Here is a 70,376-nt window from a genome sequence, read left to right as displayed (position 1 = left end):
ATGAATGGAACATCCGTTTTCGTATGCATCCGTCCGCGGAGATCTATATTCCGTCGAAGCGGAGAGCTCGGCCGATGCCACAGCACGGTCTGTATATAAAAAGAAAAATAATGACGCGACTTCCAAAAGACTCGTCGTGATTCAAGAGAAACTCATTTCGGAATTATGCCTGCTTACATCACACTAGACGGCGCTTCCGATTACTAAACTATCGAATGCAGCTTCGAATTCGAGAAAATGGGCTCGACAATACTGATCCAGAGATACTTTGTCCGATTGGCTGTCGGGCATGAGGGCTCGGAAAGACTAGGATCGCAGAGGAGCTCTCGAGGCTCGACTACCGTTTTCGCCTAAATTTTTCTTCTTCGAATCCAGGCAAAGGGCTCAGAGTTCGGAACCTCGGAATTGAGCAGATATCCTCCTCGAGATCTTCTTTGGGAGCCTACGCATAGAAGGAGTCTCCAATGCTCGCAGGTTCCGCGAAGTGATCGAAACCAAAGCCTACTGACCTTGTGTGCGTGGGCTGTTGAGGAGCCGATCTGTAGGTTTGCTCCAGGGATGCAGGTGACGAATGTGCCCGAGAGTGGTTTATCTGTGGTCTCGGGATAATCCCACCCGGGCCTTCTACGGGTTGCTGGAAGAAGGAGGGCGGTAGGTTCCGCATCCGCATGGGCAACTGTCCGGTTTTTGTGACGCCACCTGGAATTTGGCATTAGATTAAGTCGTGACTTTTTTTTCACATAAACACCCTTCGCTTGATCTATCATTTACTTCCCGATAGCTCCCACCGATCTATAGGTGATCAAGTCACCTCCGAACATTATCAAGCGTTAATCGAGGTGGGTAGAAGCAACGAGGAGCTGGACTTCAGCGAATGATGACGGTTTTACTTGGAAAAAATCCCCGGAGATTTTCGCTCATTTGGAAATTCATTCTGCCCGAGTGATTGAGAGCGAGGCTTTCTTGACAAAAATGGATTCGATTAAGGATAACTTTTCAGAATCGTTCAATTACTGTTGGTTTTTGGTGAGTAGCTGTGACTCAGAAGCGCTTCTCTCATGGTCTCGAGGGTTTCTTAGAGCAGCATGGAATACATTCGCAGTAGTTTGTGAGTGAATGGTAGTGACACAAATGAATGGACAAGTTGTCAATGAGTGACACATTGAGCACAAATGACGCACGCTCGGTTCAAAAGCACTAACGAAGCTGTTTTTCCTTAACAATTCTCTGGTGATTCTCGGTCGGCAGGGCTGAGCTTCCTTCCAACTGGAAGTGGGAAGCCTCGAGTTCGAATACGGAGCAGCTCGCCGCACGGGAATAATTCTACTTCCAACACAGGCTGAACGAAGCTTGCGGCTCTTCAAATTGAAATAACTCTGCTTTCAAAAGCGTCATTTGCGTCCAACTATCGTTTGTCGGAAGACTTGTGAAGAGGCCTTAACTCCATGATGGCTTTGAGTTCTGACAGAGTTCCGGAGAGAGACTCGTCGAGGGAAGAAAACCCAACAACTAGGTTCAAGGACTCCCTGACCTGGACGCAGCTTAGGCTCCCTTGTCGTCATGCAGCGACCGTATTGTGGAAACTGCAATAAGTTGAAAAAAACGTCCCGTGCGGTACATTTCCGCGTCTTGCGAGACTAACACCGCAGAAGCTGTTCTCGACGAGTTTTAGAACTGGGCATCCACAACCTCTGCGGGCAAGCCTCCGTACTTATCTCTGGCTGACTTTTATCCAAAACATCATCCATACTTTGAAGGGCCCTTTAGCGAGGAGAAGGCTTTTAAAAGAGAATCACTCGTCCGCCTGTTTAGTAGATTTGCTACAGGCCTTACTCACTCCCGATGGACTAACGCCAAGGAAAACATGTCGAAGAGAGCGAGTCTCTTCTGCGTTTCTTCATCTTCGGCGATCGCGTTTGAGCGATTTCCAGAAGACCACGGAGGAGAAACAAAGATGATGATGGTGATCGAATGATCTGTCCTTTCTCGGATTGAATTACCCACTCTTCAATTTCGAACCATTCATAATGGGATCTCATGTCCGCCACGGTCGGGAATTTTCGATGATTTTTCGCTCATCGAGAAAGGCTCCACTATGGCAGTCTAGGAGCAGAAAAAATTCAAGGCTCGAAATTTAAAAACGCCTGAGACGAGTCCGTGTGCGCTTGCCGAACGACGTTGAGCTCACTCGAAGCCTATAAAACGCCATGCCATAGATAATTCGGCGTTATCAACTTTCTATTTTCTCTTGTTCAAGGCTGTTCCGATTGGTCTTACAGAAAGCGGGAAAGCGAGCGAGCCGGCCGGCGAGCGACCGATCGAGACCTAACCAGCAGAACAGACAGACAGGCTGACGGACGGACGGACGGACGGACGGACGGAAGGACATACAGACATACGCGCAGCTCGACCAACCAACGAAGGGGGAGAAAGAGAGATGTATAGCAATTCTAGCACCGAAGAAAACTCGGGGAGAAATCAAGTTCGAGCGATCAGATACGACATACATAGCTTCTTCGTCTGGCGTCGGTCGGTCATTAGAAATTGCTGGGGCGCCTGCGCCCCTGACCCAGGCGAACCGGTCAGCCAACCAGGCGGCGGGCACCGGCCTACCAGCACCACTCTCAGCGAGTTCTGTGGGCGAAGCGGAGGAGCTCCACACGGTTCCCAGCACGCGCCGACCCATCGACTACAAGAGCCGTCGTGTACTAGTTGCTCTTCCTCGCTCGTCAGCTAGCTCCGTGCCCGAGCGACGAAAAGAAGCGAAAAAAAAAACATTTCTCTCGTTTGCCAGAAGGAAGTGGGGCATCCAGAGCCCAACCCTGCTGCATGCAGTGGCGGATCTAGGGGGGGGGCCAGGGGGCCATGGCCCCCCCAAGAATCTTCGATCCCTATACAAAAGCATGGGCCGCGAGGTGGCGCGTCATCATTTTCGGCTCTTTCCCCCCTGAAAATATGACTTGGCCCCCCCCAAGAAAAAAAGCTGGATCCGCTCCTGGCTGCATGGGAAGAGCGGAGGGGGGGAGCTTGCTGGCTGGCTATCGACCGACCGAGAACAATCTTCGAGCGAAGCCACCTGCCGATTTTCGAGGGGCTAAGCCTCACTCAGTCATTGTGGCTTCCAATATTCAAACGGGACGCCTTCCTTTGCCATACATGATCTCAAACGTTTCAACGCCGAGTCCCGACCACTTATTACGAATCGAGCCGACAGCCGAAGAGAGGACGCTTGCCGCTACCGCATAGAAAGCAGGGAAAGTGTCAACCACCGCGCGCACGGTACGTAGGTGCTCGGCTTGGAGAGCTCGGGTTCTCCTTTCAGTGACCGCATCGGCCGCAACCGTGGTGGCATCAACGTCAGCAGCCGACGCAGCAAGCGCATCTACAACGACGCCATCGGACCAGGCCAATATAGGCCATCGCCGAGCGACGCCGATTTCGGAAAAATACACACGTTTACGGGTGAAGTTCAGGCGCGTTTCGGAATCCGCACCTGAAACGCGCTCCTCCTCCCGAAAAGTGACAGCGAACTTTGTTGCTCTCCGCCGCTGTTTTCCGCGGTATACGGAGCGAGACGTTCGGCTCGCGGAGTCCGAGGACTTCCGCTAGACAGCGTTGAATGCCCGCGAGCCGTGAATCTCGACGACGACATGACATCGATGTCTAGTTCTCTCGCAGGGACGTCGGTGATGCTTCTCCCGCCGCCGCCGCCGCCACCGTCCGGGTTGGGCCGCGGGGCTGCCGGCCACCGACCGACTCCGAGAAGAAACTGTTGCTTCAGCCACATCTACCAGGTCACGACGGCGACGAAGCGACGTGCCGGAGAAGAGAAAACAAACTCATGACAGTTCGCTCAGCAATTCACTTCGCACCGTCGTCACCCCTGCTGCCGGCTTGGTAGAATATAAATGTCTGCTAGAAGAGAAGAAGGGTGACAAGGTTGGTTGGAGGAGTTGGTGGTTGGCTTCGCTTATTGGCGCCTCCCTTGTTGGTGGATTCTTCTGGTTGCGGCGGCGTTCGCGGTTTTCGTTGACGCTGATCTTGCCGCTGTCGTCGGGAGACCGACTTCTGCTGTTGTTGTCGCCGTCGTCTACGTCGTCGCTATTATTGATATTATCATTACTATTATTATTATTTTTTTATTATTATCATTGTTTTCGCCATTGCTGCCGCGACTGGAGCCGCCGCCGCTGCGCCGTTTTTTCGTGCGGCTTCGTCGTAGCGGTACTCGCTGCTGCTGCTGCTGCTGTGTTATCGCAGTCGTTATTATTGTTGATACAGTAGTAGCGCTTTCTCAAGCAAGCAGCCAGCTACCCGCCCGCATGCCCCGTCCCTGACAGAGTCGCTCCACGCGTTGGCCTGATAAGGGAAATTTAACAACGAAATGCTGTCGGAGAAATTTCAGGTAGAAAAATACGGCAGGTCAAGCAAGCCGGCGATACCCTCGCGACTCCGTCTTCGTCAAAAGTGGTTTGAGCCCTCCCCCCCCAATCCCCTCCCCACGGATTCGGACGCTTCGCGGAATCCAATTGAGAGATTTTTCTTCTTCGGAGGCCTGGCTCTCTTGGATGGCCATCACGAGCTGATGGCCATGAGCTTCGAGGGGGTGGGGACGACACGTGCGGGACTCTTCCCCCATCCGCTCGGGATGAGACCTTCCCCGAGATTGTACTTCTTTTGAATCGCATCCGTACACTGGGATGATACACAGGTCCTCACTGGACTTCTGTCAACGATTCCGGTGCCGACGCTCGTCGAAATCGACGGCGGCTATCTCCCGAAGCGTGCTTTCGCTTGGCTGCCGTTGCTTGGCTCACGATGGCTGACGGTTCGTCCAGCGTTTATACATCGCGTTCAGAATCGCTGCGCAAAAATAGAGCATTTCTGTGCTCCCTCCTATTATATATACATATCAGTCGAAGAAGCCAACGTGATTTCATTAGCACTCGAAGCGGACCTTTCTGCGTGGTTCCGCCTAACGGAACCCGATGCGCGCCGAGTGACGGAGGATCGCTTCAATTTCACTCCAGATTGTTATTGTTTCTTAAATCTCCGTCCAATCTCCGTCAAGTCTAGACAGACTCAACTTTTGCTCGAGCGAGATACGCCGAGTCGAACTTCAGCGAGTCTCAGCATTCCGATCCGAGCCTCAACAGAGATCTCGAGTTGATTCCGAAATATTTAGGCGATCCAACAAAAGATCGTGGTTCCTCAGAGAGCTTCGCAACTGGTACCGTGCGAGTCGATTCGATTCTCGGGTATGCAATCGATATTTTCAAGCCAATCGAGCTCCGTTCGAGTGATCCGCCTCAGTCATATGGGAATCATTCCGGCGAAGCCCACAGAGAGCCGGGGGATGAACAAAAAAAATCGTGAAGTATTGGAGCGATGGAGAGAGAGACTCTCGGAGGAGTCCTCGGGAATGTACGCAGGAACAGGCGCCCGTTCTGTGGCCGAGAGCCTTGGAGCAGAGGCCGTTCTTTTGAACGATCTCATATCGGGCAGGGGAAGGCGACCCACGGAGGCTTTGTTTGGCGCTCTTTTTGGGCTGTCTTCCTCCGCGAGAGTACTCGAAGTGTTGACCGAGGTCTCCGATGATTACAAGTAGCTCCGAGATTTACGTCTCTAGCTCGAAACTCTGCGGTGAGCCCGAGTGGAGTTCCTCCAGTTCGCAAAGAGCTCTTCTGCTCTCGGTTCTCAGAAACTGTGAATCCATATCCAGACTGAACAGGCAGACGAGCATGTAGATCGGATGACCAGAAAAACAAACGATTCAAAACGTTATCGGATGCCCCTCTCGCCTCTTCCCATCCACCGAGGGATTCGACCGACTGAATTCACCTGAGTATCAGCTCACTGTCACCGGGATTCGAAGTCGCAGTCGCTTCGATACACCCCGGGAGCTCCGCGAGCAAAGCATAGAGCAAGACAGCGGAGCTCGCCGAGTCGGGCCCCACCAGCAACAACAGGTAGTTGTGAGTGAACGGCTCCGGCTTCTTCGATTTCTGGTTGCTGCTCGTCGCTCTGTGGCTCGGAGCGAACGGAGCTCGGAGTTTGTTCTCCGAGCCCAGTTTAACACAATTCCCCTTCCGATGACAGCCCCACCTGTTTGGGTTGGGGCACCAGATGTTGAAGCCCAGAGGCTAGCTTGCGTCGGCCGAGCTGAAGGTTGAGCTTCCTCAGTCACCTTCGGAACGCGAACGATCGCCTCTTTCCCTAGAGAGCTCGCGAACGAGTCAGGAAGGAAGGCCGGCCGGCCGGCCGATGCCTTCTTCTAAAGGCTGCCTTTCTGGCGAGCAGCCTTACTGCTTGCACTCGCTGACTGCCGAGCTGATAGGCTTGCCTGCCGGCCGGCCGGCCAGTCTCCGAGCTAATCTGACTGACTTACTGACTGACTGCAAGAACAGACTACAACCGAACTCCCGAGGAGGCCAAAAGTGGACCAGAGGCGAGCAGCGACCCAAGAACCCAAAAAGCCCGTCTCAAATTACTGCCACCGGCGCCGTCATCGTCACATGCGGCACGACGACGCAGGCGGCTCATCCACACGCAGAAAATAACTGTCGGTTCCCTGCCGTTCCCAAACGCGTTGCCCCGTAGGTCGTGAAACGCAAGTTCGGCGCGCGGCTCCCACGTTCGGGGCTTCCGAGTTCGTCGAAAGCCGATCTGGCTTCAAGTTTCAGCTTTTCCGATCGGCCGAATCTCGGAGCGACTGCCAGAAGATCTTCGGCAGGCTCCCGAGAGCCGACTGACAGGCATCGGAACGCAGTAATCAACCATGAATGTATGGGATTCGGACTCGATGAACAAGACTCGGACTCTTGATCGAGCGAGATTCATGACAAGGGATTATTCGGGGCCGAGAGCTACGACGAAGACTTCAGTTCATTTCCGCTCGGTCCGTGTCCCGAATAACAGGTTTATACGTCACTTCTCCGAAACGGCTCTCTTCGGCGATTTACACCGAAGAGGGTCGACTTACCTTCCATGGCAACTTTGAAAAGCTCATCCAGGTTCGAGTCCTGACGATACCGCACGACATGGTTTGGCCCCTGTTGCTCGACGAAGCCCTCGGTCGCCATGGCTGGAGCGCCGCCGAGGTTGGCACCGGAGTTGAACAAGCACTGAATGATGAACTACACAATCGAACTTCTGCGAGTTCGAGAAACGCTTCTGAAACTTTTTTCTGTAGACGTTTCGAACTTGTTGTTGTCTTCGTAGCTGCTGCTGTCGCCACGACAGCGGCCGCGGTCGAAGTTGTCGCCTCACAGCACAAGTCGTAAGCTCAACCTCTGCCGCTCTGTGCCAGCACTATCGATGGTGCTCTGTGTGCATCCACGAGCTGCTCTGCGAAGGCCAGCACCTGTGTACCTGCTGCTGCTGGTGGTGGCGATGGTGCTGTTTCTACGTAGCTTGTGATTTCTGCTGCCGCCGCACGCATAGATGGCGCTTCTGGCAGTCACCAGCACCAGCAGTGGTTGCTAGTGAGGAGAGGCACCCACACTTCTTTCTGGACGGCCAACCGAGGGACTGACGGGCCGACTGTTTGGTTGCTCTGCTGCCGCGGCTCGGCCTAGCGGCGACGGCGGCTTGCTTGGCGGCTCGACTAGCTGCCCGAGCGCCGTATAACTCGTACCCGCTGCTCTCCCCTCTCGTCAGCCAGATCTCCATCTAGCTGTCTTTCTGGAGAACGCGCCAACATTCGAAACTCCGGTACGTTCGGCGTATTCCCGCGGGCTTGCCTTGATCTCCGCTCAGGAAGCAGGGGGATCAGCCGGTCTCGCTTAAGACACCGTTGTCGAGGATCAGGGCCCGTTTTCATCGTTTGTTGAGACCTTGACGAAGTGGTCGACCTCTCTTCGAGGGGAATTTGAAAGTGAAAGCGCTGTATGCATGATATCGATAGAACTCTGTCGAGCTGAGTCGGGCGGAACTTCGGTATCGTTCCCAGAGTTCCAGGAGTGCGCGATCTGGGGCATCCCAAGCAGAAAGTCACGGTCGTTACGTGAGCCAATCCGCGAGACGATTCGACAGATGGTCTTCCAGTCTCCGGACCGGTCACAGTCGGCATGGCTTCACTCCTCGACCTCGACACCCGTAATGCTGAGTTGGTCTTCGGTCTCATTCATCTTTTCTGACAATTGTCTTCCCGTACGAGGCGGTCGGGGGTGAGAATGCTCATATCCTGAACTCAGAACTCTATGCGAAGACTCCGTCTAACACGAGCCTCTGTTTCGAGGAGCGCGCGACTTGGACTTGGGCAAGCTGTCGAGATGCGGTTACTCCCACTCTCGACAGTTCAGTAGTGGAAGCTATCTGCGGGTGCAGGGAGGCATCCGGGACGGCTCTCGCCATTGTAGGTTCGACAAGTTGGTGGCAGTTAGTCGAACGCCGCGGAAGCATCGACGCGTTCTTCCTCGTTCTACAAAAAATGTCCATGATCATCATTCCCAATCTGGTCACGACAGGCATCGAATGCGCGAAGAGAAGTGTTAGCAGCTCTCCTACTAAGCTCCTGATTGGAGCATCTCCGTCTTGAGCTCCCTCTCTGTAGGCGGCTCGGAATCACTCCGGATGATGAGAAAGCGCGACCCTCTTCGGGGAGCATGAAGTCGACCCTCAAAACGGGAAACCAGCCTCCTCCGCCCCCGGGGATTCGTATACGACTACAGACGCTCCAGGTCGTAGATGCGCACCACGGGACTGTGTAGATTCCAGTGGCTTCGTGCTAAGGCGCCAGTACCGGGAAAACAGGGAAAGGAATCGAGTGAGGTAGAATGAAATGCCGTGCCGATGATGATCACGAAATGTCGAAAGCCCCCCAGTACGGTGGGATGCCGAATGCAGGAGAGCTCTATCGAAGGGCATCTGCAGCAGTGGTTTCGTCGAAATATTCCGATACAGTGGGATAAGCATCCGGATCGGCATCTAATGTGTACGAACGGTGGGGGAACGTCCGACTGTCCACAGAGCCATTCCGTTTTCGATAACTCAACATAGCATGAGCTGCCGCTGGACGTGTTTTCAGGGTCTGGTTTCGACTAAAATCAATTATCGTCGCCGATTTCATGGTTTCATGGTTTATTGGATCTGACTACAGTATTGCATAGTCAACCTCTTAAATTCAGGCGCGATAAATCTCAGCGGATCCTTCTAGTTTCGCGCTCCCATATCTCGAGGGATCGCTTTGTGGCGTCAACCAATGTAGGATTTGTCTCGCTGCTTAGGCCGAGGCGAGCAGCTAGTTCCTCATCGGTTCTGAGAAGCTCATTGCATTCAAAAATCACATGTGGCAGTGTTTCTTGGTGAACTCCACATCGTTCGCAGTGCGTTTCAGGTTCGAAGAATATATCATGAATCCACTTCCTGCTGCTCAGTCGCGCTGGGTCTAAGAGACCACGAAGTCGGAGCGTCCACATCCGGGCGGTTTGATAGTGGGGAAAACAGCAAAATTAGGGATCTAGCGACACCGGGGTTCTCTCAGCTGCTCCGGGCGGTCGGAGGCATCCGATCCGATGTACTGAGGAATGACAGCAGTTATTCGGGGAGGCGGCTCCCGATCGCCGAATTTCCGGACGTCGATATTTGAAACACGCTCTTCCTTCCTGTCATCGATCCTCCACGGCATCACGGGGGATGCTGCGTGAACATTGCGACCCCTCATCATCCATAACTTACTCATGAAACGTCCTCAAGATCGCCTCTCGATTCCCGATAAAATTCCGTTGGCTAGACTCTCTGCCTCAGATTTTTTTTTCAGAGAGTCAAGTCTCGCACAGCAGTCCTGGATCAATGCAGGGATGAAGCCGAAGTCTCAGAAAATTTCACACGTTTATTAAGGGCCTAAGTATTTCGAGCTATTGGGAGCAATGTATACTATGATCAAGATACAATGATTCACCTTCCACAGGGTTCACCCCCTCTGTGTTTGTACATGCGTTCAAATGTCACCAGATCAAATCATTAGATTGAGATGAGAGCACCCGGTGGAGAATGACGCTCGCCCTGAAGTTCCTGCTGTCCGTTTGACGTTCAAGACAATCGCTCTCTCTCATTGCTCAAATCATGACTGGTGGGCTCGGCAAAGAAAAGAGGGAGCTTGTCCCACGGCAGTGATTCTCGAGGAATCCCCGAGATTCTCATAAGTAGATTCCGCATATATTTGACGATAAATGGGGTATACACGATAAATGAGGCGTACGAAGGTTTGAGAGACTAAAAGCAAACCGTGATTCGATGTACTATGATAAGGTACAAATGTAATTGACTGGAACTCTAGATTTATCATCTCGAATATTGCTCGCTGATGATACAAGGCTAACGAATCTATTCGAGATCTCGATCTGGATCATCGTCGAACTCCCAGCGCGCATCCGGGTCACACCTGGCGACGATGCTTGCGAGATCTCTTCCTCTTTCTTCGCTTCACCAGCGTGATATCTTTGTTGAATTTCGGGGGAGCGGATTCCGTCTCTCCGTCTGTACTCGAATCGACTTGGAAAGAAAACACCTTCTCCTGTGTGGTTTCAATCTGTTCGGAACAAGCGTAGGCGACCGTCAGATATCCGTTCCATCCGTGTTCACTGGGGAGGATAATAGAGTAACGGAGAATAAAACGTTTTACCTCTTTCTCGAGGACCCGTTCGACGATTTCCACGGTTCGAAATGTGGGACTCGTTCCGTCTTGTGCGAGTTCCTGCGTTTCATGCCGCGAGACGTTTTCACTCACCAATCGCTCGCGTTCCACTCTCGTCTGGGGTCCGCTCGAGACGCAGCGGAGGGAAAGATGAGAGATCTGCGTGGAATTCTCTCTGGTTAAGCATTTTGGATGCTTCCTCATTCAACGAACTCCCGCTCACCGTCCCCCAACTTCACGGTTTGACCGGAATAATGACAGCATATTGACAGCAACGACTCCATCGTGCTCCAAGGAACAGAGCCATCTGGACCAACCGACTCCGACTCCACACGACTCGCAGAGCTGCCCGAGCGAGAAATCGCTCAAACTGAGCAGCTGAAGTCGAATTCGCAGTGTTCGAGATCCTTCGCGATCTGAGCGGTCAGACTGAACGGTCAAGGACATGATTTTCAGCCTTAGCTCGAGGAAAACAAACCTGGTTAGCGGCGGAAGTACCTCTACAATCACATTGCAACTACGAATACTTCGATGTCACATTCCCCGAAGAGCATGCATGGGATGCAGGTGTAGGCTGACGTTCTTCACGAGATCGAGTCTTTTTTCATGATTTTAGAGTTAGGTACATGAAGATCCCTAACTCGGCATGCTCCCAGCAAGGATGACTCGCCTGATCATCAACTCTGAATTTATTTTTGGTTGATCAGTGTTTTTTTTTTTCTCTCAATCACGTTCTCCCAGAAGACGCTGTGTCGGTAGGATAATAATATGCTCTCGTTGTTGAATATAGTTATGTAGCCCATATAATGATGTCTGTGAATTCTATTCGAACATACACGAATCGGGCTCAAGAATACTAACGATTTGCCTGATAACGCCGTTCGCGATGGAATCCACTGGACGTTCAGGAACGACCCATATGGTACATTGATCCACGGGACGAGATCCGCCTTCCGAAAAACAGTAATCGTTTCAGAAAATGGATGAATCGCTGCACTGATTCCAAAGTCCCGATCAGGATCACGACGCGCATGGTGGAGTCTCCGAGCAGCCTCCGTGGGAACATTTCTGCGATCAGGGGCCTTTTTTGCGATCAGGAACTCCCTCGTTCCCAAAACCACATTCTGAACGGTGTGTTTGAAGAACGGGGAGCGTCTCAAGGCTCATCTCACTGGACTCGCTCGAGCTTCAAGATTCAGAGTTTACAAGTTCAATCACCTTTTTTCCCCTGGGTCTTCGTACCAGATCGGGGAAATCAAGCCCGATCCCCAAGGTTCCCGTTTTTTCCGCCAGAAAAGTGTAAACGCGTCACCTTGGTCTGCTCACGCTTGCCCATCGATAATACTGTTTGATTTTTTCAGATCCAGGTCGAGACTCCAGTCTCGGATTCCGCCTCACGTGACATAGAAACATCCGAACCCCGGGAATCTGCGGCGCTTCGGGCGGCAGGACTATTCTCCATCCGTCTCCAAGCGGAGTCTGGGAGATCCTCGGGAGGCCGTCCCCCGCCGGAGCTTTTATGGAGGTCCCCGATGGATAAGCTTCAAGGACCCTTCTCCAAGTACCCTTCACTCCCGGAGTCCATCCGGCGGAACGACGACAAGAGACCTTTTCTCGAATGATCAGCGAGACTCCCGAACCATTTCGCACTTATGAATTCATGCGCTTTCCGCGGTTCAACTGCACGATCATTGAAACCCATGGTATAATTCCGATGTTGTTAAATATTTGTATATTATTGTAGGTAGATGTTCAACAGGACAAAATGCTCGGATCGACTTTCAAAAATAGAGGCCTGATTGGATTTCCATTGAAGTTTACAGATGTACTGACGCCTCGAGCGGGAGTAATCTCGAAACGCGACGAACGTGTTCTGAGAAATCCGATTTGCCCCATTTCGGCCACCGGATCGCTGCTATCTGCTCTCACAAATGACGTCATTTTTTCCCAGACTCACTACGAGAATGCTTTACACTGTCAGCTTTAGATGGTCCTTAGCTATTTCTTTACACTCGGTTCTGATCTCATATATATGTGGGTGATATTTATTTGCTTAATAAAATTAAATCTTTTTATATGATAATTCTATCTCATAGTGTACAGTGAATCCGTGGTCCGGACCCATGTTCGTCAACAAGCCGGAAAACGCTTCGCTAGGCGACTGTGTTTTCGCCTCGTTCACGACTCCGCAGCGGCGAACTGCCACGAGCGGAGATTTCAGATGATTGTGAAGGCCGTTACTTGGAGTCATATTAGACGGATTAACACGATTTTCAGTCAACTTCGAATGGTTCTTTATGATTTCACGACTGATGGATATGAAGCCTCAATTATGCTTCACTCTCGCCCTTGGTGTTTTCATCGTCCCGCTGTAAAATGCTCGAGTTAGTCACGGTCGTTCTCTTTATCTTCATGCCGGGCAATTTCAATACTCGGTGGAAAAAGGGCGATCGCTTCCAGAAGGAGAGACCAGAACCAATGGAACGGAAAGCTCAAAAATGCGAGTTCCTCATGCAACTGGCAGACGGGAGTTTCCGATGACGCGGTTGAGAAGATAGGTCAAACTTACCGATTCAAGCGTTCTCCGATGCACGAGAGAAAGAAACAAGCATGCCAAGCCAACTCCGGGTCCAAGCATTCCACAATCGATAAAAAAACATGCAGCAGGGGTTGGAACGGTCGAGCTATTCCGCTAAGCTGTCCGTAGCAGACCTTGTTCCTTGACATGAACGTGTGCTGCCTTGGCCGTAATAAACGTGTGCATCCATGAACGCATAGAACAATGAGCGCGAGCGTTTCACAAGCGCTCCCACTGCATGAGTTGTCGAATAAAGAGATGATCAATGCTTGCTCTCTATGACGCACGGAGGAAGCGACAGGACTTGCGAAGCTCCACTCACATACGAATGCTGAGAGAACGGATTCAGAGAAACAGCTGAGAAAAGCTTCAAGCCGCGGGCAACTATGTCAGGGAGGACGACGCGAAGCTTGTGGGACGAGGGAGCCGTGGACAAGTCGGAAGAGAAGATTCAATCGCACGAGGCTGCTCGTCGAAGATCGTAAGATGGCTCGCTATGGCATCAGATGCGAACTCGAAAAAGTCTAAGCTTCTAGTTGGCAGAGGAAGACGAGTCAAGACTGTGGGGAGATCTCAAGAGGGGAACGAGACCTACGAATTTTCAGTTTCCATCACATCGGAATTTCACTCTTCGGGGCGAGGGAGTCGGTTGATCGTGGTATCGCGGTAGAGGACTCCTGTTGCGGCGGACATGCACCACACGGCACTCCATGCTCACCGCAGCCGATTTCCGCCTGCCGCGTTTCTTCCGCGACTGGATCAAACTCGTGTGAGGCTCAACTCGATCAAATGCTACTCTATAAGAATATTTACGCCCTCTCATTCCTTTCGTCCACTCCAAAAAAGAACGGAACGTTCCCCAGTTGTTCACCGTGATCCCAATCCGTCAACCCACCAATTTCAAGAAGCCCACGAAAGCAACCGAAATTCCCACCATCACACCCACCAATCACTAAACTGACCGACCGCCCAGTCGATCAAGTCCCAGACCTCAAAAACCCGGATCGTTCATCGACTTACTTGGCTAGGAGTCCGGGCCCTAATCTGAGAATTTATGCTGTCCTGTGACTCGTCGTCGCTTTCCTCGCTCTCGGAAGACTCGGAACAAGAGTCGACATCCGAGTCGGACTCCGACCCAGATGAGGAACTACTAAGGTGGACATGCTCCGCGTGCTCGGCTTGGGGTTCCTAAGTGGAGAAGCGAAGCATGCGGTGGACTAACAACAACAACAACGACGACACTAGGCCGGCCGGGGGGCTGAGACGCGGTCAAACTATAGGCGAGGCGGGCTACAATCATCGATCGAATGAAACTTCAACGCATTCTTCAGTTCCAGAATCCATATCACAAGCTCCGCAAGCTTCTGTCATCGATAGCAGCAAGCTCTCTAAAGATCACTACGGATGGGGGTGGGGGAGGTTTCCGAATGATTGATTATCTTCACTCACCTCAGGGCTGGCATCGTTTGCCGCGTCTCGGGGAGCTTCGTCGGGCTTCACGACACTTTTCCTACTCATGAAAACGGTGGTCGTCTTCGAGCTCAGCACACTGTCTGTACTTCTGTCCAACGGCTTGTCTGTGTCTTCGCTAGCGTTCGTATCGACTAGTCGACCAGCTGCCTTGAGGACCTCCATGACTTTATGCTGTACCTGCTCGCCGCCGGATGGGGTCACTAACACATCATTAGAGATATCCTGAAAACAATCGAAATAGAACGTCAGAGAAGGCGTACGACTGGAACGATTCAACTCTACGTTTTGTCGCCTGATTCGAAAGCCTCGCCCACCTGACATTGGAGAGCGGCACCCGGGAAATTATTGTAACCATCGCATACGACAAACGTGATGGTGCTGCCGGCTGACTTTATGGTTGAGACGGCTTCTTCATGTGAAGTACCAAGCAATGATTGTCCATTGACTTCGACTATGCGCATTCCGACTTTGATGCGATTATCCCGGTGAACGGCGCCTTCGGTGGACACTTTCGACACGAAGACACTTTCGTCTTGAGGATCAAACGGATTGCCGCAGCTCCCGCTGACTCCCGTCCCACCTTTGATGTTCATCCCGAGTTTCTCACCGGGTTTCCGATTAAGGGTTATCTCTTGCCAACCCTGTAGGGAGAATATTTTCTGTCAGAGACGGAACGTGGTCATTGCCGCAATAGGAACATTTGATGATTAGGTGTGAAGAGCTCCGAGGAACTAGTCAGGCTCCGAATCCAGATTGGGATTCCCTCAAGAACGCTCCGTATTCAATCTTCACAACTTTATGAAGTTTGGTGATCACCTTAGGTAGGGTCTCGTGGTATACGTTGAGGACGAGATTTGGACCTGATTGCACCATCAATTGCACCACTTCCTGGTGAGATAAGTCATCGACAGACACTCCGTTGACTTTCTCAAGACGATCGCCAACTCGCAAACGACCGCACTGCGCCGCCAATGACGATGGAACTATCTTCGAGATGTACACTCCGCCTTCACCGGTCCCGAACGGATGGCAGAAATGGTCGCAGCCTCCGACTATGCTCAGACCCAGACTCTGGGTTGGGTTTTCCTTCGTCAGGGTGACGTCTTCGCTAGTTCCTAGAGGAAGGGAATGAAATGAGAGGAATTCGTGCGTCGTATGCCACTGGGAGGAATTGGCGATTCGCATTCTATTAGGACGCTGTGTTCCTCAAAACAAAATTGATGGTTAAATAGGATTCAAGCAGCATCCAAACTTTGGAGAAGAATACCATTCTCAATGGCGAGCTCGGCGGGCACATTATTGGTCGTTCGGGTCATCGTTGTTTCGGTTAGAGTCGTATGGGTAATAACCTCCGTAGTTTTTCCAAGGGTTCGAGGGGGTGCTGGGAATTCGGTGGAGAGCTCCTTGGATTTGTGACCTGCACACGCAGCGAGAGTTCCGGGAGAAGGAGTAGGAACGGGTTAGCATGCGAGGCCGGGTGTCTTCAAATCTACAGTCTACCACGTTTTCATTATCACGCTGGAGACTCTGGGCTCTCAGGAGGACTCCGCCAACAATCAGATCCTCGAGCGAGGTACCGAATGAGCTTCAAATGGATAGACACTACGGGGCGGTAGCCCCTCCTCGATTCGAAAAAATTTCGAAAAGGGGGATAAAACGTTGACCGTTCAGTTCTTTCGGGAAATTCGAAACAATTCGGGAATCGAGCGAGAATTTCGGAGAGACTTCGTGCGCTGGGAGGGCGAAAACTTATAGCTAAAGGAAAAACCGGGCAGCTAAGGTGGGCACGACTGCACGTAATAGAAGCTCTCCGATTCTGAATCTATGGTCTACCCACCAACTGATACTGAGATGTTGGGCTTCGGTGCTATAGGAGGCTTCCCGTTGTTCATTACGAGCGCCTTCGTTGGGGAGAGGGCTCCTGGGGTGGTGGATATCGAGCTTTCCGTCTGCCAATTTCTCAGTCCTTAAAATTAGTACAGCTCCGTTGAGAAATCAAAGGTAATGATGATGATGATCGGAACTTGCGCCTGCGGTTATGATTGGGTTCCATATGAACAGACTCAAGCGAGTTCTTACCCGGCAGTTTGGGCAGGGAAGCCGTGCTTGACCCTCCGAATGATGTGTTAAGCACTGACGAGTTCCCGAGAGAGCTTTGTGTCAAAAGGGGTGCTCTTTTGCGGTACGAACCCATATAGGACGGACGATTCGCCATGTAAGAGCTAGCGCTGTACACTCCAGACGTGTTTACCGAGGCTGGAATGGAAGAGGCTGATAAAAATTACGTGTGGGAAGAGAAGTTCGCCCGGACGCTGAGACTCCCTGTCCACCTCCAATTAGTTTCTTCCAAGCTAGCTATTCGCTTACAGTTTGGATCGACGGGCTCGAGGCGTTCAACGACAACTCTCACAAAGCGATCGAGTCCTGTCAAGCGACGTCGCACCGCTTCCAGATCGAGTCCATCCACGTCGATACCGTTGATGGACACGATGCGATCGCCCTCGCGCAGTTTCCCGTCCCGCCACGCGGAACCTCCTTTCACGATTGAGGAGACGATGTATCCTGAAGGAGGAAGGAGCGGATTATCGGATTATCGAGGATCGAACGGACCACAAGGTTTTTTTTTCCCTGTACCGGGTTGCTATAATTCCGTTCTAGAATCGTCTCCCACCTCGCATCGGTTGTTCCTCGACGTCGAAACCAAGACTGTTCCGATCTCTGATTAGCGTAGTGAAAATGATGTCACTCTTCTCCATCGTTGGCGTGTCCCGTCCGACGCCGAGAACGGGCGTCGATGGCTCGCTACGGGTTCTGGGTGCTGCGACCGGTCTTTCCTGGCCTCCGGGTCTGTCGGTTTTCTGATGTTGCACATTAATTTCGTAAGCGGTGGGTTTCGGCGATGTGATTTCTTGGGTGAGATTTAGGCGTTGCTCGGCGCTCTTCCACTCTTGCGCTGGTGCTTCGGGCGTCGATTCTGAGAACGTGCGGTTGAGAAGCGGCGACCGCGTGTATTCTCTCATCGTGTGCCGTTCGAGATGGTGTCTGTCCTCAGATCTATCATGACGGTCCTCGCCACGATCCATCAGCAACGCGACGTTCTGCTTCGTCTGTTGAGTGGAAGTAACACTGACCACGCTTTCGAAAGTCTCCTCCATGACCGAAGTCGTTTCAGATCGCCACTCCGTCAAGCCGGGAGAGCGTTCTATCCGAAGATTCAACACTGCACCGGCTCTTTTCAGGATGTCCACCTGTTTGGAGGAGAATGAGACAAATAATAAGAATACCGATCCACAAGCGTCCGCTACGTTCAACAAGATACTCCGCGGGTATGCTGCGCCGCGGCCTATGCAGAATCACGCGCAACCTTGGTAACTCGCTCCCAAGCTCGCTTCGCGTAAATTCGAATCGAGCCCAAACCCTATCTGAGCAGAAAGCGTAAACGACCGGAAGCTCTCCGTAGGATTAGGGAAGAAGTGTATCGCGAAGAATCGCGGGGCAGACGACGACAAGCAACGAGCATTAAAGAGGTAAGTTTCGAATAAGCAAAAATTACTCACCGCTTCATTGTGGTCCACGTCGACGAGTGAATTCTCATTGACCATAAGAACTTTGTCGCCAACTCGCAAGCCAGCCAGTTCCGCAGGTCCGCCCGGGGTGACCTGGAATGAGCGAAGAATGGACTTGATTATGGAGTCGACAGAAACGGACGAGGAACCGCCCAGACTCTGCCACGGGAAGGGGTCCGGAGAGGACTTGAGTTCAGTTCTCCCACACGAGCTCGAAATAGCGGTAAAGCGCCACCCTTCCTCCTCATTACAGTATTTAATTGAAACTAATCGATGCTTTTCATTTTGAAGAATACGCTGTCCATCTTAATCGAAGACGAGCGAAATTCCTCTCCCGTTTTCGCTGCGCGATTTTCAGAGAAATTCCACTCGGATGTATTGCCAGTCGGCGATTAGGTGCCTGACTTGAGAGAAATTACCATGATATTTGAAGAAAAATTACCTTTGATATGAAGATGCCTTCATCGTCTCCTCGGAAAGGCGTGGAGTTCCTTCCACCAGCGATGCTCAGCCCGAGACCTTGGGAACTTCTTCGCACCCTCAGCTCGTGCATTTCCACTCCAGCTCCTAGGGAATCGTTGAAAGCAGCGTTTTGGAAGGCAAAACCACCGTCCCCGCCTGAAGAAATGCGGACGGGTTAATACGGTGTCTCCCGGGTGGGGGTAAACGCTTATTCCCTCAAGGCTCCAGCAATGTCGATTCGTTCTTCGAGTCGATTGGCAGTTGTGGAACCAGATCGACACGGCTTGTCCCATCGATAAGCATGGAAACTGTCTCGAGGAGAAATAAACGAACTCGATCACTTACTTAGTGGTGTGTGGTGATTAGATTCGGGTGTGTGTCGATCCCTGGACTCGTTTTGTTGAGCGGCCTGCTCTCTCGCCAGGATCGAAGCCACCTAACAGAAACAAGGGGAGAAACACAAACGAAAACAGTTTAGGACGGCTGGTATATCGACTCTCATTGAGACGTTTTCGCTCGGCGGATTAACATGCTCTCAATGCGACGATTCCACGTGCAGGAACTCAATCCGAACAGAGGCGAAAAGTTCCTTCGAACGCAACCGTTTTCTCGCGCCAGCACGGGGAATTCTTTGAGCAGCGTCGGATAGAGCGGGTAAAACATTAGAGAAACGCTCGTTGCCTACGAGCCGATAGAACAGAAGCCATGTCACGACTCGCTTCGGAAAAATATTCTATCCGAATGCTTTCCACCCGCACTTCGCCAGATACTGGTGATGAGCCTTTCATTCTCTTAGCTTATTGGCGGCGGCAAGTACAACGATCGCATCTTCAGAATCCGAAAGATGATCCTTCACAGACGATCGAAGGTCTTGACAGCCATGCGCGTGGGCGATACCTGCCGTACCGTTTTCTTCCATTTTTTCCACATCACAGTCCTCCGATTTTTCCGCACAAACGACAACAGAAGGAGCGAAAGCAGCAGAACTGCACCTCGGCCGGGACTCTGTCGGCTCTGAGATACTCGCGTTCCTTTGGCTTTCACGACCTGTGTTTCGTGCCTTCATCTTCTTCAAGGTCTTCAATCGTTACGACCTAGTATGCCAGCGAAAAGCCGTTCTCTCTCATCACAGAATCACAACACGCTGAAAATTTCGCGCCGACACCGTCTTCTGCGATTTCCGCTCTTCAGACGAACAAAATCCAATGACGTCCGTGGTCAAGTCACGCGGGTCTCATGACTAGCAACGGTGGAACCGAGCTCGAGCGCATCGGATTCGAGTCGAACGTACGCAAAATACGCTCAATTCGGACTCGGCACCACGGGATACCGGACGGCATTCTCGGAACTCGCAGCTCGGTCCGCGTTCACCGAACGCTTTCTGCCACTCCTCCTTTCGGGGAAATGAATCCCCCGCTTCGCGCTCACGACGAATTGAGGAAAAACACATTGCATACCCTGCACGAGTAAGCAAACGGCAACGGCCGTCTCCTGGGGTCGCATCGCATCTCGACGCCTCCGGGAACGCTTCGAGGAAGAACGTCAGAACGCGTCCACAGACGTCATCTTGCACTGCACGGTCTCATACGATCCGGGAACGATACCAGCCTCTCCCACTGAGCAGCCAGACGGGCTTGGGCCAGCCTGCTCGCTAGCGGGTCTATCGCAATCCACTAAGGAGCGAACAGTCTGGCGGGCAAGTAGTAAGCAGGTAAACTGCCTGCCAGCAAGCCTTCCTCCATCTAAGCAGGCGGACACGCTGTATGTAGGCAGGTAGGTTGCAACGCACACACACACAGCCGGCAAAGGCAGGCAGGTTGGCTGACAGTCAGCTAAGGCACCCTGAGGCGTTACGGCCCTGACAGTTCCGTGTGGGCCGCCGTTCAAACAGTACGGCAGTGATACAGGCAGATCCTCGGTTCGCAGCGATGAGTGACTTGAGACAAGCCAATTCAGGTTCTGGCAAAACGTCGGACCGCAAGACGCGTCCGGGACAGGAACATATCTCGTGTGAACTGGCAGTAGACAATCTGATTCGATGAAGGACGGAATCGCCATACCACATGCCACTGGTGGTCTACGAACATCAACAACGTTGAACTTAGTCCGCCCGTCTGCCCGCCCGCCCGTCCGTCAGTCAGTCACTCGGGCAGTCAGTCCGCCTGCTCGGCAGCCCGTCGGAGGGAGAATATAGGGCAGCGCACTTATACGATTCGTCAACTTCCGATTCGGGTGCGCTCACGGACAGTCGTAGCAGGTTTGACTCCGGAGAGCCTTGACTCACTGAATGGTAGCGCTCATTGAGAACCTGAGCATCGACATCGAAAGAATCAACAGCGGCAACGTACGGCGGAGACCGATCGCTCGCAGTCGCACCGAGACTCGCTTGAGCCAGTCATGAATTAATCAACGCTCACGTACATCCCTCACACGTCACTGAAATCGCCTCATCAAGAATTATTTTCCGGCCTAAGATTTCCCGGAGTCGCAGATTAACGGTGGGCTCGGACGGAGTCTTCTCCTCCTGCTTTCGTGGAACACACAGCAGAGTCTGTATACGAGTTGGATTCATCCGAACACGGCCAAGCGAACAGGTTCTGCGGCGTGAGTGAAAGCGTCGAAGCGCATTCGAAGATCCACAAGGACTCGAAATAGCAGGGTTGCGGGTGCCGGCTCAGAGGTGATTGAGAGTGAAGAGTGTAATCAATTGGTCAGAACAATTTTAAAGGCGCCCCGGACGACGGAGACGGCTTTCGTCCGAATGGGAACGACAGCGTTTAGAATCGAATTTAGACCTTCGCTCCAAACCTCGCTCCGAGTCCCACCGGGACGCGGTGTCACGCCGCTGTGAAGGCCAGGGTCAAGCACAATGGTGCCATGCGGATGATCTGTCTGTTCAATGTGACAAAAAAAAACTCATGACGGACGAATTTCATGCCGCTAGAAACGAACTCAAGAAGGCCTGGAACTGAAGACCGTGCTTCGCGGATGAAGATCGAGAGATGCTGAATTCGAACAAAAGATGAAGTCATACGTATGGGCTCTCCTCTCAATCGAAAGATCTGGAGAGACCTCATACGAAAGCTCTGACAGCGAATCAGGACAACTCAGGAGGCACAGGCGTGGCGAGGTGCAGACAGCGAGCTTGCGAATGCTCACAGACCTTGTCTTTGAGATCGGCGTCCTTAGGTGTCGTCTGTCCCTTACTTTGCTGGGAGACGCGCTTGTTTTTCAAATGATGAGGTGTGTCCCTCCTGTGCAGTTTCAACGCGTCCTTGTCCGGGTTCTCCTCGGGCGACGAATCTACATCTCCAGTGAAGCCCACATGCTTTTGCGTCACCAAACGCAAGCAACGCTATATATGTATCACCGTAATGTTAAACCCTCCTCTAGGGACCTCTTCATGATGATCACCGTAAACTACTACCGAAACGGCTCCCACAGCCGACTCTAAAGCTTTGCCCCTTCCAGAACACTGCGAAAGCAGTCAGAGAAAGCATTCTCATACTCACTTGAGGCCTTTCGTCAGCGGATTCGCTCTCTGATTCATCTTTCTCGTGTCGCTGGTGATCAAAAGTAGTTTGAGCATCTGCGAGAAACAAAAATCCGGATTAGATCGTTCTCTCCTCCGAACCCAATCCGCGACGCCCGGACAATCACTGTAGAGACTTCCGAGGATCATCGGGCCAATAACTCGTGCGGTCCAATTGGCCGAATTGAAAAAAATTTCGATACAGACAATAATTCCGAAGGGAAGACTACGACGATTCCCATCGGGTCGTACAATTACCAATCGAGAGACCTTCGATAGAGGAGGGAATCGGGATGATCTCGTAGACAATAACCTCGGATCGGAGCATTACCTTTGAAACTTTCATTGTCGCTGTTATTGTTGTCATGGTGGATATCGTCCTCATTACTCTCGAGTGAAGCGGTGTTTCCCTCGCGGACTTTACTAATGTACTTTTGGTGACGAGCCCGGAGCTCCTTGGGATGGGGGTGTCGTGACGAACGAACTGCGTCGTCTGCGAAAAATTTTGCGATCGATCACACAGATATATCATCATCGATCAAAGCGATATACGGTGACGAATTGCACTAGAGAGGAGTGCGCAAACAATACGGCACAAGACGAAACTCTCATTTGATAATGCAGAGATTGCACCGTCTCAAGGCAAGCTTGCTGAGGTATAATTATTGATTATATCAGTCATTATTATTTACTTTAGTCGATTCCGGGTTCGAGTCGAAGAACTTGACTTGGCTCTCTCTCTGCGGCTGGTCGTCTGTAGGACTCTTGAGATTATTGTTGGTAATAACGGAGGGATCTAACGGGCCATCGTCTACGTTGTAGTCCTGTTGCGGCAGCAAGAAACACGTCAACACCTGGGAAGAATTTCAATATTAAAAATACTCTTATATTTTTCGCGAATATTAAAAAGGAGAGGGGAATAAGGATGGCATGACTTAGAGGAATCACTCCTGGGAATCTGAGTTTATTTGATTTTTGTGTCTCCCCAGGCATCTGCGTATCCGAGGGCCGCCTCTTGTCCCGAATCGAACAATAGAACTGACCTTTTCCCCAGTTTCTTCATCGACGTCTTGCTGGAATTTAAGCAAAGGTTGACTTTGGTTCTCGGCGAGCCACAGAGCCTTGAGGCGGAGGGAGGCCATTGAGATGGGCAGGTTCTTCAAACGGTTCCCTGGTTTGGAGAGGAAGACTCAATTATTCATTTCATCACATCGGAGTGGTACAGGAAAAGTCCGCGTCATGAAACATCGGCCGGACGCTTGATAATCCGATGGCGCACTCATTTCCCCGAATTAGGAGAAGACTGACGCGGCAAGAGGTGTTTTCTCACCAGAAATGTCCATGACGTGCAGGGACGAGAGGTTTCCGATCTCGAGCGGAAGTTCACTGAGACGGTTCTCCCGCAGAGACAACATGGTCAATTTCTCTAATTTTCCTGGAATCGAAGGTTTTGAATGAGAAGAGGAGAATGAAATCAGAGATCCTGGATAACCACAAGCGTCGCATCTCCGATGGAGGGCTTGTCGAAAGCTTTCAGCACCCGCTGTTATCGAGAATCGTCCCCGCTGCTCCAATGATTATACAAATTATCGCGTGATTTTTTCCCCCTCGGTGGAGCCGAAATTAGGTTGGGGCGGCGGACCCGGGCTCTCTCTATTGGATTCTCGGAGTCGACTGAGTATTTTCAAGTTCTCCCAGGTATCCGCTCTCATCACGGCTCTCATCACGGTGCGCTGCGTGGAGGGAGAACTCACTCAGCGCACGTTTTATTTTAGCAACGCATGAAAACAAGAGCTCCAGAGACCTGCCCAAGTGCCAGACTTGCGGATTAAAATCGCAACTGGGCCGAGCATCTGCATACACTAGGTTATAAATACAAATAGTCTCGTCCGCTCCTGGCACGGAAAACCTATCAGCGTCCTGACCGCCTGGAAGCTCGCCTGCAACCTCCAACAGCCGGTCGAGCCACGGACCACTTCTCCCAATAGATAGCTCCGGTATAGAACATGTTATTTCTGGCCACGGATCCGCCCTCATTGGCTTCAATTAAATGACTCCCTGAATCCCTTCCGCGCTGCTAATCCACGTCGGCACTCCCGAGACCGTTGCCTCTGCTGCGACGACCAGGAATACTACGACTACTTCGGCTCCATCTGACGCGGATCGTGATAAGAAAAGAGCGACGGGAGTAGAGGAAGCTGCTGCACGAACTCATAGAGCATAGAACTCCGGGCTAATGGCCAAGAATCATAGACATCAACGGGAGTTCCAGCCGCGGTGGCGGACAAGGCGAAATTCGACAAATCCGACGAGACATTCCGCGAGGAACGAAAAAAGACCGTGTGAGAGTTCGGTCTCTCTCCATGTGATCCGATTAGTCCCTAATTACCCCTACAGACTGTCGTCACGATCCGTTCTACGTGACGACATCTGGGAGCACCATGGCAGATCTATCCGACATGATTCGTGTAACTGTTCTCTCTTGAACCGAAGGATCAATCCAATGCTACAGCGCTCGGCTGACTGACTGACTGACTGACTAAGTTTATGCTTCGCTAGTCGTTGACGTTCGGTTACAAACAGCTCACCAATGTCGGGAGGAAGCCGTTGTAGAAGGTTGCGGTCGATATTCAGGTTCGTCAGCTTTGTCAAATTGCCGATATCCGGAGGAACTTGGGTCAATTCGTTATCTGTCAGGATGAGTTCCTGGAGGCTTTCGCAATAGCCCAACGAATCCGGTATGTGGGAAATGTGGTTCTGGTCTACCTTCAATATTGTCTGGAACGGGAAGCGACGAAATCGGGTTATAAAATGAGGTCACGACAGAGGATCGAGAACTCGAGGGAATTTCAGCAAGAAGGAGCCCTCGGAGGGAGTTCCATGAAATTCGATATTGCGTGCCGGGGGCAGGTCCTTGCCTGCCAACTTTCATAGATTCTCTATTACGTCGTCGCTCGGGACGCAAGAGCGTTCTTTCGCTTTTAGCGAGCGAGAGAGCGACAATTTTGAGCCGCGGCCAAAAACAAAGCAGGTGTTACAAAATGGATCTCGACAATAGAGTGACAATCAATATGGAGCCGACACCTTTCGGTCTCATTCGATCATTTAGCTGGCGTCGCTTATCGCTGCGACAGAAGCCGTGGTGTTGGTTTCTCGTGCGAGGGGCCGACGGATGAATCTGCTGCTGCTATTGTCAGAGAATCTTCGCGTCACGAGGGATACAATTAGCGCAGAGCATATTTTGCGATAAATCTAGCCTCGTCCCACACGAAACCTTGTGATTTTCGTCTGGGACCGACTGTCGCCCATGACCACCAACACCGTCCGCCGCACAATTGACGCGGAGCCGAGGCGAGCGCCCTTGCGGGCTGGGGCCACAATGTCGAGGATACCGTACTCACCAGCGTCCGGAGCTTTCCTATGTCTTTCGGTAACTTGGTCAGGAGGTTCTGTGAGAGCAAGAGATCCGACAGCGAGCTGAGCTGACAGATCTCGTTGGGCAGGGCTTCGAGACGGCTTTCGCTCACATCGAGACATTTGAGACGGGAGAGTTTTCCGATATCCCCCGGTAAACGGCTCAATGGGTTGCAATCCAGCCAGAGCTCTTCTAGAGATTCCAAGCGCCCAATCACCGGCGACTGTGAATGAATATCGCCATGTCAATCGGAATCTGACGTCCATCAAGACTCGGATTCCAAGGAATCGAATTTCTGAATGCCGTACCGGATACATCCCGGATTGATGCTTACCAACTCCTCAATTTCGTTGCTGCCGAGATCGAGTCTCTCTAGGTGTTTCAACTGACCGAAAGAGTCTGGTAGGTTCTTCAAAGAGTTGTCCCTCAGCTCCAGGATGGTCAATGACGACAACATACCGAAAGCCACGGGCAGAGCTGCCAGAGCTACATCATTGAGGTATAGGGCGTTTAAATTCTTCAGATCTACGAGGAAATCCGGCGTTCGATAGAGACAGTTCTGACTCAGATCTAGCAGTTGGAGATTGCGCAGATGACGGAGTCCTTCGGGGATGTCGCTGATATCTGTAGAAGACGATATGAATTCATTAGAAAACCGTCGACATGTCCACCGGTGCCGGAGATCGCCCCGATTCTCAGAATGGGAAGACGAGGCGAATGCTACGTGGATTCGGGCGAATCCGAGCTGGTTTCTGAGCGATTCCAGTGTGATTCATGAAACTACGATGGACGGGGGGAGTCATGACGGAGACGTATGGCTACAGAAGAAACGAAAAATTCATGATCATGAGCCCGGAACGAGAATGACTTCATTTCGATCCAGTAATACAGAAGAAAGCGTGTCTTCACGTCATGAGAAGAAGCGCAAATCGGAACAGCACGGAGTGCTCGAGCGGCACTCCTCCGTCATGTTTCAGACTTCATTTACGCACAATTCTGTCGATGTGGGCGTTCTGTTAATATTTTGTTCCTCTTATTTATTTTCTCGCGAATACAATTCAGCGGATGCGGCACGCCGCGCCGTACCAGGGACCGATCGCCAGCACGGCCACAAGTGATCCTCGAAAAAACGAGCGTAGGATCCAATGAACTAAGCGTTTGACGGTGGCAGGTCGCTCGGCCGACCAGTTGCCCACCGTTTGGCTTTCGATTTTTAGTTTTCGGCTCGATCTACCACCTCGAGCCTCGACATTGGCTCAGCCTGACTAGAAGAAGACCCCTCCGAAAAAGCCGTGGGTCGTTTTCGTACGGCGTGTTTGTTAATTTCACGCCAATTCTCTTCATTTCTTCCTCCCCAACGGTGAAGAGTCACTAGCACGGACACACAGACGCACAAGGATCACGAATAGATCCTTCTCACGCAACGCTCAATGCCAACGGCAGAACGAAAAAATCTAAATCTTGAATTTCGGGCCATAAACGCGCGGCCCGGCAACATCCGATCCGTCGGGGAGAAACACCGAGGAATACCGATGCGCTCCTCGGGTATGGAGAAGTCGACACAAGATGAATATTCAAATTCGCTTCTGCCAGAGTCTTATATGTCCGGAAGAAGAATACATGACTTTCGAGCGGCAAATACAATCATACGCAAGATTCAGAGCTCGAGGGAATTCGATCCGACGGATGAGTCAGATCGCTCAGTACTCCTAGCGAGCGGGAAAATATATGTCAAAAGATTACGACACCGTCTCAATGCTATTATGATACATAATCGAAGGCTACCGGCTCAACGGAGCAATCTAGCCTCGCAACTCGCAATCAATCGCCGAGAGGCTAATCGAACGCGGAAGTCGGGCTAGGATTCGATGGAGAAAATCTTTTCCGTATATATGCGGGTGATCCTGCATCTAAGGAGTCACCTATATGACGCTACGAGCAACTGTCTATCGTTGGGGACAATCGGATATTCTGCGGGCGTCCGCGCATCATTATCCAGGGAGAAGAGTTGAGATAAATGATGACATCCGATAATGCTATCGGAGGGAGAGCTCCAAATCTTCGCACACACAGAAAGAAGCACACGGACGACTCATATCAGTCAGGAGTATCGCACATTTCTCCCGTGAACTGACCATTCCTCCTGGAAGAGCTGGCTTTCTGGGGTTTCCCCAACATATTCATCCACCAAGGAATCAGTTGAGGAGCAGGAGCGACGCTAAAACCGGTCAGCAACTTTCACCACGAATGAAGTCTAGCAACTTGAACGCACAATGCACTGATCCAGAACGCTCAGTCGGGAACTGAGAGTCCGTGCCGACGTAATAAGCTTCGTACGTTCTTCTTCGATCTCGAAGCTCGACACGGGCGCTCTTCGAACGGACAAGGCACTCGAAATCTTCAAAAAACGATGGGAAATCGGGAGAGCAAGTCCGATTGAAGCTAGGTCATTGATCATCCGTGGCATCGGAGCTCGCAAACGAGGAAGGGCAATGCGACGACGAACAGTCTCTACGCCACTCCGTGTTCGAATGGTTCGAGAAGAGCTTGAAAACATATTCCGCACATCTATACTAATGAGGATTTCCGTACTCGACGCCTCCATTTCGCGTTTGCGACAGTGGTGACAAACTATTCCGCTCACTCCTCGCTCGAGCCAGTTAGCTACTCCACCGACCGACCGGCCGGCAAGCCGGCCAGCCAGCCAGCCAGCCAGCCAGCCAGTCGGTCAGTCATTCCGTCCGAGAGCCAGCCTCCCAGGCTGGCGTCTCGACGAGGCCTCCTCCATGCTGGTTTTCCGTCGCAGTCTCTTAGCACCAGGGAAAATCTCCGTCCACCGAGGCTCATTCCTCAGTTTCATTTCGGGAAGGAGTTCCGCGGATAGCGAAGCAGATGCGAACCTGAGGGTTGGCGTGGCATGCAGCGGACTGCATGGGACACAGAATACCGCTTACGAAAGGAACAATGGAGCAATGTAGGATCGGTCTCTGGAGAGAGAGACGGAGAGAATTGGACGAGGCAAGACCAAAGGTTCTCCCTTTGTATTCATGGAGATTGCTTCTGTCGCTGCGAAGCATCAGCGCGATCCCGTTTGCAGAGCGAAGCACGCATCATATGAGGCATTTCTGTAGCGGGTCGGGAGCGAGCAGAAATACTTTCTGCAATCGTATCTTTCCATAAAGGCTGCCGTAGACCAGTACAGTAGCATTCCTCAGAAATAACCGCTTCTCGGGCGTGGTCTTTATGAGAATTAATGCACAGCTCCCGTTTGACGACAAGTAGAATGTTTCCCCGAGACCAGTGTTCAACAAGCCTTGAAGCATCAAGTGTAATTCATGAATGACCCATCCATCACTTCTTATCCACTGCCGACGTCAAGCTCCTACTTTAATGAATAGCTGTCGCCCTTGTTTTCCTCCTCACACCCCACGGCGGCGTCGTCCGCTGAGTGCACCCTCCGATCCGGAACTTGCTGATTCGGAAGGAGTTGGACTCATGAACAAATTCCACAATATGGTACGGGGGCGGCTGGCATTGTCGTCTGCCGCTGGTCTTAAGATTGCCGCGATAGAAATTCGTCGATTCCGTATTCGGTTTCGATCGTCGCGATGAGTCGAGAAGAGAATCGGTGATCGTGGAAAGTTCACCCAGAACACCGAATTATCGGTAATTCATTCCCTGATGCCATGCCCTCCGGCGAGGTACAGACACCTTAGAACAATGAATGAACGAACGAACCAAGCTTCGATCATTTCCTCTGAGCCATTGAAAGTCAGTTTTGTTGGATGTTTCTGCGTACCGTGCTTCAGTGTTTACACAGCAATCTAACGTAACTGGCATCGCGCGACCTGGTTATCGCGAAGCACCTGCCAGCCACTAAACCAGTCGACTTCACCTTGGCTTCACGAAGTCGTTCCCAACCAAACATAGAATAACGGTATATCACGAGTGCGTCCAGCCAGCTTCCACCATTTCGCTTGTTATCGTCCTCGTCGTCATTATTATAACTCTTTCATCCGCCTAGCCAGCATCGGCGCATCCGATCGACCGAAAGCCCACGTATTGAGAGATTCTCGAAATCGACCCACTGAATAGGCCATAGGCCTCATCGTGATTCAGCAGGGACCCGTGCTTGCGTCTCTCATTCGATAGACCCGAAACGATGCGTTGGAATTTGAATTCGAAACGAGTTCAAAAAGGGACAGCTCATCCGAAGGTGGAATCCTCAAAGCTTCCGGATGAGTACGAAGTTGGAAAGATGACTCGAAGTCCACAACGTGGGACGGGGCCCATTGCGAGATCAAGGCAGACCTGGCTCGCAATGACTGGCTCCAATGAAGCACGAAACCTCTGCGGCCGAACGACTGCACCGACGTTCCTCCCCATGTCCGACATAACGGGAGACAAGCACTGAGATGAGCGCAAACATTGCATCGATTCCACGTCGATGGCGTTCCGGGGATTATGATAAAGAGACGCGGACCGAATAGCGGGCGACTCTACGTGGGATGTTCCTCGGAACCGTGTCCGGGTATTCCCTTCAGCGCAGAGGCAAATTCGGACCTTCAAACGCAGATGTTCTCTCGCATTTCCCCGGAATGCGGGTCCTGTCCGACGGCGTAATCGGACCTATGCGACAGAACACAAACTAGACATACATATCTCGACCTGGAAGGGAGTCGGTGTCAATTTTATTCAAGAGAGATTCCGCAGCGCACGCTTCGACCTCCTACCTGACCGCCTGCTCTCTTACCCGCCCCACCCTGCTCTCCAGATCGATAAGGCCCGGGATCGAAGTTGTTGTTTCGCTAGGAAACAGGAGCATAACACGGGCTCGAGAACCGCTCCCACGAAGCCTCAACAACCGCGAGAGTTCAAACCGGACAAGCATTCCAGAGAGGACCTACTGGAGTACTCCACATCCATGGGAATCCTCGAGCGCCGATATAAGTTCTCTCAGGCGTCGAACCTCCTGATCCAGTCAGATGCCGTCGTATGAAGTCGAGTGAGCTCTCCAATAATGCCGTCGTTCGGAGCAATCTAGAGAGGACCGAGACCCCATAACACCAACGAACTACATGAGTCACGACATCGGTCCGTCGGGTCGCCCGCGCGAAGCAAACTCATTTTCGTTCACGACACCGTCGGCGACCGAAAACTCCGAGCTCCACAGCTAGGCAGCCTGTCTGACGGACGGGAAAGCTGTTTTTCGTCCAACTCGCTCCCAATCCCGCACATGTATTTGCTCTACTGAGGGGGAAACCGGGAAAAGGCAAGCCGAGCCTTGATGTGATCAGCTAACGAACATCGGCTTGTTCGTGGGAGATGACAACATCATTGGACTTCATCGGGTCGCTGCCTGCCTCGACAGCCGAGAATTTCGATACACGTCGAGCAGAGGAATCCCACGTCACCACAAGACCAGCTCGAATGGTAACTTGGACGAAACGAGACTCTGCTAGCTGATGTAGCGCCGGCGCCCGTGCAAGACACCACCCAACTCATCAAGGTCCTCCGTTCGACGGGACTCAGCGAATATAACAACAGTTACGACAAGGGTCCGAGATAGCTCGAACGTTTTGGCTCGAGCGTTGTTTCGCGTGCGCTCGAAGGTCCAGTGAAGGACGTATTCTTTTAAGACGGATTTTAAGGGGCACTGCATCGATTTCACGCTTCTTATATGGCTCTGATTATTTGTCCGACATCGAAGACGGCTCCGTCCCCGGGCGCTCCGCTCCTCGCCTGTCAGGGATTCTAAGGCTCGAGGATCAATTACGCCACGCAGGAGAATCGCAAGACTGCGCATAACGCACTTACATCGCCTGCTTCCGCTGCTCGTCCCGCCTTGGAGCCATCGTCCCGGGGTGGATACTTCCGTTGAGAGCAGTATTCTCAGAGGGTGTTCCAAGCAATGGAGATAAGGGGCTCCACCGTCCTGGAGGTCGGAATTTTCATGAGCCGCTACGAAGAGCAGCCGCTCGATTAATTTTAGGATGTCTCTTTTCTCCTGGTTAGGTCGGTTCAGTCAGCTTGAACGGCAACTACAGTCCAATTAGCTACTCGCGCTTCCAAAGACGGCAGAGGCGTCCGCAGAAAATTCGTACAAATCGAGCAATGATGTCATCATTTTTACTAAATGCTGGGGAGGGGCCCGGGCATCAGTCGTGCCTCGTGCCTCGCGCGGAAGGAGCAACGTGACGGCCAGTAGTCTCATGTCGAGAGTTCCCCCGACCCGGCGTGCAGCGGAGAGCCACTCTATCGTCCGGGAAACACGCAGGAAACTCCTGAGCCACAGACCGATAAACTTCCGAATCGACAGTGACCAGCCCTCCACGTCGATTCCGTCTCGACAGATATCCGAGATGTCGACCGCAAGAATCAATGCATTCACTTGTAAACACTCTCTCGATCGCGCCAGCGGTCGGAAACGTCGACCGACGCTGCTCGACCACTGAGTTCACTCACTCAGCTGAAATCTACGATCTCAGACAATTCTAGAAGAAGCTCATTCTAAGGTCGGATCCTACAAGATTAAGCATGAGAGTCCGCTCGAGACCACTCGACTCCCATTTCTCCACAACAACCTGTAGGGTGTAGGCTTTCCGACGTACTCCGTAACGAGCTGTGGAATTTCGATACTCACCGTTTTTCGAAAGGTCCAGTTCCTGCAGGAGCTGCCAGGCACCGATATCCTGCGGTATTTCCTGGATCTCATTGTCAGAGGCCGTGAAAACACGTAGCTTTTGTAGACGGAATAGGTGCTGCAATTCGAAAATTTACACATGAGACTGAGGAATTTGTGAATGTCGAGCGTCCGGATTGTTTATTCGCTCTGCGAATTCGGTGAGCGAATGATCCTTGTGGATTGTGGATGCCGATGCCTTTCAGACAAGGTTTCGAATTCGTTCAATTTATGCATGCCGAGAAATTCGTCCGTCGAGCTACCGGTCTCAAGGATAGATTCTACTGGGTGAGACCGAGGTCGCGGAACAGACTAGCAATTGAGGACCTTTTGCTTCAGACGAGGAAACCACTCGGATCTGGCACGACCGCCGATAACAATCCAGAGGAAATCGTCCTACGGCAGACGGTCATGTTGATTCTTTGCAGGTTCTTTGTTCCGGCGGAACCCATGAAAGTTTCTAAAATATTTACACGGCACCGACCGCTGTTTCTTTCTGGCGCTGGTTTGCTAGCGGTCCATGGTAGATTCGTACTACGACCGCATAACCATCGAGTGAGCCACACGCTTCGGCACTACTTGGACGTCAGATTCCCCCGAGGTGTAAACCATGGACGACGTTCTGATTACCAGAATGAGATTTAACACCAAGCTCGTCATGTGCTCTGCCATTCATGGCTCCGAGTGGCGGACCATGCGGTTCGCCCCTGACTTTCTCGATTTAGCTTGTTCTATCCGATTTGGTCTGCTCAAGTTTTCGGCGATTTTCGGTCCATCATCAGAATAGGCTCGTAGCGAAGACGGTCAAGGGGAGCAGTTAGAGTCTCAGAACAGCTATTCGTGGGAACGAGGAATTTCAGAGACAAGATCACGGATGTGAGCAGCTCGCATCTCCACGGCGACCGGATCAGTAGATAACATGAGGCGCGATCGAGTGTTCCAGCTTGCGATCGGAATCGAACAATCGCTTCTGCCTTAGGTGAGCCTGTAAGACTAATGCAATGCAAGTCTTTGGCTCCGTCTTCGGGGCGCGGGAGAGGATTCCTAATAACCTCGACCGAACTCCGGAGTTGCGTGAGAAGAAAGCAGGGAGAGCCTGCCCATTCCCGGGGCGAGATTACGGCGATATTCTCGCTAGATGCGTTGCCGTCTCCCCATGAATTGATCCGGGAGCGTTCACAAACTCGGGAACTCTTGCTGAGCTCTGAGATCCATCACTCGTCGAATAATTCTATCCGGACTCGCTCCATTCCACACCAGAGCCGAACCTAATGACTATCAGATGAAGTCAATCCGGTCTCAAACGATTTCTTCCGCCACGTCCCATCAAATTCCCGAGTTCGATAGAGCTCCGGCTTGGCCCTCGCGGTTGAAAAGCTCGATTCACAGCAGAAAATGCGAGAATCTGTCTCCTCCATCGAGAATTTACGCGCCTTCGCTCCGGAATGTGATTGATCGTTTGATAGAGAGAATAAGATTTCGAAGCGTCCGGCCGCTCAGGATAGTCTTTCAGATGCGACAAGATATGATTAGCGGTAGCCACAGGTGTATGAACGAGTTCACAAACACACCGGCTTCACGCCGCGCCGCATCTTAAGTGTTTGTTCAGGCAGAAAACAATGCCGCGAATACAGAACTGGTTCCAGATAAATTTCTCTTTGGCCAGAACAAAGCAGCGGTCGTCGAGACTGGCGTCGCCGCCGCGAGAACCGTGAGCGTCGTCGCCGGCGACTCCGAAGTCAAGACGCCTCACTGACCGTTGTGTCGGTCTTTTTCTTCGTTGGCAAGCATCACCAGCTGCCTGAAACGAATCTGCCGGATCCTATAAGACGAACACTACATGGACCGGAAGAATTCGAGATGGAACAAACTATCTCGACCATCATTGTTCTCGGTGATTGGTGTGAGTTCGCGAGCTAGGAAAGCTGTGAGCCGGTCAGTTTCCCTCCAAGGCCCCTTTCCGGTGAATCATCGTGAACGAATTCCAGCGATCCCACTACATCTTGAATGAGTTACCGATGACATCTCGATGGGATTACCCACAGACCAAGAGGTCTTTTTGTCGAGGAACCAGCGACGATGCTCAGAAACGCATCCTCAATTAATTGAGATCAGGATCACTTCACACACCGAGCAGATGCTTTGTTTCAAGCACTCCTCTCCAAATATATATTTCGATCTGAGAGATTTCCAATCGTCTAAATCAGCCGCTTAGACAGATTCTTCCAGCCCAGAGGAGGACAACTGCTCACTCACTCACGCGCGCTCACACACACACAGCCAGACAGATAGACGAGAACGAGCAAGAAGGAGACACACCCAATCGACCACATGGGAGTTTCTGGCCGGTAATCGTAAGCGCTGTGAGCGTTGAGCGCCTTTATTCATGTACTTCAACAGGTCTCTTCGGAACAGGACCCTTTCGGATTCCTTGTTCCGTTCGCTCGCTTCCGAACGATTCGGGTGATTCACCATCGAGAATACACCGGGATGAAGACCGGACACGCACAGGAACACTGACAGTCGCCACGAACCGCTTTCGAAGCCGAACCCGGCATCCGACACATTATATTTTCCCCACCCACACGTGAAGATCACGATTCCTCTTGAGAGTCCATTCGCGCCTAGGATGATTTCCTCTGACAGAGTCGCTGTGACAGAGTATGTCAAGGTTAAGAATGAGGAAAATCCACAACTCACCTTAGGCAACTCCTTGATGTGATTCGAGTTGAGAGCTAGCTGCTCAAGACTTCTGTAGCGACCGATTTCCTCAGGTACCGCCACGAGATTACTGTGACTCCGATCTACGCGCTCCACACGTCGGTTGGAGCCGCGGAATATGGGCGGCATGCATTTGAACATTTCGATTGTGCTCCGATAGCCGTCAAGTATGCCGTTGTTTCCGGAGGATTGCTTTCTTCGAAATTATTCAGTCGATGATCGGCTGGACAGACGGCAGCAGGTCAGCGCAGCAACGACAACAACAAATCACAACAACATCAGCAACAATAATGATGATGGTGATGATGTCGACGGCGACGACGAGTAGCGTATTTTAACAGCAACAACAATAGCCGACAGCACTGTGAGTTGGGCACCGCCGGATGGATTCCACTAGCAGCACAGCACAGTCCGTTCTAATCCGATCTCGATGCGGAGCACCAACACAACAACAACAAATATTAGTGCTGCTTTTGTTGTTTATTCTTCGGCCGTTGTCACTGCATTCGACGTCGTCGTGACGTTCGATGTGGTTTGCGCTGTCGATGATGACAGCCAGAGAGTCTCCTTTTTGTTGTTGCGGCGTTGGCGGCAGTCGTCACCAATTTGACAGGTAGTTTTTCTGGCTCGATAGCCGGCTCGCTCGCTTGCTATCTAACTTGTTGGTCAGACGGCTGCTAGCTATTGCTGCTTGCGCTACGTCGGTGGTTCCTTGTGCACCAGCAGCAAGTCATGACTCGAAGTCGAGCCGCCACTCTTCCTTCTGATCTCTCTTCTGGCCACTGTTGGCCTGTCAGTCGGTTTCCCGATCGGTCGGTCGTTCGTTCGTTTGTTCACTGGTCCGAGCGTCTGTCAAACGGTGCAGACTCTATGCATACGTCGTCGTCGACGTCGGTCGTCGTCTCGGTCCGAATCCGGATAGGCACTTGCCGACTCGGAGCTTGCCGACTGTCCCGTGGAGAGCGGAGGTGCACGGCAGCGATCGTCAGCCGTCAAACTGTGCACGCTGCTCTGCCGCCACCGCTGCACAAACGCCAACCGTCCAGACCACCGAAAGATGCACCGTCAGTAGTCACTTGGATTGCAAGCTCCAGCGAGATGGTCAGACGGCGGCAACAACAACAACAAAAACAAAAATAATAATACTACTAGGTAACAACACTCTCACACACACACACTCGCACGAGTAGTAGTCGTCGTCTCCCTCTGGTATGAGCAGGAGCAGCGCTCTGTCTGTGGCGGGTGCTTCTTCTGCTGCCGCCGCTAGCTTCTTCTCATGCAGCAGCAGCACCAACACCACACACCAGCTCGCTGCTCGCCTGCCGCCGCCGCTGTGAGCGTAAAATTCGGCACGTACGCTTGTACAGCGTGACTCCGAGACGGTCGACGGGGCACTTCAGATGGAGAACATCGTTCTGCAGATGGCCCAATGCTCCATTGCTTGCAAAAAGGATGCGGGGCGAAATTCTGCGAAAAGGGAATCTGTTGACGGGAGAGTGAATGTAATGATGGCGATGATCTCTGCGGAATGAACGGATGGGAGCGGGCGGCTCCGCCAGTCAGCTCCTTCGAACTCTGACCCGAGAGCCGGACGACTCTTCACGGAGCGTGGGCGCATCTGCGACCCACACTGGGGACTCCCGGCACGATCGGTCTGAGCAGACTCTCTTGGAACGACGCTGACGCTTCCTCGATTCCGAGATGTTCGACTGGCAGGGTTCCCCATCCCGATCTAGGCATCCTCGATCCTGAACGCAAGTCTGCGAGATTCTCGGTCATTCGCGGAGCTTGCTTCATAACTCGATTGCCTCCGCTGGCTTATCGAGGAAATTGCAGCGGATCCGGAACAATGGTGAAGTCTGCGTTCCTCTGGCGATCTCCTTATCATTGGGTTGACCTGTATGACGTCACCAGATGAACTTGATAGGCTGCCACTCTGTCTCGAAGGGCGCGCTAGATTCATGCTTAAGTTGCCAGGGAAATCCGGGAAGTAGACAGACCTCGTGGAAGCCTCCAATTTTTTATCCTCGCCTGCCCTAAGCTTCCACGCTAGGAACTGGAACGATCCATGTCCGAGAATTGGTGTCTGAGAAAGACTCCATCCGGGCCCCAAGAATCAGCTTGTGTTCCGGGACGGAACCGACGCAGCTCGCTGGAAAGGATCCCGCCCGAGCCCACTCTAGCCTCCGCCTCAGTCGCAAACAGAGGGAAGATCGCCTGAGGTTTCCTCACTCTTGGCGAGCGGCGATTGCACCAGAGAGGATCTCGATAGAATTAGCAATGCAACGAAACTCCTACAAGTGCGAAGTCACTATATGTCGGAGCTGAGACATGATTCGATCATGCTTTCCAAGCTCCCTGTATCGATGCTGAAGACAATTCCTCCGCGAAATCCCGATGCTCTCTCAATGATGTAGAGGCAGTTTGCTGTCTACTTGGGGAAGACCCTGCAAGTTAGAGCATTCTTCACCCTCTGGATTTCCGTTTCAATGATCGCCTCCAATCAGATGGACTCCTCCAATGAGAGCATATACTAGCAGTACGCTAGTATATGTAGAGGATCCGGTTCTCGTTCCTGATGGCCTCAACGCGCAACACGCTAATTGTGTGATCGGGGAACCTCAATCGAGAGGATGTCTAGCTTCATTCGTGTCAGGCCACCGTATCAAGGCGCTCTGCTCGATACTTCACGAGCCTGTCGTTTGGTAGCTGTTGGGACGACCAATAATGCTCCCAGAGCTAGATCACAATTAAAATAAGCGCGCGTCGAACGCTTGAAAAAGAAGGAACGAGAAGTCGACGTGAACATCACCCTCCCTTGAGCGAGCCGGACGATCATGAACACGTTATCGATGGAGTCGTATAATAAACAACACAACTGAGCTGAGTGAAATCGGCGTGATTTCTGGAAGATTAAGATAGCCCCGCCAAATCTCGCCGAGTAAGTACCATGATGAGCAGCATGGCTAAGCGGCGGATGGCTCCCGAGAAATAATGCCACTCCTGATCCTGACCGTAGCTCTACAATAGTCCACTGCCGTCGTCATTCAAGGGGGCTAGCTGCTGCTGCGGGTACAGGGGGAGCGTCGGTTGGAGATCTGGCGGAATGCGCTGACATTGAATGGCGGTGTTCTGCCTCGGAAAAGCTGCGATTGTTTTCCATCACTACAGGACACCTCTGATGGCATCATCTTCCTCGAATTCGAATTCGAGGATTCCTGGTCGAGAAAAACGCGTGGGTCAAGCATCGACGATGGTCCGAGTTCTCCTTGAGCCCTGAACCTCTAGCGCAAGACGGGGCATCGATTCCTCCATGTCTTTCCCCGTGAGAAGAAGACAGCGCCGATAAGGGGAGGATCACACAAGCGTTTCGGTAGCAGTCGCATCTCGTCTTTCATCAGCTTACTCGAATTTTGGCGCCACGAAAACGAAACCATTGCGCAGCTTCCCCGTACGAGTCTTTTCAGCAGCCTTTTCGCTCGTGCTGCTCAGGCGGTGAAAATTGTGAGTGAATTCCTGTGGAATAAATGGTCTTTATCGAATGGGAAGCGTGGCCCGGAGCTCGGAGAGCTCCCGTATTGGTCTCTGTCGCCACTAGGGAACCAAGCCTGAGGTTTTGAGTTCCCTGCGTCCGGTAGTGTGTTTACCACGTGGAATAGGTCTCTGTCGGCATTTCACCCCGGAATCGTCCGGTCCATTATTGTTAGAGCCGACCTGTGCTGGAAAACCAGGCCAAGCTAGAATCGAAGTACCTACAAGTTTGCTCGGGGTCGTACGAGAGACCGGCTCGGTGTTGACGTCGAACTCTACGGCATTCTCGGACGTTGTTGACTGCTAGCACACCTGTGTGAGAGATTCGATACGAACTAGTTCTCGATTTGCAGTGAAAGATGGCTCGGGGCGGAAAAGTCATCCACGACAACCACTTCAGGAAGCATTGGCAGCGTCGTGTCCGAACATGGTTCGATCAACATCAGAGGCACAAGAGGAGGGCGATCAAACGTGCGAATAAGGCCCGTACAATCGCTCCCAGACCCACGGTGAGTCCGACTCCCTTGGCTAACGACTTCTAGCATCTCAGAGGCCGAAGGCCGGTTATGTTTGAGTGCGTGGCCTCATTTCGAGACTACGCGAAACTTTCGAGAAACCTTGTGAACAGGAACCCTAAAGCCTCCTGCGTTTTCCAGAGCCTGTTGCGACCGATCATCACCTGCCCCACGCAGAAGTACAACACCAAGCGTCGTCTTGGACGTGGATTCACTCTCGAAGAGCTGAAGGGAGCCAGTCTGACTGCCAACTTCGCTCGCACCATCGGCATTGCCGTCGATATCCGCCGTACCAACAAGTCGGTCGAATCCTTGCAGAGAAACGTCGCTCGTCTCAAGAACTACCGATCGAAGTTGATCTTGTTCCCGAAGAAGGCCGGCAAGCCCCAGAAGGGAGACTCCACGGCCGAGGAGATCAAGCTCGCCCAGCAGCTCCAAGGCGTAGTGTTGCCCATCAAGCGATCGGTCATCTCGACCGAGGCTCCTCGCGTACCGACTCAAGAAGAGAAGGACTTCCGTGCCTATAACGCGCTCCGCTTCGCACGTCACTCCAAGCGAGTTGCCGGACCTCGAGCCAAGAAGGCCAAGGACGAAGCAGAAGCACTCGAGGCGAAGAAGTAAATGTTTCAATAAATTCGATGTTTATTGAATCTCTCTCGTAATTGTCGATACCCCGTCCTCGGTCACGGAACTCTCGTGGGCATTGAGTACTTCGCTCGTCGTCACCTGTCCTGACGACGCATTCCTGAATTACTTTGTATGAATTACTTTGTATGTACCATGATGCGGTTCTAGAGGTACAACAAAAGCGTCGATGAAATCGGTGAGCAGGATTCCCGAAACTGATCGAATCCGTATAAGGAGGGGATCGGATATGTATCGACCTCGTGGATACTCGTTCACATTGAGCTCATCTATCACTAACAATAAGGAGGGGTCAGTATGCAGGGTCGTCTCGTGCTCAGCATGCAGGGCCGTGCACGACTGTCTCGATGGAGGGATCTAATGCTAGTGCATGCGCCTTTGACAGCGCCCGCGGCTTGGGGAGCCAGCTCTCGCACCGTCCAGCCGCGCTGTTCTTCGACGCAGCGGATGATCTGGAGTAGACTGCTTAAGTTCTTATGGAATACTGAGGAATGGTCTTTCGGCTTTATCATCTCAGTCGCATAGTTGGGGTGAAATGCGGCAGTTCCGGAGCGGAGACAAAAATGTCGGAGAGAGCACTTATCATGGTATCACGACTTTACGACCATGACAGCTTTGCGATTAGCTCCGGAATTCGCCTCGGGATGATGGACGGGTGAACGGATAGATGCGGTTCGATGAGAGATCCAGTCTTTCTGAAAGCAAGAGATGTTATTCATGATTCGGCATCGAGTCGATCAGCGTTAAGGGAAAGCGCTGGTGTCCTGTATGTCCAGCCGCCTTCCTCCCGGAGTGTCCAAGTCGAGTGCAAACTGCGCTTCGGATACTGGCCTAGGGAGTCTCCTCTGTCTCTCAATCGCTCCTTCTGGTAGTGAACATTCCATATTTTTCCTTCGGTGTCGGATAGAATTCGCCGATTTCGCCGCAGTTCCTTCGCTAACACCGTGCAAAACGAGGCTTTCTCTTTTTCTTCGCCGTTTGTCATCGCAATGTTTCGGAGAAATCGATTTTATTCCTATTATCCGCTGGTTTCAGCAATCGAATAGAGGGAGAGCTGCGAGAAGTTCTGCTCATCGAGAAGCTTTCGAATTGCGCGCCTCCATCCGACCTAACGCGAGTAGCACCAAACGAAAGCTGATCCGGCACGGACATCCGCCAGCGCTCTTACTTTCGCTATGGCAGTTTGAGGGTAAGTTCTAAGTCTCCAGTCTAAATATAGAAACTTCCATGGAGTCTGAGCGCTTAGGCTCACGACGCTAAGTCAGCATTCGGTTGACGCTATCAGCCGGTACTTGGATAACGAAACGGGACTTGAACCCAAGCGAAGGGAGGCATCGGATTGTATCTGCCCGTTGAGCCTTAGGGTCAGGGCATCTTTGCGCAGAGGCGGTGACGTACCCAATGAGGTTTATCCGAGGGGCGTCTATTGCTAGTTGAAAACTTTTACCAATAACCCGCCGAGACGACGTGAAATACCGTCGGCTATGGCAATTTTTGCAGGTCGAAAGACCCTCTTTCCATAACCAAAAATATGATGCACGCTTGGATAACGGGTTAACCCCGCCCAAATCCACAAAACTCGCCGTTCACACCGACAGGATGTGCGGTGAGCAAGAGAATGCGGGCACCAGTTGGTGCTGCCACATAAAATATATCCTAGTCCGTACTCCTCTCCCGTCCTCTCCGTCTCCGATGCGGATCTGACCGAGGACATCACTCAGTGGCGTAGTAAGGCGGGGGAGGCGGACCGCCCCGGGCGGCACTTCCTACGGAGCTTTTAGGGGCGGCATTTCGGGGTTTTGCATCCAAAAAAACGGAATGTTTTCGAGGAGAAAATATCTGGCGGGGGCGGCATTTTCGTCGAGCACGGCGAAAAACGGAAAATTTCGAATCACCGCCCCGGGCGGCACTCCCTCTCGCTACGCCACTGACTTCACTTAATATTTGATAGAGACGTACCGTTCACGCTCTCGAAGCAAACCAGCTCGGGCAGGCGTATTCGGGAGTGCGCTCGAAGCTTGATCACTCCACAAGCTTTGAATGATATGACGGGATACGGCTAATGTGCCGGGAGACCGTAGAAAGGCTTGAGAACGCCTGATCATGCTTTTCCGCTTCTAATCGAAGATCGTCTCGAAGACAAGGCCAGCCCACAAGAAGCAGGGAGTTCTCCTGGAAAGGGGTGCCCTATACCGAATCCAGGATGGCTTTGTCGTATGGACCGGATGAGCGAGAAAGGCACCGTATTTCCAAACGCTCGAGGTAGGAGACTGATCCGCCCCATTAGGAAGCTCTCATGCTCGAACCGAGGCAGTTTCTTTCGGATTCCGCCCCGAAATCACTTTCTGCTGGGCTCGTGTAATAGTAATAATTGTTCAGTGTATTCGATCTCATCTCCAGGCTGCTACCTCCCTGCTAGGATCCGGGGATATGCCCAGAGCTAGAGCTCCTATAGCCGCCGGAAATCTTCCGTTTCAGGAGCCGAACACGAAGGGTGGATAGTGGTACTGCCACTAGGATGGGTGGATCAGAACATTACAACTGGAGCCGAGTCAAGGCCGATCATCTTTTCTGACTGGAAATCGCCATGGAGTTTCACTCTCATCACGATTTCTGTCAGATGGCTCGCGACGCATCGAAAAGCAGCGTGTGATTATTGGACGGGATCCATAACTACACGATTTTGATCGACAGCCGGGCTCAACCTGTCGAGAAACGAATGGAATATATTGTTGTGGCTCGCGCTCCGTGCCTTTCTGATCGAAGGCCGATGTGTCCTGATGACTGTTGGGAGTTCTCTGAGGCTCTAAGGTGCTAGCGCGTTCGGGCTGCCGCAAAGTTCCCGGGTACTCCTGAGTTTGCAATCCTTTTCAGAAAAGTCAATCTAGTTTACCGTCTATGAATAAGGTCGAATAAGCCCCTTTCTGATCTATAGTTATATCCCTGGATGGGTCCTACTCTATGCGAGCTCTCTCCGCGAGGAGGGTCTGGTCGAACACAGGTCCGCGGAACCATGCCGCAACGATGCAGTCCTTGAAAGGTGGAGCGCCATCGATCCTGGTCGCGTTTGCAAAGAGAAGCGGATCGCATTTAAGAGGTCAGCCTTGGTACAGCTCACTGGGAAGCGAGTTTGGAGTCTAATCTTCGGCAATGATCCCGAAAGCAGAGCGCGCCGCTCGGCTCATGGCGTTACCACATCCTCTCTCCATATTGTCTCTCCAAAGAGCGTGGTCGCCTGTGACTTCCACGTCGAGAGCGCTCCCCAAACGTAAAACTGCGAAAATGTTACGGATATTGTTCACCATTGCTCGATGGATTATTTACTACCACGTTCTCTATTGGGGTTTCCAACGGTTTCAAGGGAAGAACCTCCTCCGACCATTCATCGATGCCGACGCCTGGAGGCATCCCGTGGAGTACGCTCAAAAATACGGCTACGACGCTGAGCAGCATTTGATCACGACGAGCGATGGTGTCATCCTGGAAGTGCATCGGATCAACTCGAAGACGAACTCTGGCCGCTCGGGAATCCCCGTGATTTTGCAGCACGGTCTTTTCGCGTCGAGTTTCGGTTGGATCGCGAATCTTCCTCATCAGAGTCTCGGCTTCATTCTTGCGGATGCCGGGTACGACGTCTGGCTGGCGAACTCGCGCGGTAATGTCTTCGGCCGGACAAGTGAGAACCAGACCGATTTTTGGACATTCACAAAGGAGCACCTCGCTCTGATGGATCTCCCCGCGACTATAGACTACATACTAAAAGTTTCGCGGAAAACCTACGTGCATTATGCGGGTCATTCGCAAGGCGGATTCCTTCTCATGGCCTTATTGAGTGAGAAGCCGGAGTACGCCCAGAAAATTCGCCTGGGCATCGCTCTGGCTCCGGTGCTGAAGATTTCGAACGCGAGTTTTTTCCCCACCAATCTTCATCGGTGAGTCAGATTCCGATCATTCAAGTCCTGTCGGAAGGCTCGAAGGTCACCGTCGGGAACAGCCCCCTCGCTTCCGGGTTATAGAAGGGATGAGACTCCTCTCAAGATCGTTATTTCGTGCAGACCCGCCTTACCCGTCGAAAAAGCTTGAATTCATCGCTCTACGGTCTTTCTCCTATTTGTGATTCATGTTGTTCGCCCATTGGAAAAATTCCGCCCTGCACTGTCCCTCCTACGTCCTCTGTCTGTGAGCTCCGCCGAGCTTCCGTCACCAAGCCCCGCACCTTGTGATCAGAGCTGATCGTCGAAATCGGTGAGAAAATCGTCCTTCCTTTTCCCGAGCCTTGTGAGTCGTGCAACATTAAGCCCCTTACCTTGAGGCAGAGGATATAGCGGTAGCGACCCTCGAATATTAAGGTTCCTTCCGTTTTTAATCATTATAGAGCTATGGAGGCATTCAGTTTCCTTCCGCCGTTCCCGATGCACAGCCCCGACAGATTGCCTGCAAATCTCGTCTTCAACCCTCTCGTCTGCGGCTTGGTCCCCAGTCTGTGCAGCGCCCTCCTCCGCTTGCATGCTGGTGGGCACGCCACGCAGGTCAACATTTCGCGTTCGGCCGTGTACGCGGGAGGCTTCCCTGCGGGGAGTTCGTTCGCAAACTTCCGGCACTACACCCAAACCATGTACAGCGATCGATTTGCGAAGTACGACTATGGGAAGGAGGAGAATATGAAAATTTATGGACAATCGCTGCCGCCCGAGTATGATCTCAGCAAAATCTCCGGCAAAGTCGCTGTTTTTTATTCTGAGGGCGATGCAGACAACTACGCCGGGAGTCGCCACAACAAATGGCTGATCGAGAATATTCCCAAGAGGAGTCTCGTTCACTCGGAGGCGTTGAGAAATTTTGAGCACTTGGATTACTTTATGGGTATCAACGCCAGAGAGGGTCTCTACGATAAAATGATTGAGCTCATGAAAAGATTCGAAGATTGAGTTTCGAGCGTGTTGCCGTGACACGATCATTGACCACCATCTACGACATGAGGGACCGATAGTGAGTTGTTGTCGGAAATCTCTCGTTGCGACAATCTCGAAATCGCGCTGGATTGCTTCGCGGGCGCCCCTTATCGATCCACGCTCCCTCCTCTCCATTAGAGTCGAATCTAAAGAATCTGTGTTATATTCTCGAATAAAGACTGGAGTATTCAACGTAAGTAGATGATACCGAAAATAAAGATCCCTTCCGGAGCGCTCGTCTCTGCGTCGTTGCGCCCGGAACTTCGCGAGGAAAATCTCCGCTTCTCCTGGTGATTCAGAGCGTCTGACGAAAGTTCCGAGATTCTCATTTTCAGAGAGCGCGAACTTCGGCATCCGTGCGGTCACAGACGCATTAAGCCGGAGCTCACTTCGTCACGTGTTCATCCGACATCTACAACGCCTACTGAACGAGAGTGCCCTACGGAAAAAGAGCGCTAGGTGACCCGGGCTCAGGTTCCATACCTGGAAACGGGTCACCTAGACCTCGTCTACAGGTGGTCGAGTGAGCAGTCAAACTACATGGACTCCATATCCCACAGCTCTTCCCGGGTCTGCATGTGTTCGGGACCGCGTTAGACGCTGAACGAGAAAAGTCAACCATTCAAAGAACACATTGAACTTCTTACTCGCAGTCTGAACTTGTCTGAGCATCTACAGACTGCACGAATGAGCGAGTGAATGTGTGAGTAGGTGAATGGGATCCCGTGCAGAGCCATGTGGTCACCAAACTCAGAGTCTCTCGAACCTACGCCGATTGAGTCTTCGAGGACGATAAACAGCTGTGGCAAATCGGTTCTCGGGCGGCAGGATTCCGAATGAAAGAGAGGCTTCACTCACTCCGAGACGAAACGTCAGACGATTTTCGCCACGAAACTTTCGTCCCGCGAAAGAATTTCGACTTACGCAGCGTGCGCGAATCCCGCTCCTGATTGCTCTCCATTCATCATGTAATGGAGATGCAGCTCGAACCGAGTCTGGAATCGAGAGATTCAGTCAGGTAGGCTGAATGCCACGGAGATGTCCTCTGATTCCCGAGTGTCAAATGGCGGGACGATCGCCCAGCTCTGTATTTGGGCCCACGTAGCTCTCCCATACTCCTCACAAAGCCCCATTCGGATCGTGATTGGGTATTCATGCGATCTTCTGAGGTCCGAGCCGAAGTGAGCTAATCAGTTGAGTCGACCTTCATGACTGTCCAGGAAGGGATCCTTTACCGATCTTCGATGATATTTTATTAAGTCATCATGAGTAATCCCGATTCGGGGTGACCTGAAATATGATCGCAGTTTCGGCAAGAGATCGCGAGATCAGTCGACTCGGGCAAACAGCCTGCAACTGTCGATCCGTGAGCTATTTTCCACATTGCGCGGTGCGGGATTCGCGGCCAATCTTTGGAGATTCGACTGAATGAGGGCGGCGAAAGATCAAGGGTTCGACGGAGCTAGCCCCATTGATCCTGAGACTTTTGCAACGTGGGCTTCAGAAGGGCATGCTGGAGCCTCAATCGATCTCCACTCTCGACTGACCTCCCCGCGGAGCAAGCGGTACGAGGAGAGCAGAGGCAAGCGTCGGCTTGAGGGTCGGACCTGAGATTCACACTGGCCACGCTCCCGATGTGTGTGATAATCTCCGCCAAAGGCGCGCCGCCCCGCGCCGGGTCTGAATCACGCGCACTGGTCAGAAATCTGCGGCTCGATTATCGCAGATGCGCTCCCGCCCTCGAGATGACGACTTTCGCGCGCCTCGCACTTGGTCTACAGATGTGCCTTCCTCCCCGAGGTTCTACACTGTGGCTTGGCCCCGTCAAAGGTCGCTCCCGTTCCGTGACGTCCTTTCCGTGCGAAAACGTCGCTCACTTGGAAAGAAGCGTTTTCGGCGAGTTCTGACGGGGACATTCATCCCGCAGATCTCCAAAATAGTCCGAAGGGCGATCTGAAACGGAGCTCCTCGAATCGAAATGAATGAGTCGGTACGCGAAGCGATGGGGGGGACGAAAGACTCTGTTTCTCATTTTTATCGGAAGGAGAAAAACCTTTTGGATAGCTAAGGTCTCCGCTCGCTGCCCGGAGGCTATCCCAGACCGGATGAGTTTCAGGAAACAGTTTATCTTGCAGTAGTAGCTTGGATGTATGGCGACCGTGTCGAGGAGAGTCCTTGGCGCAGAAGCGCCCGGCATCGGCTTGGAAATCGGATTCCTCCGTTCTCTTTCATCTGCCCATCCCGTCTTTTCTCTGCGCCGCTTGTGTGATCGCCACCGGAGCTCGTGAACGCAGCGAAAAGTACTGTGTTTGAACACGTATCGTGACTCGGACAAGCGGCATGTTGCAGTCGCCAGCGTGAGCTCCAACGGGTATAAAAGCATCGATTCCGATGAGACGCGCATCTTGATTCTGGAAAGGCAGGCCAACATGCAGTCCTCCGCGATATTCCTCGTCATCGCCTGCTTCGTCTTGTTCGCTGCAGTTTTCGTCGTCCCCGCCGTACACGCCGATGATGAGACAACTCCCGCGGCACCACCCGCGGCGAAAGCAGTCAAGGATTTGATCGGGAAGCTGATCAAACCGAAGTCGAAATGAATCCCGGGATCCTTTCGATGGTGTCTCATTGAATAAATATCTGCATTTTAAACTGGAGACTCCTTCTGTTCATGAAGTCGGCGGCTCCGTCGTGTCCGGGCTCTTCGGATCCCGGCCGATTTCCGGCGCTACGTTTGCAAGGGACAAAGAGTTAATATCCTAGGGTCCTAGAGGACTCGCAATCCTGAGCCGGAATCCCCTTCCCGTTCAGAAATCACTCCGAGAAGGGCTCGGAGTGTTTCCTCGACGCTAACGAGCGATGGAGCCCGGGAAAGGAAGGCCGAAGCTTCCTCAATGATATCGCGGAATATCTCCGGAAATTCCGCGAGAATTTCTCTGCGCGGATGTTCCATCCTTCGATGCTTATCGCACCCGTCGGGCTACCTCATTCTTCGAATCCAACGTGATCATGAAATCGAGAGCGTGGGGCTCCTCATTCGCTCTCTCGTTTCGTCTCGTTCCGCGCCTCTCCTCGCTGGGAAATATCTTGTCTCGCTCGGAGCAGGGGCAAACAAGGACTACAGAATCAGCCAAAGGATTAAGCCAAAGCCCCTGAAATTCGGGGATTTCACCCCCGCTTCCCCTCCGATGATTGCCTGCGGTAATGATGGAGCGTTCATCAGGACGACGTCGAGAACCTCTTTTCCATAGTTGAGAACGCTCTCCGGGAATCGGACGGACAAGCTTAGAGTCTGGAAGCTGCCTTGGCCGTGACACGTCTTTTTGTTTCTTCTGAAAAAAAGCTGCAGACGATGCAGCCCTGCGCTGCCGTGACGCTATTTTTCCAACCGAGAGTAACGCAAACACCTGAGAAGTGACAGAGTTTAGCCGTCACGGGAGATGCCTCGACGCGTGGAAGCAAGTGACGATGAGACTTGAACAGGCGCCGCCTGGAGCTGAGTTTGAAGTTCGTTTCGGCACTGACGACTGGAACCGCGGCGCAGACCGTGCTGCGAATCACGCCGAATGTAGTTTCCTGCTCATGATTTCATGGATCTTTGAGTGACTGCTGGGTGTTAAATCGGCTCTGATTCCGACACCCATTCACCTCCTCGAATCAAAGGCTTGTGCCGCCAGAGAATCCTCTAGATCACTCACCGAACCCATTACCGAATCCTTTCTGCATCACCCCAAGCGAGCTCGGGAGGAGCCGGGTCTTGAGGCTCCGTATGGAAGATTGAATGGAAACATGACGGAATCGATTTCGAGATATGACGCAGATCGCGAGTCTTGTCGGGAAAAGGCATATTTTCCTCGAGATCGCGCGGAACATTCCGCATGATCGTCTCTGGAGAGCTCCTCCGAAGTCTCCGTTTGAGTGGAGACGTGACAGCTGCGGGCCCCCACACGGCATCGTCGACAAAGATTCCGGATCATGTGATCAACGCGCAGCTATGAACTCCTCTCAATCAAGGACGAATAGGAAATCGGAAAAGCGAGTCTTTCTGGAAGTTTGGTTTCTCAGCAACTCGGGTAAACACTGGATTACGACGGGGCGACGCGTAACAAGCAGTCTCTAAGTCCCGAAGAGTCCCGAGATGAGAGTTATGTTCGTGGCGGGAGCTTACGATGTTTAGCAGCAGCACCGCGCCGAAGGAAACGGCCGGAGGCATAGAATGAAACTACCGGACGCGAAATAAACTCTGACTCGAAGGATGAACTCCCGGGGAATTGTGTATGAACTCGATGAATTCGATTCCGATCCCTTCCCTCCCTTGTTTACCCTCGCAGAATCCTGATAAACACTCATTTGCTTCTTTCCAACAAGAACTCCGAATGCGGATTCATTCCGCTCCAGAGGGATAGGGGGAATTTTCTCGCATCGACATTCCAGATTCTTGCAAGCGTCAAAGTACCAAATTGGATCTCAATGCCGAAGACGCGTCCTGGACCTCAAGTTTCCCCGCTCTCCGATCCTCCCGAGTCTGGTATACCGATCTGAACATGTGATGTCCCGAATGAGGTCAACACGACACGTGTGCTATTATCCATAAGGTGTTGATTGAAAACAGATCAAACTTCAAAGACCGTCAATCCATGGTTTTCTCTCAGGGTCCTCACCGCCTTCCCTCACGACAGATGTGAGTCAACTTTCGGCCAAAAGAACTCTGAGAACGCAAAATCGACCCAGCGAAAGAATTTCAAACGATTTCGGAGTTCGACAGCGCTGTCTAGAAAGTAGCATGGAAACACATGTTGCTTTGATCGACTCGCCCGCACCCAGAGTCTTCTCGACCGGGGTTGATCCGTCACTCTGGCCGTCGGATACAGCGCACGGATTGAACATGAAAAGAGGATCGGCGTTTGTAATGATGACATTCGGAAATACTTAAAGGGCTCTTGCATACTGGACCTTTCGGCGAGCTTTGAGCTTAATGAGGTTGCTTATCCGTTCGCGAGTCGCAGAATTCGAGCCAAGTCGTTGATACCCCACGAGGAGCGTGCCGCTCCGATAGCTTAACATGAGCCGTCGGGTATAACAATGACACGTGCGCTCGGCCAGCCGTACACGGAGCCCACGGAAACCGTATGGTATTCCCGGTTACCCAGGGAGCGCTGCGTTAATACGTTGACGCGGCTCCGTGATGAAGTGGTCCGGATGCTGGCCGTGGCGGAGCCGGGTTGCCGGCAGGTAGCCAGCCAGCCAGCCCGTTCGCCAGAGCGGAAGCCCCAGGTGGCTAACGGGATCATCCACAGAATAGTAAAAAAAGGTGTTCCAATGCTTCAGAAGACTTTCAATATGTCTGACCGAGCTCATGTGCCTCGGGAAACTGCACGGGAGCTGATTTCCCAGAAGCATAGAGAATCGTTGTGGAAAGAATCCATGATTCGAAGGGTATCGAATCCGAAATAATTATCCTCCAGGAGATGGGGTTATGCCGACGGACACGCGAGCTGGCTCAACGAAACGGCTGAAATCCCTAAGGTACGGTCCGAGACATGCCTGAAGGCAAATATCTAGGGATCACTTAGAACCATGGCTTTATGTGCTCATCCATTCAGGAGAGACCTTCTCGTTCTGTCCCCCCGTGGAAAAGGAATTATCGTTCTCATGAGCGCGAGGCGAAAGACGACTCGAAAATTCATCTGGGAATAGTTTTCCGAAATTCTCGAAGCATTCTCCTCTTCGCTCGAGTCCGGGAAAAATAAGGGAGGATGTACGACTCTCCTCCATCATCCCTCCATATCGACGGTCCCAAGAGTCTGAGTTTTGGTTTCGTGAAGCTCACCACCGGAGGCTCGCTACTCTCTAATATATCGTATAGGTCAGTGGATCGACTTCACAAATTAGAATAAACGGGAACTCTGCTCCCTCTCAACTTTCCAATGAATGAAGAAGATCGACAATCCGATAGGCGATCTCGGATCGGCTCTCTCGCGAGACAAGGAATCTCCTAGTCGCCGAAGTAAATCGGACCACGTGCTTCTTTCTAGCGACCCCGGATTCAGCTGTGTATCATCTGGTTCGAGTCAAGCACATCGGACTCTCTGAACTTCATTCAGAAGACCGACCGCTCCGCTCGTTCTGTAGCAACCCTTCTATTTCCTGTCGAACGAGAGGAATTCACACAGTGCGTGGATGATGTAGGTGGATCTGGGAGGGCGCGGAGCGGAAATCGAACTTTCCGTGGATGCTCTCCAGAAAACCATTCAGTGTTTTTGAGACGCCATATTGGAGATTGTTCCGGCGGTTTGCTATTACGATCAAGACCAGAGCATTGATCTAAAATCTAAAGCAGTCCAGGCTATTAGTAATGCCCGAGATATGGTAGACTCGGACGGACTTTCGGTTCCGCGGGAACGCTCTCAAGAATAGTTTGGCGGCGATCTCAGACTCGGCTGATGCTCAGGTCTGGAGGGCATGTCATGGTCTAATCCCAGACCGCGCTGAGGCCTAAGAGAAAGCTAGCGTCGAGCACGGGATTAGGACACAGACGTTTGACAACATTCACAAGGCAGAGCAGCGGAGCTACGCTTGTAATGGAATTGTCAGAGAGGCACTGACTCAGCGCATCCTTCTTCCCAACAACTGGAATCACCAGTGCCGACATCGCGGCTATCCACGAGAGAATTATTGCAGCAGAGCAGAAATCGGTAATCGCCGAACAGAAATCGCCGGGGAGAATTCGACTTTCGGGGCGGCAATGGCCCTTCATCCCGAAACTTGGGGAGATTCATCTAGTTCGTATCGAGGGTGGACGATTTGAGGAATCGGTTCTCCACATGGGAGTTGCGCTTATCCATGAGGGGATCAGCCTCATTCAGCTTCCGGATTCCGGTCCGGCCTCCTGATAATGTCACTTAGAGCACGTCTGCTTCATCTTCAAGTTCAGAGGACGATGACGAGCATCCGGCGGCGCTCTTCACCAGGTGAGTCTTCATCTGCGGTGAGCGAACGTCCCCGTACTAGCGGTGTATCTGTAGCGTAACGGAGAACGGCATACGGCTTCCGTTAGGATACGCTAGTGTCTGTCGGATCGCGCACGTGGCCTCGGGGGCTATAGCTGTTAAACCAATGGAGCGTATCCGCAGCAATTGTGAAAAATTATTCCCCCCGTCTCGATGAAATCCGCTCGTCAGGACACTTGCTTGATTATTGTTCCGGACAAGATAGATGATTCCGACTTCCTTTTTTCCCGAAAAATATAGCACAATATGAAATTCCTACACCTTGATCTCACGTTGAGCTGACTTCCCCCTCTTCCTTCTCACCGCCTGGAAATCGGTCGGAACGTCCACGCCCTTCCTGTGCCGAGAAGATGGAGAAGAATTTGAGTTTTCATCGAGTTGAAAATGCTGCAGGAAAAACAGCACGCAGGTTGTAAGCTCGGGCCTGCATCTGATTCCCGTCGGAAGATCTGTCGCTTTATGTGGAAGAACTCGTTGTTCCAAACTGCAGGTGTGGGATTCATATCCCTGTCGCTCGAGTCCGAAATTGCGAGCATTGCGATACATAATGAGATGAGAGAGAAATCCTGAGCCTGAAGCGCTCGACGGGATATGTGGAGAGATTAATGTAGGTAGCCCGGTTCTTTTCCGGCTCTTTTGGAGCTCGTTTTCTCTTTCCAGACGAAAAAGATTCATGGGGATAGTTCGGGAAAATTCCCCAGATCATTCCTTCCTTGCATCTTCAATCCATGTTAGAGCAGAACTCCGTCCTATGAGGCAGACGTTGTAGGTTCCGGTCGAAACGAAAGCCCGTGACACCTCATGGCTCCGCCCAACGGACCCCTCTCCAGGCCGTGGAGATCCATAAGAGCCTCTGGATGTGTTTCTAGTCAGTAGATCTCCAGCGTGTGACAACCGAGCCACCCCGTTCCGCTCGGATGAATCCCTCTTCGAACTTGTGAAGAAGCCGGCGTGTTTAGAAGCATACTCGTCGGAAACTCTTCAAGGAGCCGTTCTCAAGTGGCTAGGGTGTACAAAAGGCTTTACACTGGCGACCCCGGCAATTCAGCTCTTCTTCGGAATGGAAGACTTTGTCTCTAATTCGTGTTCTGCGTCCATGTCCCCTCCGACGTTGATGCCGACTACGGATTTCTTCCCCGACAATGTGATACAGGACTGTAGACAGGATACTGAGAGCCGGAAACGCAAGCGGCAATCGGACAATGAAGACGACTGCAGTCGACGTAAGAAGGTGAGAATCTTGATCGATATCTAGTCTTCCCTGCCCTCGGCCCCGTAGAGAATGCCGTTAGTCCCGTGCTCAAGAGCGAGCTGCATTTTTCGCAAGTATTCTCTCCGGTGCAATCCACATGTTCTCAAGACCGGATTTGGCCTCCCGCATTTGGAGGGCCCAGCAAATTCTACGGCGACTCTTAATTCACGCTCCATACATAACTAAACATCTTCCATCGCCTTGCAGCCGGCGAACGATGTGCATAACCAACGGTTCCTGGCGAACGTCCGTGAACGTCAGCGGACTCAGTCTCTGAACGAGGGCTACGCGAGACTCCGTAGGATCATACCAACTCTTCCGTCCGACAAACTGTCGAAGATTCAGACCTTGCGTCTAGCAACGCGATACATCCACTTCTTGGGCCAGCTCCTGGACGGTCAGAGTTCTGACGAGTACCCTGACACGTCGGTGTTCCTCCAGAACGATAAACTGAGTTATGCGTTCTCCGTTTGGCGAATGGAAGGCGCCTCGTTAGAGAACACCGAAGTCAACAATAACGAACCTCATACAGAGTCTTTGAACGAAAGGGATTCGCACCGGTTACACTTCTGTTGATGATATTATAATCGCAGAGGCAATGTGGCGCTCAGATATTCAGAATCTCAGAAAGGCTCGTTGTCTGACGAACGCGACCGGGCATTGTATGGAATGCCGCGCAGTAAACTATCGAGAAGCATCGGCTCCACGTCTGTATATATCTAATCGCCGCGAGCTCCTTCGATGGTCGAAAGCCCTCGATTTGTATATTTTGTTCGGATGATACATGTTATTTAGTGTAATTTATTGTAGAAATAAGGCACAAAGCTCACGAATAAAAGCTTCATGAAGGGAACAGCTGCATCTTTCTTCCTGCAATAAATCGGTCGAAACCGAGATCTTTGCCAATATGTCAACTCCCGTTCGTGAAACCGAGTGAACGCGGAATCCGGCGGGTGAACCGGGCTCAAACACGGGAGGATCCGTGGAAAATTCGAAGCGGCCATACAGAGCCGAGCTCGTGGGATGAGTTGTAAAGAAATAAAGGAATACTCAATTGAGGCCTAAATGAATTCTTTCAAGTGGAAACGACGAGAATCGTGGGAGACGCTGCGGAGTGGGAGAGTTCAGAGAATCGCTCCGGACTGTCAAAGCTCCCACCTGGCCTCCGGACCGTTCACTATGAGTGGCCTTGGAAGCGCAGGGAAGTCGAATTAGGCATGATTAGAGCGCTCTAATTCCACTCGAGAGATGCCTCCAGAGTACTCACACATCGAATCGGTCTAGAACAGAGGACAATTTGGGCGAAATTCGGGTGATAGCAAGGGGATAATCAGATTCCTTCGTACTCCGCGAGCTGAATCCTTCCTCCTCTGTGAGTCCGATCAGAGCTGATCGATAAAGTTCTCGCGCGGATTTCGTCGTCCGCCGCTCCCGCTGTCTCGCTCCCGACCGCTGTTTCGGAACTTCCAACCATCAAGGGCAGCAGCAGCAGCAGCCGTCAGTGTTTCCAAGAAGCGACCGAATGTCACAACATCATCATTGATCATTTTTGGGCGAACTCGGCGTTCAAGTTCTGAAAGCGTCCTCTTCTTTCGTGTCTGGGAGATCCGAGAGAGATCAAGAGTGGATCGGGGAAGGACGAGACGGGGAACCGCTGGGACGTAGCGGTCGCACAGTGACATAATGGAGCAGGCAATCAAGCGACGGGAACTTTCAGGTATCGATGCCGGTCTCTGAAGACTCCCGGGACTCGTTCGCGGATTCTTCAGACTGCAGCGAACCAATGTCTTCATCGAATTTCCCATTCCGCACTCGATTTATTTCGCACACGATCGATTTTGAAGCCACGCGAGCCAGAACTCTTCGGATCTGCAGCAGAGGGCTCCATCGCGCCTCGTTCGAAGAATGGAGACGGTAGCCGAATCGATGTACGAATTTCATGCTGTGTCCGTAGTCGAAGTCGAACGACATCCAGTCGACACTGGAAGTGGTTTACCCGGGCCGCTTCGAAGCAGGGACCTCTCACTTGGTGTCTCGTCGGTGTTGTTTGGTCTTTTCTCCAGGAATGCGCCTCATCCGAACAACTCATGAACTCGGAACGGGTCTCCCTCCTCATCTGAAAATGCTGCAGAAGAGGCCGTTAGTGGGGCGACTCCGTAAGGAACAACAAAGAGCGTTTTATGGAAACTTAATGTGGACGGCGGGGGAACACAAGGGAACAAGCGAGAGGGGGAATGAATCAGCGAACAAGAGGCAAGAGAACATTTCTTCTTTGTTGAAGGCTTCCAACGGAATGCGCGAACTCGATCCGACGGATGGCTCGGATCTCATCGAGACGGAAGAGAAGATCCCACCGACGCCATTGTGCTCCACGAGACCTGAACTGACCTTTTCCTACTTACATCTCTCTGCATCGATACTCCAATGTCCTCCATCCTGAACTTACGATTTTGCATACGTCTGTATTTTGCTGTTCGAAGCGTCGTTCCCGGGAGCTTGTCCAATCTATGGCTCTTCCTCGTCATAACCATCGAGGCAGAGAGAGGGAAGTGTTTTAACTGAAGCGCGAATTATCAAGAGCTAGGGGCCTAGACATATCCTGAGTCTCCGAAGCGTGACCAGCTAAAGGCCAATATGTCTAGACGACTTAGCCCGATTTCTGAGCTAATTTTAGAACCGTGTCGGGCACGGGATCGGGAGGAGAGAACCCCGGGGGATTTCGGAAAGCTCTAACCGGCATCAGCTCCCGGTACGGAGCTGCACCCAAACACACCTGTGAGCTCTGCTGACAAACGTCATAACATCCGGAATTCCCGACAAGAGATCGATATCGGATGATGCAAAGAAATCTCCGATGCGTTCACTAAGGCTCAGGCGTAAGGGTGCAGTTGAATTTTCTCAGGCGCTTCATCGGGTCCGGTTCGGCGCTCAGAACGGTTAGGAAAGACGAAGGAACGAGAAGAAACACAGCAATATTTCTGCACCGGGATTGCGAAGTGTAGTTCGTGGATTCCGAGAGCTCGGATCTCATGCTCGGACGAAGAGAGTCGATGATCTACGAGTCGCCGTTTCGAATCCACAGCGCTCCTCCGGACCGGACCGGAACAACCTGACTGTCAAAGCTCGAGAGGCCCTTGGAACTTAAAGACAAAATATCGTCCATCAGACTGTAGGTCACTCCGTTTGCTGCTTGTCGTAGACATTAGGCGAACCATCTCCAGCGAGCATAGAGACAAAGAGAGGAAAGACAGAGCGAGGCAGAAGTGGAGAGATAGGAAGAGACCTTGGTTCAAGTTCCATACCTGGAACCGACTCACCGAGCGGGGATGCGAGCCGCTAAGAGACACCACAGAGTAAATGCGGTACGAGACAGCGGCGGCGGTCTGCATGTGGTCGCTCTGGGAGTGCATACACACTCGGGATTGATTCACAGTTCGCAGTCAATAAATATACCACCACACGCTCAAGGTGACGGTCTGAATTTCTTCCAAAGGACTCGGAATGAATGAGGGTGCCCGTATGTTGGGAACGATCGTCGTACACCATGTGGTTACCAAACGCAATGGGTGCCGACATGCTCACTCCCGACCGGACTCAAGGACGGGAAGCTTCGCCTCCGAGCCGATCCTGAACGCTTGGGACAAATGAACGCGAACCCGGAAATACTTCGGAGTCTCGGAACAGATCTAACGTCTTCATCGAATATCGTCAGCGCTTACTATACGCCGTAGAGTGTTTCCGCTCCTTATAATTTGAGGAAGCTATCCAAGGAAGGGATTTGACTTTGTTCCAGTCGAATATTGTACACAGTCTCCAAAGTAAATCGATTCCCTTCGATTTCACCGCATACATCAACATGGTCCGAATCGCAGTCGCTCAACACGAATGCGAAATATGGGACTCGTGGTGGAAAAGTCGTCCAGAACACGAGATCGCTCAGCATCGTTCCCATCGTCAAGGGAGACTCTTTCCAGGAGTGGCCTCAGAGTCATCACGTTCAACTCCCACGCGCTCGCCACCGCATTCTGATCGCTGCAGCGAGCCAGTCAAGGGACGAATCCAGAGACTGGCATGCCGTTGATGCCGAACTCTAACGAATACTTGAATTGATCGGATATATTCAAAACTAGAAGATGAATTGAAGTTGAAAGATCGGAAGCCCTAAGATTGACGGGTCCCACAAGTTAAAACCCACAACCGACCCGATCCCATGCTCCGTGCATGAGGTCATTCTATGGATGGGGAGGCTCGGCTCACAGGTGGCGGATAATGAATAATCGTCAATAATCGGCTAAGGGACAGCGTGGATACAGCCATGCAGGGTAGAAATGATATCCATAGTGTGTTCCGAAATCGTCTCCGCATCTCGCATTGCGCATTCGCGGGAGTCGCCTTCATATTGTTCGGAAGTATAGCTCCAGAATGATGCCATAATGCGCAATAACCACTATCATAGAGGCGCATCAATCTGATATCAAATTACACGAACTCCCACCGCGTCGCTTTCGATTGGTTTCTTTGGTGAACTCCGTCACCTGTATCAATTTTGCGACCAGACCACGTACCACTTCCCTCCACGCGCTCGATATGACAGCTAAATCACCGGTCAGAAAATGGCCAGCTCCCAACGTATAATTTCCGACTCGATCTTTCTACTTTGATATTTGAATCGGAAGCCCGTCGAACGATCACCTTCATCCTGAGCATGGGTGTCAGCAGCGACAGCTAAGAATGTTTTCAAACGCCTCCGCTCGCGGTTATTTCTATCGCCTTTTCTCATGCATCATGGGAATCATTGAATTTGCCGGAATGCTGAAACACTTTGACATTATCCACGATAAAGCGTCCCTCGTGAAAGCAAGAAGGCTGCTTCGTGGGAGTGCAGCATTACTCCAGAATGTGACAGCGACGAAACGCTCCCGCGGCACCCTGACCTCTCTCAGTGAGAAAAACATCTTGGAAACATTATCTCCGGCCAGGAACCTTCACTTGCCTTATTTTTTGCCGTACCAAAACTAGTCGATGGGATTCAATCATCGTAGAAGCCCAGGGAAATTCTGCGATTTGCCGGGAGAATCTTTCGGTGAGAGTCGGGAATTTTATCTCGCAAATGTCCCAAACGAATGACCATCTGCAGGGAAGAGCGACTAGAATCATTGCATCTTTTTCTGTCGATACATCAACTCATCCAGCGCTGGGAATCGATCTCGATCAAGAAATTCGAGCTACCTCGAGACCCTCCCCGGACTCCGCAACGCGCTTATTGTGATTCTCGTTCCGCAAGACCAATCCGGATAGGAGCAAATCCCCAGATGAGAGCAGTCCGCGGGAAACTCTCGCTTAAGAGCGTGATTTTGCTCCTTCATGCCGGAGCGAGTTTTCGAGTGCACGGGCGGAAATTTCGTGTGGAGAGACCGATCAATGATACCGCCACAGAATTGCCGCGGGAGCTCCTCTCGCATGTGATTGGACCGGAAGAACTTCTGTGTATGGAGTGCCCAAGCTGCTTCCGATGCTGGACGGGAGTCAAGGACGAGGAGATTCCAGCGCTAACAAGCGATCCAGACGCCCTGATTGTCACAAGCATGTCGGACGGAGACCTCAACTCAGCTCTCGCTCGGTATCTATCAGAACATATAGAAAATGACTTCTGGAGACTCGGTATGAAGCCTCTCAAAGTTTGGACGGCAGACTGCGCTCTCGTCATTTCCCTCTTCCAGGGCGCTCATCCCCTTTGCAACTGCAACCGTGACGCGGAAAAATATCAGATTTTCATGAATGACATCGATAAGATCTTCAGGAATCCGACAGGCGGCCTATCATGCGATGAACCTCGGAGACCATGCAGTGTCGCCTTCAATCCTGAACCTAAGACAGCCTACTATGTCGTTTCCAACGAAACAGACGAATTTCTCAAACCCTCTGACGAGAAAGCTGATGTTCACTATATGCAGATACCGAGCTTCTCTCTCAGCATCAGTACCGAATCCATACCGCACAGTCCGGGAGTCACCGAAACATTTTTCGCTGTGAGTCGGCAGGAGATCAAAACTCTCGTGAGCGAAATAGCGGCTCATCACAAGCCTTACAACCACCATTTCACGGACCTGGAGACGTTTCTGATCAGTAAAATTGAAGGTCGCCAAGAATACTGCTTCACCTTCGGTAGCCGGCCGCGACGACATCGCAACTTTGATGAGTTCATGACGCTCGACAAAACTAGGCGATGATAGCACAAGTCAAAATACATGACAAATCGCGGGTTTGCCCGGGAGGCCAAGGTCATCTTCTTAACGACCCTATGGAGCGCTCTGCCACAACTTCTGGAGCGCAGTCTAGCGTAATCTGGCTTCATTGGCGCGACGTGAATGCGCTCGGAAACCTCTTTGTCAGTCGCTCGATCGGAAAAAACATCTCCGAGAAAAATAGGTGAATGAATTCCTCCGTATCGGAACCGATTTGATCAGTGTTGTTGAGAATAAACTCGTGGGCGCTAGATCGGGAGATCAGATGGTGAGAAATCTTCATGCTCCAGGTGCTTCGGACATTATGAAACTCATAGTAGAGAAGCTGGATATGCTGTCGAAAACTGCTCTGTCCCAACACAGAACTTCACTGATGAGTATCTGAGGAGACACCTAGATAAGCCAATTTCGTATGCTGACGCTACGACTCATGGCTACGCTTCTGGAAATTTTGTTCCAAAACTCGAATACAGCATCGTGTCAGCTGCGGCTCAGAAAATAGACTTCAGATCTGGGCCCGCCGAATGAGCTAGGCGAAGTCGGACTCCGAGGGTGATTCTTAATTAATTCTTGACATGACCGGTGACCGCCTCTTGCGTGATCTTATTCTGAGCCTCATCATATTCCCTCATCGTGAATGACTTCATTGATCGATTTCTGGAACAACGAGGTTACGTAGTATCGGTCATTCAACTCACGGCGTCATTGGCCGCCTAAGTCTCGCGAGTCTCCTTTTTCTTTCGCATATGACGATCCGTCGAAGGCGAATATGCAATAAACGATGGGTGATGGATCCGGCAATATGGTCAGAAATTCTTCAAAGTGCAGACGGAAATGACGACGGGAATTCGATGGGCATACATCAGCAGCCTCGATGAGATAATTTTATTCAATGATGGATCGCTGAGGAATTTTCCATTGATTCCGTATCTTCTCCGAGAGCTTTGAAGATCACGTAATCCCCATGAAGGTTGCAGGAAATTCACCATTCCTTGCGTTCATATCGCCAGGAGGGTTTTCAAAACATAAGGAATGAATGGAGTTTCCCATGACTAGATAGTAAAGCCTCTCGATCTCATCATTCGGAGTAAAGCGTCGGGTACCTCCTCTGAGATACCGCGTTTCACGAGTCCCAGACCATTACGTGAAACGAATGGCCCTCGCCGGCATCTCCCCATGGAAGACTTTGCCAATGAAGAACCTGGCGTGAAACATACTACCTAGACGAGGAAGCTCCCTCCTGGAGGAGTTTCCGTACCACAACAGCTGCTGGACTTTTGAGAGCACCACGCCGAAGACGAACCGTGCGACAGTTCGTATCGCTTGTGAGGAAGGCTTCTTAGATGCACTCTGTGGATTGATATTTTCGGCCACCAAGAAACTCCGTATGCGGCTCGTCTCATGAAAATTCTGTTGTATGCCAGCTCTGTTCCGCGGAGCGTTGGCATGTTCCGCCCAGACGGGAGGCTCCGCATACGTGGAGCTCGCCATGCGAGTCCTCCTTCACACGCCTCATTCCGGGGTACACAGCATATTTCTATTCGCCCCTGCAAAACGTCAAACGCGACGTCCGGCTGTCGCTGTTATTGGTCCGCATGCCACAGTATCTAAGGTTTATTTTCGCAAGAAATTCCTAAGGGCAACATCGTGGCGCGAGTGCTTAGATTTAGGAGGACCACTTCTTGAGCGGACATCATTCGAGTTCAGACCCTAAAAACAACGGGAGGCTTTGCTCCATTACGGTGAGTCGAGCGCAGCATCTTCTTCGTTGACTCAGGTTCAGACCTACAGCTTTATCCATTCCGGCGGTATCGAATTCGCATTCATGTCAGAAAAGTGGTAGCAGGGAGCGTGAGGAGAAGACGTCGCAGAGAACGCTCCCTCGCGGCTGATGAGCTGAGGACTCAATAATTTAGGGTCGTGACATTCCTAACTTCTTCCTCGAAGTTTTTGACCGTCCGTGCGGCATCCCTGGCTTACACGTCACGCGGGGCTCCCAAGAGCAGAGGCAAGCTCTGCGACAAAATATCGCTCGACTTTAGCGAACGTTTTTCTAAATCTGAAACAGAAACGTCTGTCTACCGACGTCGAAACCTGTCGTAGAACTTATTTCTGGCAGATCACTAGGCGCTCGACCGACCGCATAGGATCTCGGATAAAGAAAAATCCGCAAAAGACGCAAGTGAGGACAGCTGACTCGACCTGAGCAGTTTCAAGAGGGACACGACAGCGGAATACACGGACGGTCTCGTCACAGAAAAGGTAGCCTAGCTGGGATAAAATGAGCCTCGATGGCCGGCCCACAACGAGAAAAATCGCCTCTTTGACGTAAAACGGATTTCTGCCTGATAAGTCCATTCGAGCTGAATCGAGTTCGTTCGCGCAAATGAGCTTGGCTCGCACGATGTCGGGACAACGAGGTGATTTCAGAGGCGACGAGGAAAAAAAACGAGATCCGTCCTCACTGTGTTGACCGTAATAACGGGAGACACGGCTGTAGCGAACGGGATGCCTACGCTCATGATGCGATCGTACGAGATACCATTGTCAGCTCTCCGATCGCTCGACGGAGAGAAAATGACCCATCGGTCTCGGGGAACTTCCGTCACACGTCATGCGAGCGTCGGCAGCCGTCTCCGCGAATGTTATCGATCGCCATCGGGAAGCTTCTGACTTCCAGAACCGCGGCTTCAGCCATGAATGACAGCATATTCTGAAACCCATTGACGTCACAGCGAGCCCACAAGTGCGGAGAGAGACGAGAATCCACAATCCGGATCGTAATCAGACTATCAGACCCGCGATAAAGGCTAATTGTGATTACGGAGAAAACAAGACGGTTTCTGGAATTCAAGCAGGCTCTTCGCCATTCCAGAACGATCACGCTCTCTTGAGTTGACTGGGAAACCCGCAGCCGGCCAGGGCTTTTCCATCAAGTTTATTCACCGCCAGAAATTCTCCCATTCCGGGTCATTACGAATTATGTTCGCCATTCTACCCGTTCGTCTGCTCCAAGATTATGTTATAGGAGCCTCACATCTCCATCCCGAGATCGAACCGATCCATTCTTAGCGGAGCTGCTCCCCGCCGCAACATGGATATCAGATCTCTCATAAGTTGTACTCGTCAAAGATCTCACAGAGGTCATCTCGACTCAATGCTCATGAGGAATCCTTCCATCTGAATTAATATCCCGCTTAGCGGCCTGTCTTGTTTATCCTCGCCTGGCCGAACCGACTTCAGCGGGCGATCGCCTCCGACGCGCGAGGTCCCTCAGAGACGATGCTGTTCGTGACGTCAAACTGAAATTCACGATATCAAGAATCGTCCACACGAGCGTTTCCGGCGCGCTGACGTCGATTTGTGCTCCACAGTAGTTGCGAGAAAAAATCGAGGTCTATCCGTACGTCCGTTCGTCTGTCCGTTGTTCCATCCATCCGGCGCTCGATCTGTCCGTCTACTCTTTTCTGTCAGAAAGCAGTCGTATCGCTTCCGTACCTTCCGCGCCGGCTTTCCCGAAAAGTTTTTCATGCCCGAGCGTTTCTGGAGATTTGACGCGAGTTCTGAGAGGGAAAAGTGGCGCGATCCTGAAAAAAACATGGAAAGGGGTTCCGCAACGGAGGCAAGAGCATGACACTTCGAAATACTTCATTTCAATCTCACTCGAACTCGTCTCAAGTCCAATCATGTATCTGAATAAATGTGAGTACTCTTTGAATATTGTTTAGCGTGTAGAAGCTCTCGGCCCCATCCTCGCGTTCGGAGTACCTACCTAGATCTGAATCGTGATCGTCTCGAGAGAGGCGTTCTCTCGGTGGTATCTTTCGGTGTGCGAAGCCGAAACCTGGTCGTGGTCCTCTCGAGTCATGATTAATGATGATATCGGAGTCCCAGCCGGCAGAGGTCCAGTGCATTCCCTCAAAATGGTACACGAATGTGACATAGACCGAGTCGCGAGTCGAAATATCGATGTCATACGGCGTCAAATCTGGGGAAACTTGGAGTCAGGGCGCGCCCGAACCGCGATCGGACTCCTAGTCTCCGAAGACTCGTGGGGCGGGAGCATTTCACATTTCCTTGAGTCTCTGGATAGAGCGGAGGATGCGGTGTTTCGCAGCAAAATCCGCAGAGCAGAATTTCGAGAGAGCGATTAAGTCCGAGACTGAGGCTCAGTGTTCCTCCAAAGTAGGAGAAGGAAGCAACCGTATCGGCAAATTCTAGAACGGAAGCTGAAAGAGCCTATCACGGAGGACAGAGATGGATCTTCTGACCGAGCATGATCCTCAAGCTTCAGAATCGGATGCTCTCAGGAGATACGGCTTTCTTGTCGGATAGTTTAAGCGTTGTAATGCCATTGTTGACCGAAGAAGAGTTAAGACATCTGCGTATCACTCGCGTCAGAAAGCTTTCCCGCGCTTTGGATGGCTCAGCCACATAGCAGATATACCTATCGTCTGTCCGGATTCTCTGCGGCTTAGGAGAAATTTCCATCGAACACTTTTTATTGATCCGTTCTCCGACTTGAATCCGCGGAAGACCTTGCAGCGGCTCGAAGGCTCCGAGTGGTTTACCTACGTGACGTTTCACGGATGCCGTCATCGTCAAAGATCACGCCGGGCGATATGAATACCTGTGCTCTGCGGGCGCAGGTCTCTTCGTGTTTCTTGACATTCAATTCAGGCTTCGGGTTTCTTCAAAATAGCGGATCCGTCCGAGAGTAAGTGCCCATTTGCATAATCAAACGGACGGAATCTATGGCCTTTCCGAGCACTGATTTTTATCGAATGGATTAACCCCCTCGAAGAACAGGAAGGAAGACTTGCTTACGGCATAGCCGTCCGTCCGTTCGTTCGTCCGTCCGTCTGTCAATCCATCCGCCCGTGTTGTAGGATCGACTCGAATAACAACAACAAGTCTTCTGGGTAAAAATCTGACTGAGTGGGAGCATCGACATGTTTGTGGGTTCGCGCGCTCCTCAAATCCGTTCCTGTAGATCCGGTTTGCTCCTTCGTTTTGACGTAAGGCCGGCCGATTTCTGTATCGGAAATAATATTTCTGCGTACGGACCTCCGTGTAATTCGGCCGTATCGCATCGCTGCCGCGTGATTCCGGACGTCTAGCATAGATATTCTCGGAAGAGGGAGATCTCATGCGATCATCCGTCCATTCGGCCGATCTTTCGTTGGTCCGTCCGAGTGACAATCAGCCGGTCAAAAGTCTCGATTAGGAATCGAAAGAGCTCCCAAGGCGAATTCAAGCGCATCATCGATTGCATTCGTCAAGGTTGAATGTCGTCGCTTGCACGTGCGCTTGAGACCGTCTGCCTTATCCGGAGCAGAAGTTAGCCATGCCGGGCTTTTTTTTAAGCAGCCATGCGTTCTGGGGGTCGGATAAGAAGTTAAGGTATTCGTCCCACTGAATTTCTGAGTTGCGTAAGGCTCCATCATTTCAGCGAGGTATGGCGGCAGGGAATTTTGAAATGAGCGCAGTTGAATCGGTCATGATACCTCGCGAGGACCTTTCGATACCATCGTTCACTTTACCAGAAATCGTTACACCAAACAAGCGAAGCGTTCCCCACGGGTTGCTTGGGACTGCCCCACGGCACACAGATCCCTTTCCAGCGGTCTGGGTGAGAGCCAAGCGCTCGCAAACATCTCAGAAGTCGGTGCTAACCCGGACAGTAGTAGACGTCGAAGAAGTTTGAAGTGCGGACATTACGAATTTTTCCCACTCGTGAGAGTGTTTGTGTTCAAGTTCGATTGGTCCGGTCAATTACCTCAATATTGCATACGGATAATATTGAGCAGTAATGAGTGAGTATTTAGTGAGTTTTCCCTTTATCAATGAGGAAATGGGGCTGCCGAGATCACCGGAATTCCTGGAGCAGTTTAAACGATACGCGAGATCCTGACGGCACACTCCCACCGGAAACTCCTTGCATACCGGACAAGAGGAAGTTTCTCTTGTTCCTGTCCAGATTCAGTTCACGTTGAACAGACAGATGAACTTGTCGTACCACCGATCTGGTCGCGCGGAGTAAACCTTGTAATGACCCCGTGGTTTTCCTCAATCAAGTCACCGGTCGAGAAGCGGAATATATGCCGGACTCAATCGGATCAAAATAGCTCGGAAATATTCCAGAACGGCAGAATGGTCGGCTCCGTTTCAAACGCGATCAGGTTGTCTAACTGAGCCGGACCGCTACAACAAGGGAAGACGATGGCCTTTCGGAACGGCTCGTGTCGAAGGGCGCTCCGTGCGCGCGGTTTTCGCGCGCAAAAGAGAAACAAGTTACGAGTTCACCGCTCAATCGAGCCGCGACGGAACTTTTTAGCGAAGCCTTCCCGCAACTGATCATCCGTCACAGATGTCGAATTTCTGTCAGGGGAATTTCTGGACGATCCTAATCACAATGTCACAGAATGTCAAATGTCGCAAGCAGTATCTGATCCCGTCGATGGGAAGCTGTGACGCACGATAAATGGTCATCGCGGATCACAGCGATTTTTCTCGTGTGCCGCTCCTGCCTGTCCCATCGGGCTCCGCATATCGGTAGACATGGAATAGCGAACCTTCGTTCATTCCGCCAGTTGTGCGACCTATGAAGCGTTAACGCGATGCCCGTTCCCATCAAGACGCAGACTCGATGGATATCGTCATTGATCACATCCACGAATCGATCGAGACCGAGTTCTGGTACCGGGCTCTCGGGCGCTGCTCCATCGATAATCCTCGGTGTCGGAACCGCGACGGTAATGGTTGTATCATGGGCAAGTCTTCAAACCGTTATGGCAGCGGCCTTGACATCAAGCGGCTTGACAACGTTTGTTGGTGCGACTGCCGGCGTCGTCACCGCTGTCTTCTTTGCGTTACCACGAGAAACACTGCTCCCAGCGCCCATAAAAACGCGTCTGTTCTGCGGTCACTGGGCAATTCACCAGAGTCAGATCACATTCGAGTTTCGAAAAAAAACTGCTACGGGTGCAAGGGGACTCTTTGTTGTCTGCGTTAAGTAGTATCTATGTCTTGATTGTTATGGAATCAGAACGGTCTTCTTGACGCTGCCGGACCCTCCTTAATTCCACATGGGATTGAGCGTCCCTGAAGGGAGTTCTGCTGTGTCGTCTGCCCTCTGTTTTCTCAATTTCAACTTCTTGTTCATTCTCCCGGAATCGCGTCGTGTTCTTCACGGGGGAACTTCGACGCATTTTCTCCATGCGGAGAGGCATCACGACGAGTCGGGTGATGCCATCGTCAGCTGATCTAGCGCGGCGCGGTTGAAGAAACATTCCAGAAGGAGAAAGAAAACAGAATTATCGTGGATGGTCGTCAAAAACGTGGAAACTGATTTGGAAGTCCCCGTGCGTCAGAGACACATCTGATTCTCTCAGAGCTGAACGGCACAACGGAAAGTCGGCGGTGTTCGGCTTTCTGGAACAGCTATTTGAGCCGAGAAACACGCGGGGCCTGACGAGGGTTTCCGTAGTTGCTGCGCCGATGCATTCGAAATCCACAACAAAGTTCGAATCCGGCTCGGCGGATCCAAGCCTGACCGGATAATGTCTGCGGAGGAGACCTTGTTCGCATCTTTTGAAATCTGGACCGCTGCGCATAATCGTTAAAGGAACTTAAGCCTCTGCAACCGGCGAATTACAGCTCTCGACGTTAAGGGACAGACAACGACGTATATGAAAATGGTATCACTATCATACTCTGCGGCTAGGCTTTCTTGAACGCGGGTCAAAGACCCTCCAGGGACGAAATCGATCGACGGGTCTGTGGAGATGATCATGACCATAGGGCTGAGCACCGGCTCGGTCAATCAAAGATGCTCACCGATGGCAGCATGCTAGTTCGTTTGTCTATTTTTGCTGCGGGACTTGTCTCAGGATTCACTGCTGGTAAGATGTCCGGGTGTGAATGAGAGCTCGTGGGAGCCAATAACCCAACCGATCAAGAGTTCTTACGCCGAGCACCGTACCCTGCCGGAATCGCTCTCGATGGGATGGACCCCCCCTCAGGAACGCGAGAGCAGCCCCATAGCGCGTTCCTCAGGTCGAGCGGGATCCCTTGCGGTGTAGTAGGTGAGCGGAATGGACCCATCCCGCTTCCTGCAGAACACTCTCATCCTCCTCATCCAAACTCGGTCATAAGGACCTGCAGCATTCTATTTTTCGCATAAAACAGTGTCCGGCCGATTGTGTCAAGTTCTGCCGTGGACTCCCGGATCAGAGAACGTGCGCCGGCGACGTCTCCGATCCCTCGCCAGCTCGTGCCTCAAGCTACACCAGAAACCGCCGAATCTCGAGAACGAAAGTATGTATGGCCTTTTCTGTGTGTGTCCGTGTCCATGGGTGTGACTCCTCACGCGTCACCGTATTCCTTCAATCGGAGGACACTTCACGAAATCATGAGGAACCGCAGCGTCTCGAGATCTTCGAGCGGATGCTCATGAGTAAGGTGAACTTTCCTCAAGAGTCCGATTTTATCATTATGCGCGCCCCTTCGCTCGAGTTCTGGGTCGGTCGACTCAACTTGAGCACCGCTCATCAAGAGTTCGCGGTGAGCGGTCGGAGTTCGATTGGGCATGCTCGAATGAGGATGGCTGTCGCATGCACTCTCGATTCACGCTTTCGACGGACTCGACGTCCCGCTCCTAGGATGTTCGAAGACCCGCTTACTGCTGCGACTGATCTGCGAAGCCGGCTGTCGTTGTTGCGGGTGCTGCGCTTTGGGAATCGGAATCTCGCAGGAGCATACGTTCTTCTTGCGTGACACTGATTCATCCCTCTTGTATGAACAGCGACCTCTGTCTAGATTCGATATCGATGATCATACGGGGGCGGAGCTCGACGCGTTTGTTCTGCTTCAGAGTTGTCTTCATTGTCGGATGGGGTTGACTTTGCGTCACGCTGGCGGTGGCAGCTCCGACCTTAGTGTTCTGACCGAGTCTTCTACGAAGTCCTCGAGACTGAAAGTTTCGGTGCTCGCGGTCGATTGCGGACTACACCACCGGAGGAAAATCAAACCATCCTTCTGGGCTCCTCCGACCGAGTTTTTCTCTTGCAGTAAATTATACTGTACCAAGTCCTTCCTCCGTCGAACTCGGAAAAACAAACATGCCGCTCAGAGTTCGATCACATTATTGACGCTCAGATTGCTCAAATCTGTCGCCTGATCATGGAAATTGTCATCCTGAGGGAATTTCCTCTTCCTCTTATCGATTCTGGCATAGATTGTCCGTGAATATTCGATCGATCGCCTTCCCGCGAAAGCGTCGCCGATGCGGCAATTCTGGACCCAGATCTCCTCGTTATCTGGCGGCACCTGGTTCGCTCAGAGTATCGACTGGAAAGATAGTTCTTGGTTGTTGCATCATATAATAACATGAGCTGATGTTGAGAGTGCGCGAAAAATCATTTTCCTTGCGTCATGGAAATAGAATGAATATTTCTGGCGATCTCAATCTGTTCGGCACGGTAGACTCATCCGTTCAGCTTTGATCCTGAATTATGATAAACTACAATGGTGATGAGGACGATAGGAACGATGGCCGCTTAGCTCTGCCTTATTCATATTCGCTGCCAGCCGGAGCCTAGCGGGGGTGATCTGGGTCTATTGTCTGGCACGCTTTTGTTCAATCACACCGGGGAACATGAGCTAAGCAGATGCAGAAGACCTTTTGCTCGAATATATTTTGCCCAATAGCTCCCCGATACTTTCGCTCCGGAGTACCTTGATTGCTATCCGATTCCTCTGGCGAATCAACAAGAACGACCGTGAGATGTTCAATTTTACTCGCTCGTTACATCGCGAGAGAATCGGCCAACGCTCTTATCCATCTGCATGCTTTGCGAATGTAGGCTCATTCGAAGGTATGGACCCTTCGGAGTTTGTTGAGAAAATCCGCGCGGGATCGAAGCAGCCATCCGAGCGGGAGGTTATTATTACGGGAAACTTTGGCAAGTGTTCTCCTTCCGTTCGGCACATGTCAGCTGTCCATGAGCCTCCACAGCATTTGGTGAGGAGTTCTTTTCGAGGAACGGAAGAAAGCAGAGAGCTCGTCTTGATCGATCCGATTATAAATTCATTCAGGAAATCCAGTCGAAATACTGGAATGATCGGCGAACGCTTAACGATTCTAGGCGCGATGAACGCATCGATGATTAGCTGCGCACAGGCGACAAGAGATACAGAGAATGATAAGATGCCGCGTTGCGCCATTTATCTGGGCCGGATACGGCCGCGAAGATCGTTCGACCTTGCGCAGACCGTCTGTGAGTAAATGGCGAATGTGAATTCTTTTTTCCAACGCGGTTTCCCCCGACCGCCGTCGACGTCGCCAGGGCTTTCGGCACCAACACGGGAATTGAGCCGAGACGGAAAGACAGAAAGAGAAGAGAAATTTCGCAGAGGCAAGAGCGGAGCATACGGCTCAACATACAGAAATCAACAGGAGTTAATCTCACTTTCTCGCTGAGCCGTTGGAGACGGGTTGATGAGCCCGAGGTGGCAGCGACTGCGCCGGTAAACAACATCCGGTGGTGGATGTTTCTTGTTTTCGGCCAGCGGGTTCAGAGAGTGACGGATCCCTCGCAAAATCATTTTCGGGTTCAAATCGCACCGGGGAGCGCTTTTTATTCAAGCAAAATATTCTGCTGTATCCGCGCGACCTTGCATTATGATCGTAAGCGAGCCAATGGCGCTCGCATGAAGACCTCCGGGGAATTGTGCAACTCCATGATTTGTCTGATGATCGAAGAAGTTAGCTGGCTGTCACGGCGATCCTCGTGACTGTGAGACGAATGTCACAGTTCCGCAGAATTTCCCAGATTCGCGGAGTTTTCTCCGCTCTGCGCGTGAATTCCGGTGCCGAGAAAGACGAGAAAAAGGAAACGGAAAACACACAGAGCAGAAATCGCAGACAAGGGAGATAATAAGCCGCCGAATGAGTCTGGAAAACTAACTGGCAATAAATCCCTCATCTAGACAACGTTGGATCCACCTTGAGAAAGAAACAAACGAGCGGGTACCACGCGTGGTTACGAAACTTGCTCCGTTATTTTATCTCAACAGGTGATCTCGCCAGTGCCAGAACCGCGCGGCGACGACTACGATCACCGCATGCGATCGTTCCGTCGCTAAAAGATGCTTATCTATT

General features: G+C 51.8%; 5 protein-coding genes and 1 non-coding gene across 7 annotated transcripts in view; 4 read left to right on the top strand and 2 right to left on the bottom strand.

The window, feature by feature from the left end:
* Positions 1-7,374, bottom strand: part of yki (Transcriptional coactivator yki) — a 12,977-nt gene extending 5,603 nt beyond the window's left edge. The window contains exons 1-2 of the mRNA XM_029111237.1: positions 6,983-7,374; positions 510-699 (exon numbers count right to left, since the gene is read on the bottom strand). Of these exons, the coding sequence (XP_028967070.1) occupies positions 510-699; positions 6,983-7,082 (290 nt within the window). The 5' untranslated portion in view covers positions 7,083-7,374. The remainder of the gene's footprint in view (positions 1-509; positions 700-6,982) is intronic.
* Positions 7,375-10,378: 3,004 nt separating this feature from the next.
* Positions 10,379-35,206, bottom strand: LOC100906844 (protein scribble homolog). Its single transcript, XM_029111243.1, is given in 27 exon segments — positions 10,379-10,531; positions 10,625-10,807; positions 14,235-14,402; positions 14,664-14,909; positions 15,002-15,328; positions 15,504-15,802; positions 15,955-16,104; positions 16,525-16,653; positions 16,767-16,943; positions 17,055-17,249; positions 17,359-17,935; positions 18,245-18,346; positions 18,696-18,871; positions 19,061-19,151; positions 21,879-22,043; positions 22,099-22,104; positions 22,228-22,304; positions 22,579-22,716; positions 22,719-22,740; positions 22,940-23,101; positions 23,291-23,418; positions 23,578-23,682; positions 24,836-25,025; positions 25,649-25,885; positions 25,997-26,286; positions 32,306-32,423; positions 35,045-35,206. Coding segments are annotated over 27 exon segments (4,773 nt in total).
* A 3,288-nt stretch (positions 35,207-38,494) lies between these two features.
* RpL13 (ribosomal protein L13) lies at positions 38,495-39,761 on the top strand. 2 transcript variants are annotated; one of them, XM_003742548.1, is made up of 3 exons: positions 38,495-38,569; positions 38,950-39,105; positions 39,253-39,761. In XM_003742548.1, exons 2-3 carry the CDS (start codon positions 38,956-38,958, stop codon positions 39,730-39,732), a joined length of 630 nt encoding a protein of 209 aa, XP_003742596.1. In that variant the 5' UTR covers positions 38,495-38,569; positions 38,950-38,955; the 3' UTR covers positions 39,733-39,761. The 2 variants fall into 2 exon arrangements, with proteins under 2 accessions (XP_003742596.1, XP_003742597.1); XM_003742549.1 differs by lacking the exon at positions 38,495-38,569 and adding an exon at positions 38,684-38,724.
* Positions 39,762-41,128: 1,367 nt separating this feature from the next.
* LOC114828191 (U4 spliceosomal RNA) lies at positions 41,129-41,267 on the top strand. Its single transcript, XR_003777099.1, has one exon. It is a non-coding gene; the product is annotated as a U4 spliceosomal RNA (small nuclear RNA).
* Positions 41,268-43,008: 1,741 nt separating this feature from the next.
* On the top strand, positions 43,009-44,977 carry LOC100899607 (lysosomal acid lipase/cholesteryl ester hydrolase). Its single transcript, XM_003742547.2, has 2 exons — positions 43,009-43,688; positions 44,132-44,977. The coding sequence occupies exons 1-2, from the start codon at positions 43,039-43,041 to the stop codon at positions 44,682-44,684; spliced, it is 1,203 nt and encodes a 400-aa protein (XP_003742595.1). The 5' UTR covers positions 43,009-43,038; the 3' UTR covers positions 44,685-44,977.
* Positions 44,978-52,811: 7,834 nt separating this feature from the next.
* Positions 52,812-53,543, top strand: LOC100906699 (twist-related protein). Its single transcript, XM_003742593.2, has 2 exons — positions 52,812-52,946; positions 53,175-53,543. Exons 1-2 carry the CDS (start codon positions 52,812-52,814, stop codon positions 53,541-53,543), a joined length of 504 nt encoding a protein of 167 aa, XP_003742641.1.
* The last annotated feature ends 16,833 nt before the right edge of the window (positions 53,544-70,376 follow it).

The sequence above is a fragment of the Galendromus occidentalis genome, unplaced genomic scaffold (assembly GCF_000255335.2).
Source record: "Galendromus occidentalis unplaced genomic scaffold, Mocc_1.1 scf7180000077427, whole genome shotgun sequence".
In the NCBI taxonomy this organism is placed as follows: Eukaryota; Metazoa; Arthropoda; class Arachnida; order Mesostigmata; family Phytoseiidae; genus Galendromus; species Galendromus occidentalis.
The sequence above is the reverse complement of the archived record's forward strand: the minus strand, read 5'-3'. Positions and strand labels throughout refer to the sequence as shown.

Coding starts and splice junctions, on each gene's coding strand:
- LOC100906699 (XM_003742593.2), top strand. CDS start 52,812: ATGTCCCCTCCGACGTTGATGCCGACTACGGATTTCTTCCCCGACAAT. Junction 52,947..53,174: donor ACTGCAGTCGACGTAAGAAG/GTGAGAATCTTG, acceptor ATCGCCTTGCAG/CCGGCGAACGATGTGCATAA.
- LOC100899607 (XM_003742547.2), top strand. CDS start 43,039: ATGTTACGGATATTGTTCACCATTGCTCGATGGATTATTTACTACCAC. Junction 43,689..44,131: donor TTCCCCACCAATCTTCATCG/GTGAGTCAGATT, acceptor TAATCATTATAG/AGCTATGGAGGCATTCAGTT.
- RpL13 (XM_003742548.1), top strand. CDS start 38,956: ATGGCTCGGGGCGGAAAAGTCATCCACGACAACCACTTCAGGAAGCAT. Junction 39,106..39,252: donor CAATCGCTCCCAGACCCACG/GTGAGTCCGACT, acceptor TGCGTTTTCCAG/AGCCTGTTGCGACCGATCAT.